Below are 62975 nucleotides of genomic sequence, written 5' to 3' on the forward strand. Positions count from 1 at the left end.
TATATTGCTACCTGAGTATGTATGTTTAAAGTGTTCTATATTGCTACCTGAGTATTTATGTCTAAAGTGTTCAATATTAATACCTGAGTAGGTATATCTAAAGTGTTTTATACCTGAGTAGGTATTTTCATTCAATAAATCATCTAATCTCTTTCATTAATTAAAATTAATTTTGCTCTAGTATACAGTCAATGCATCTTTTCTTCCTCAAAAATAAATATAACTCAATAAATGCATAATTCAAACAATTATTTTATTCTTAAAATAAAATATATTTACAGTTTTAAAGGGATTGAACAAGAATTTGAAAATATAGACTATATTTCTAAATCACAGAATTTTGTAATGAACCATTAACCCAATGACATTTTGAAACTATCCATTGATTCTGACACTCAGCGTTATATATCATACATTTAAAGACGAAGGAAAAGATCAAGAATAAGTTGTCAAACAGACGCTTATGCAGGACAGTGGAAGAGTTTAGTATGTTGTATACAAACTACACAAAACTGACTATGCAAATCAACTCTTTAAAAAAGTACAACAATATATGTTACGGTTGTTTGTTGTGTGTTAGGGTTATGTGTTATGTGTTAGGGTTATGTGTTAGAAATTATTTGTTATGTGTTAATTGATCCGTGAATATCTACGTGCTTCAAACTCTGCTCAAAACAAATTTCACACACCCTCCAAAACGACCTTCACACCCTGTCCAAAACGGCTTTCACACTCTCTTCAAAACAACCTTCACACCCTGTTCAAAACGGCTTTCACACACTCTTCAAAACAACTTTCACACTCTCTTCAAAACAACTTTCACACATTCTTCAAAACAAGTTTCACACACTCTGTTCAAAACGACTTTCACACACTCTTGCTGGTTACATAATATTTGTCGAAATGTTTGAGAAAAAACTCAAAAAGTTTCTAGTCTTTTTCGTTTTGTTCACTGTCTTCGTCTATGAAGAAGAAAGAAGCCACAAATCCTGAAAGAAATGTAAATCGTTTAATTAAAAGTTTAAAAGAAACTCTTGACAATTTAATTTGCACATAACAACAATAAAGAAATTTTTTTTTACAAAATAAGTGTTACAGTTAAAGAAATGATCTGATTTTCTTGTAGGAACCGTTACAATATTTGTTGGGTTTTTTTTCGCATTATTATATTATTGTAATAAGCATGTGTGCTTATATTATTGCAATACGTCTAGGTGCTTATATGTTTGTAATAAACATAGGTGCTTATTTTGTAAGAAATAAGGATAGGTGCTTAAATTACTGTAATACACCTGGGTTCTTATACTATTGTAATAAGCCTGTGTGTTTTAATTAATGTAATAAACACGGGTGCTTGTATTATTGTAATAAGCATTGATGTTTATATTATTTAATAAGATTAGGTGCTTATTTAATAGCCTAGGTGCTTTTAATATTGTAATAAGCCTGGGAGCTTATAATATTGTAACAAACCTGGGTGTTTATATTATTGGAATATGCCTGGGTGTGTGCTATTGGTATGTATGACTCGGTTTATAGTATATTTATATTTTAGTGATTATTTCTTGTTGGTAGGGAGTCGGTGTTGGAAATATATTTCTCAAACCGAATTAACCAATTTATGTGAGCATTCGTCATAATGTAAAGTATTAACGTGACTGATTGGGGGCACGGATTAGTTTCGTAAAATGGCACTCAGTACTTTTTAAAAATAAGGAATTATATGTATATTCTCATATAAAAGTGCTTAGTAATGTAAATTAGGAATAAGTTCTATATATTAAATGTATAAGTGCTCAGTCATGTGACTCAGGAATAAACTCTGTATATTAGATGTATACGTACTTAGTCATTTGACTTAGGAATAAATTCTTTATATTAGATGCATACGTCCTTCGTCATGTGACTCAGGAATAAACTCTATATATTAGATGTATACGTGCTCAGTCATGTAATTCGGAATAAACTCTATATATTAGATGTATAAGTGCTCATACATGTGACTCAGGAATAAACTCTATATATTAGATGTATACGTGTTTAATCATCACACTTAGGAATAAACTCTGTATATTAGAAGTGTAAGTGCTTAGTCATGTGACTTAGGAATAAATTTTATATATCAGATTTATAAGTGCTTAGCAATGAAACTTAAGAATTAATTCTATATTTTAGATGTATAAGTGCTTAATCATGTAAGTTAGGAATACAATTTTTTATATTAGATGTTAGTGCGTATTTCCTGGTGCATGTTATCAAGTTCCTATCTTCGGCTTTGAAGGGCATTTGTGTCTTAATTTACTCGTTCATAAGCTCTTGCCTTATATTATATTACATTATATTATATTATATTATATTATATTATATTATATTATATTATATTATATTATATTATATTATACTATATCATATTATATTATATTACGTTATATTATATTATATTATATTATGTTATATTATATTATATTATATTATATTATATTATATTATACTATATCATATTATACTATATCATATTATATTATATTACGTTATATTATATTATATTATATTATATTATATTATAATATATTATACTATATCATATTATATTATATTACGTTATATTATATTATATTATATTATATTATATTATATTATATTATACTATATTACGTTATATTATATTATATTATATTATGTTATATTATGTTATATTATATCAGATCAGATCATATCGTATCACATCACATCAGATCATATCATATTACCAAATCGTAGCTGAAGGTAATCAGATTATTTTGTTAACATCGACTAATTCGTTTATCCAGATAGTTTTTTTTTTAAGTGAGAGCGCCCATGTATGCATGTGTCAATGTACGCAGTTGTGTATTTGCACAATCAAACTGTGCTATGAGAGAGAGAGAGAGAGAGAGAGAGAGAGAGAGAGAGAGAGAATACCAAGGACAGTAACCCCTCCCCCGAGAAGATACACTCCATGCCAGCCTATTACATCTCGAAGAGTTGTTCCCATGACAGCGGAAATAATTGCAGTAGCAATCTGAAAGAAAACATTATGGGAAGAACCAGCATAAAGTCCGAGTGTGTATAATACTATGTTATAATGGATAGTTCTTGGTATAAATTACTTAAATTAGAAATAAGAGGTAAAATATTTAATATTGTATATTCGGTGTATGAAAATGTTAAACGTAGCGTGGAATTCAGTAATACCTTGTAGGAAGAATGTTGTGTAACTGGCGTGCGTCAAGGAGAATGCATGTCGCCTTTCTTGTTTTCCATGTTTACTAATGACATTGAAGAAGACTGTATTAACAGTGGTGTACCACGTTCTTACTTAGGCATGCTACACTTGTTTATGATTTATACGCAGATGACCTAGTAATATTTTCTGAGTCAAAACAGTCTTGAAAAAGGATTAAATGCTCTGAGTACATATTGTGATATGTGGCGAATTAAATTTAACGCACGCACAAACACACACACGCATGCATGCATGCGTGCGTACGTACATGCATGCATGCATCCATCCATCCATCTATCCATCCATACATACATACATACTCTCGTGGGTCGGTGGTTCTTTCTGGGGTTTTCCCGGGTTCTTCCTCCACCATTAATACTGGCCGCCATGTATAGCCTATCGTGTGCTGAAAAATGGCGTTAAACCCTACAAGAACAACAACATACATACATACATACATACATACATACATACATACATACATACATACATACATACATACATACACACACAACTACGTTAGTAATATCGAGCCCTGATCCTATAGTGTAGTATCTTTATGACGAGCCAAGCAAAAAGCTTTATGATTTACAGCGGATGGCTCTTATGCTACGAAAATATCATCAAAGAAGACAGAATATTAAAAGGCAAAAATGATTAAGTTTGGAAACCCAAAAAATCAAAATGGAAATTCATCAACAAAATATTATTACAAGCAATACAAACGAAATTCCTTTGTTACATAATAAGACAAGTGCACATGCCTGATTCAAAACAATTCCATGACGTTAAGTGATAGAGTTCTTGTTTTTCTCTTAGTCCTCCATTGTATAAAAAATCGTCAAATCAATTACTACAGCCACTATCCAGATTCCATGTCTTTATGTCATTCAGTTCTATAAGGACCTATCGCTAAACGTGGAGTTATTATCTATGTAGTGATTTCAACATTAAGACAACCAAAAGACGAAACGATGGCTGGAATTTTTAAGGGAAACTCAGAGATATTTCAAAGGTTTACCGTAGCTATTCTTGTAAGGCCGTAGGTGATACCGAGGTTAGAAACCCCGTAGAGTTTGGAAAGAACGGCCGGAACAGTGCTGTAAGTCCCGCACATACAGAAGTAGACGGAGCACACCCAGATTGCGAAAAGGATCTTCCCCACCCACTCCGACGCCATAATTGTCATCAGTAGACATGCCGACCCTGCTGTGATGCATTGAATGGCAACCTAGTGAAACATTAAAAGAAGTACTTAATAAAACACCCATTAGTCTCTTTTCTCCAAACATTTCTGAAGATTGTGCTAGTTTAACAGCTTCATCGATCTTGATACATCACGTGACAAATTTGTTTTATAAACTTCACGAAAAAGAGAAAGAGTACGGACAGTCACACAGACAGACAAAGGGACGATCCATAGATACATGGTCAGAGAGCAAAAGATCGATTATCAGGTACAAACACACATATGGAAGGAAGGTGAGGAGAATTACTCACTTTAAATCGAAAACGGTCCATAATGGCTCCCCAAAATGGTCTTCCAACACAGTTAAACACAGAAGAGAGTGACCCAACCAGGGCGAGAAAATGATCATCGAGGATGAATGTCTGACCGTATGCCTGACCAACATGAAGCAAAAAAATGTAGAGAAATAAATACACAACAGTCAAACTATATTTTTAAGCTAGTTATTACTTTCCTACTACTGTAGTAACATACATTTTTGTGAGGGACCAATTTTCGTGGTTGCCGTTGTTGCCCCGAACCATGAATTTAAATCCCCAAAGAAAACAACCCCCGATTTTCCTGCTGTTTATTCCTAGAAATTAACAGTCCTAATGGTACTTAATCACTCAACATCAAATCCGTAATCTGGCAATAAAATGTTCTTTTATTTAAACCCTTGGACGAAAAGAATTATAAATCATTTTATATTGTTTCAATGCACATGTATTGATAAGGTTCCTGACACCAGTAATTTACACTCGTTGCTTTAAATGAATATGTGAGAAAAGTAAGTGGAGGGAACTGAGAAAAAGCATTAGGTATTCAAACGCTATTAATACTGAAATAATATAAACAATAATTAAAAAAATAACTGGGATATAAAAATGACATTTAATATTTATTCAAATCAATCTTTCATTCATGCTGAAAAATATCCATTTTCCTGAAAAGACATTTAATTTTATCCATGCGTTTTTAATCCAAAAGAACAACAAGCCTGTAAAAGACTAGAACTATTGTTCAAAGAATTATTATTAACGAAACACCTTGTATATACACTAATTACAGCAAAGTATTAAAGCTCACACTTCACTGAATTTTGTCGAAGGAGCAGTATCAACATTGTGTCGATCAATTTTCACGTTACATACAAATGCTTGTCAGTTAAATAACCCCCAAATCGGGAAATTAAACAAGTCAAGCGTTTTTAAATCGCGGATAATACGGTCCTACCTTTAACATATTGTCGCCTGAACTGCAATTATCTATTCAGTGTGAATTGGCTTGATTAATGAAGTTGCAAGGTTCGCAAGTGTCCTGAGTCACCAGTAACATCTTTTTAAGTCATGACTTGTTTAGCATATCAGTTGTGGTATTGTGACTTCAATTCTTCTTTTTGCTCTTTATTTATTGTCAGGTCTAGTGATCGAAGCTGGTCTGTACACGAGGCAGGCACAAACAACATAATTATTCCACTGTCTGTCAATTTAGTTAGCATTTTCGCACTTTGGTGGTCTCTAAACACATCAGATATTGTCTCTGCCTTCTGATTATATAGAGAACGAGGCAGTCGGTCACTTGTTTTCTTCATAATATATGGAATGATGACATTATCCACATAACGAATCATAGATTCTTCTTTTCTCCTGTGCAAGTCTCTTTCAGTCAAATCCCAACGGTCAGGAAAAAAACTACACCCTTTGGTCAGTCGTCCCTGCCTCAATGAGCTGTAGGGCAGGAGAGAACCGGATTTTGTTATCGCGAGCAAACGTGTAACCTGACTCTTGTCATCAAGTGCGGAAACTGACACTTGTTTAGATCCATGGACTTCCATCGCCTAGTTTCCACCTGTCTGAACCCAATTTATCAAAAGACAGTCTGGAATATTGTGCTCTTTCACAACGTTTTCCAAGAACATTTTCTTATTGTCATCAAAACGTCACTGGGCAGATGTTTTATACTTAGTGTACCTTTATACCTCACAAATACCATACGCGACCAATGCTGCTGTGTTCACCGTAATGCGCAAGCTGGCTGCGAGCATGCCTGATGATCACAGCCTCCGCCACAGTTATCAAAATCCTAATATTTATCACTCCCCCATTAATTCTAATTTTCTTGATCCAGTTTTGTACCTCCGCATCAAGCGTGCTTCCTATCATAAATGGGTGGCCCCGGTGTGAACTGAGTAGATTAGAAAGTTCTTGTATATCTAGCTTTTAACTTTGGGTACTGGACCCGAACAGTGCTCTCAGTGACCGTACAACTTAGATCGCTACGGAAATGTGATGGCGGCCTTGGCAACGCCATTATTAATAGAGTATCTTCCTATTTTTGTCCTGATTCCCTCATTATAATTTTTTATACTCTCCTCGCTTTCATGTTTGGCAGCACGACAAAAACAGGGGTTCTACTGCATCGCTAGCTGCCTGATAAGCAAGAGCTTGTGCTTCGTTCTCACCTTCTGACGGGTTAGGAAGTCCGGGAACCGAGAACGGAGGTGGGGAAGTCTAGGCTGAATTGTACCACTCTTAAGCCGCTGTGCAAACGCCATGATCATCAGAAAGTACTGATGGTGCAACGTTATGGACAGTAGTTTAAATAAGAGATCATACACATATGCCTTGATGACTGATTGGCTTCGTGTTGTCCGCTCCTTTCATGTTGATGAAAACAACGTATAAGTGATTGCTCTTGACAGTTGTTTATTTCTGCTTACAGAAGTGGTATTATTGTTTTACTGTTATTGTCTGTATTGGTTTCCATTGATGTTTTACATCCGTTCGATGCACAGTGTTACTACTGAACTTGTCAGGTCTTTGAATTGTGCTCATGCATGTGGCAGTGTTGTTCTAAAGATTAGAGAGACTGCGGTTTGCGTAGGCATAGTTTTATTATTCTGTATTTATTTTGGGTATTTGTAGAGGTTAAGCCACGATATGAAATACCTTCGAATGTGCAAACTTTGACAGGCAAAACCAAAGTTTAAATATCCACTAAAAGGTTTTTTTTTTGAACAAAACAAACAAACTTGAGCACAACGAAAATAACTAATAGTACAATATTAGAATATTAGATACAGCTAGTATTATCTACTGAACTTCGTTCACTAATCACTGAGATTGTTGCGACTATGCCCTTAAGCAGCGGAGGAAGAATAATTATTTTCTTCATGCATATATGGTCAGTTAGTAAGTTTGTGTGTGAGACGGTTTTATGTCGAGTATATGTGTGATCTCAGTAGATCTCACTGTTCCTCTCTAGATTTAACAAAATGTTATTTCCCAAAACTGCGCACTAATGGGACCTTGTTCATGTGTTAGAAACCATTAAGAAAAATTCCGCGTTTAGCTGATGATTGTAACACACTTTTAAGTAGGAACTATTCCGCAAATCCTTAAATTCCGTATGTGAACTAGCACAAATGCATTAAAAATAGCTTACATTTTGGATATTTATTATGTCTCTGTTCTGACACATTTTCATGCAATAACACTCATGATGATTTAAGGACACAAATTTGCTATCTAGAACCAAATGAAACCAGCTGAGCATTTTAAAAGATCATTTCAAACATGTGATTCAGAATTTGTTTTGTAAAACCTAGTATTCGCTCTGAGTATTGCTTTCAACCACATGGTGTAATTTTACTGACTTAGATACACAACAGCATCTAGTACATACTGGCTCACGCATGTATAGGCATTTCCTGGTTCTCCTCTAAATAGCATGAGATCACATGGGTCCTTTCAAATGTCTGGACAAAACTGTGCAGCATAACCTTAAGGACACTTTTATTCAGGGAGTAGAGTGTTTTCGTCTCCATTTTGTTAATTTGTCATCAAACTTAGTCCTAGGAAATATTTGAGGAAATTAAATGATTTGTCCACTTATTTAATGCGTTGCTTTTCACTCTTTTCTGTTATTTAGCTTGAGTCAACTGAGTTATATATATATATATATATATATATATATATATATATATATATATATATATATATATATATATAATGATTGAGCTTAGATTTTATATGAGAGTTCCATAACGAATAAGAAATGTGTATAAATGCATTCATACATATATACACTCAGATACATTGCATAACTAAAGGGTTGAAAGAAAGAAACCCTCATATATCAACATACAGACATTTATTGTACACTTGCCCTTCTGTACTTGTAAGTAACATAAGCTACAGACAAGGTTTAGTTCGATTGTGGCCCTTTACTACTCTTCACAGTTCAGTCATTAAAAGTACCTAAACTTCTTGTCTTTAAGTAACTTTCAAAGCTTGAATATTTCCATGCTGTATTTCTAGTTGATGACCCTAAACTACCAATTCGAACGCAGAAAACAACCTGATTTACTATCAACATGGAGAAATAGAATTTGATCTAGTTGTTTCCTGTTGGAATGTTGTGACCACAAACGGTTGCTAGTTTCAAAGTTCCGTCTTTGTTAGGAATGCAGTCTATTACATATTGCTGGGTAGAGAATATGTGCGATTATACACTGGTGTGGCATTGAAATAGCTTCGAACAATAATTTCCGACCACTGATTCTTTTTTCTTTTTTTTCTCTGAATATCTTTATATGTGGTCAATAAGTTTATATAAAGGCAATATTTTATATGTTCAACATGTATTACTCTACAAGACCTTTCCCATCATTGAATTGCGTCTGGGTTCCTGTAAGATTAAGTCATACTTATTTGGGATGTCTTTGTAGCATTCTTATTTGGAAAGGTCATACATATTTGAGATGTCTTTGTAGTATTCCTGTATGGAGAGGTCATACATATTTGAGATGTCTTTGTAGCATTCCTGTATGGAGAGGACATAAGTATTTGGGATGGCATTGTAGTATTCTTGTATGGAGAGGTCATACATATTTGGGATGTCTTTGTAGTATTCCTGTAAGATTAGGTCATACATATTTGGGATGGCATTGTGGTGTTCTTGTATGGATAGGTCATACATATATGAGATGTTATTGTTGTATTCCTGTAAGATTATGTCATACATATTTGGGATGTCTTTGTAGTATTCCTGTATGGAGAGGTCATACATATTTGAGATGTCTTTGTAGCATTCCTGTATGGAGAGGACATAAGTATTTGGGATGGCATTGTAATATTCTTGTATGGAGAGGTCATACATATTTGAGATGTCATTATTGTATTCCTGTAAGATTAGGTCATACATATTTGGGATGTCTTGGTAGTATTCCTGTATGGAGAGGTCATACATATTTGCGATGTCATTGCAGCATTCCTGTAAGATAATACCATACATATTTATGATGCATTTGCAACATTATTGTATAGTGAGGTCACACATATTTGGGATGTCTTTGCTGCATTCATAGAAGGTGAGGTCGCGTATGTTTATGATGTTACGTCTCTACTGCATTTCTGTATTATGAGTCTATACATATCTGAGATGTCTTGGCAGCATTCCTGTATGGTAAGGTCACACAAATTTAGGCTGTCATTGCAGCAGTTCTACAATATAAGGTCATACATATTTGGGATGTCTTTGTAGCATTCCTGTAAGATAAGGCCATAAATACTTGGGATGCATTTGCAATATTACTGTACGGCAAGGGCATACATATTTGGGATACCGATGCAGCTTTCAAGTAAGATCAGATCATACATTCATAGATATTTGGAATGTCTTTGCAATTTCCAGTCAAGTGAGGTCATATATATTTGAGATGTATTTACAGCATTCCTGTCAGGCGAGAGATCATACACAATTGGCATGTATTATTTTCGGTTTTTGTACGATTGTGATAAAGAGAAGAAAAACAAATTTGAATAGTAGGTGAAGGGGAGAGGGAGGGGTGGATTAAGATGGTCAAATTGCTGTTATAACAATCACATACTGCTTCTGTCTCTCTTTGTCAAAAAGGAGACGAAATAAATAAGCAAAATTGTTTATAACTTACATTTTACGGGACTTTGGAAATGACTGACCCAGTTTCCACACTTGTAACAAGGGTAAATGATTTGTAGATTCTCGAAAAATCCGTCTTCTTCTCTGTAAAACCCATCATGTGCGAGGAACGGCCATGGCAAATTTGTATCAGTTGAGACAACGTGTCATACTGTACCGTTTAATCTTACCAGGCATCTTTTGTAGGATATTTATCGTCATAACACCGTAACGTACCGTGTATGTGGTAGATATCGTAATAATATCGTAACTATTATAACGTACCATGGATGTGGTAGATATCGTTATGATACCGAAACTGTTATAACGTACCGTGTATAGGGTAGATATCGTCGTAACACCGTAACTATTATAACGTACCGTGCACATAGCAGATTTCGCTACAAAACCGTAACTATTATAACGTACCGTGTATAGGGTAGATATCGTCATAACACAGTAACTATTTTAACGTACCGTGTATAGGGTAGATATCGTCATAACACAGTAACTATTTTAACGTACCGTGTATAGGGTAAATATCGTCATAACACAGTAACTATTTTAACGTACCGTGTATAGGGTAGATATCGTCATAACACAGTAACTATTTTAACGTACCGTGTATAGGGTAGATATCGTCATAACACAGTAACTATTTTAACGTACCGTGTATAGGGTAGATATCGTCATAACACAGTAACTATTTTAACGTACCGTGTATAGGGTAGATATTGTTATAATACCGTAACTATTATAACGACCACTCCGGTGGCCGAGTGATTAGATCATCCGCCTCGGATGCGGGAGGTCGTGGGTTCGATCCCCGGCCGAGTCATGCCAAAGACTTATAAAACTGGTATTAACAGTTGCCTCGCTTGGCGCTGAGCATTAAGAGGTTAGTGTTAGGACTGGTTGGACTGGTGTCAGGATAACGTGACTGGGTGGAACATCATGCTACATGTCTGCGGCATGATTCCCCAGTGCTAGACATGACTTTAAACTGCCATACTGCAGACATCGTAGCGATATGACTGAAAAAATGGTCAAAGCTACATTAAAAATCAACACACACACATAGGGTATATATCGGACCGTAACTATTATAACGTACCGCGTATAGGGTAGATATCGTTATAATACCGTAACTATTATAACGTACCGTGTATAGGGTAGATATCGTCATAACACAGTAACTATTATAACGTATCTAGTATTCTACAGATAATGACAAGTTTACCATAACTATTTAAACATAGTTTGTATAGCTTACCGTAACTATGTTTCCTGACCTAGAATGGGGGTATCAATATTGATATTACCGTAACTATAATAACGTATCTTGTATACGGTAGCTAGCGTTATATTACCGTAATGTTTGCATATTATCTTGTAAAAGGTCAGTAGCATCAAATTACCGTAAATATCGTAAAGTATTTTGTACATTCTAGTTAGCGTCATATTACCGTAACTATTATAACGTACCTTGTATAGGGTAGTTATCGTCAAATTACCGTAGCCCATACTAAAAAGGATGATGGAAAAAATATAGAAATTTCTGGACATCACCATCTGTTTGATCAGTTGAAGAACAGTACGATCTGCCTGAGTATTTTCCCCTGTTGATGCCCTTTCACATTTTGCGTTTCCTTCTTCAACTTCTTCAGTGGAATTTAACTGTTTCATTTCTATGTGGGTGTGTTTCTCTTGTTGTTTTATAGTACTGTTATCGACAGATGCTTCTCCATCTTTAATTTCGGCTTTTCCGTTCTCATCAAAGTTTGTGTTGCTCGTCTTGTTGTCTGTGACAATGACATCAATCTACACGAGAAAAAAAAAATACTATAACACTGGTTAAACATTTGAACACAGACAACATGAAACGCAAAACATTCAGGTAAATGAAGTGAAAGACCAAACGAATTTTCTCTTGTTTTAATTAAATAACTACCTGTCAGACCTACTACGACAATATACAGAATACCTTAAACTAGCTGCCAATTCATTTGACTTGTGTTCTCTCTTAACAAGGCAAAATTAAAAGAAAGTGTTTTTTGGTTTTTTTTCAAACTCTGTCTTACATTAGGGGATGCAGAAAATCTGACTATTGCTGAACGTAGATAAAACAAATGTAACTCATACCTTACAAATCTCGAACGGTTACCTCTACATTATTGCAAATACAACAAAGACAAGGATATTTTGCTGTGATCGGCGCTCTTAATGAGTCGATAACACATCCTAATTCGGAAGAATTCATCTGTTTTACTTCATTAAGTTTTTGTTTTTGTTGTGTTTTTTTTTTCTCCTTCATCTGTTTCCTTCTTTACCTGTGTCTTTTTAATTGAAGTATAGCATAAAGTAAACAGGTTGACTTCGGATATTTCATGAGCATGATTTGTAACATGAGTTGCTTCTCTTCGGAAACTGTTACAGGCACATTTCGATATTCCAGACGACATGGTGAATACAGTTGTCTTCAAGGGATCACCGGGCTGCATAATTTGGGCCAGCGTAGAAGAGATTAGGTTGACACTAAATGTAGCAGCAGCGGAAGGGTCATTTAGTTATACCAAGCAGACCCTGGCAGAGAGCCGATTTGATGGTCAACGGTCATCCTCAAGGTGGGCCCTCTGTCAGCCTGCTGAAGACAACTGACAGCGATGTGCTGCTGCAGATGTTTATGGCAAATATATTGTATCTTTATAGAAAGGCAGCATGATGTCTATAGCATGTCGGGTTTCTCAGGTTTGGTTCAGGATTAGACATCTATGAATTGAATGTGCAGGTAATGTTCTAGAGATACATGGAGAGACAACAGACAGACGTGCGATGAAATAGTTCAAGCAAATGATTATCGAGGTAATGTGATTTTAAACTTAACTTGAGACATTCGTTACAAATGAAAAAGTGTTTGGTAGAGAATAGATAAATCAATACAGGAGCTTGTATTACTACTAGAGAGCGGGTCGATTATTCCGAGACCTATGCAATGGGCTTGCTGCTCTTTGTGTACCAGCTCCAAAACTAATGCCTGTTTTGATACCAAGTCAAAATGTCGAGAGACCTGTTCTCAAAGACACTTTTGACAAATAGCTGTCACTAAACTCAAATCTAGCTAGAAAGCGAAACGGCAATTTCACAAAGACCGCGAGGCCGAGAAACACAGACAATTACTAGCCTTTGTAAACTTGAGTACTAACACGGCGACAGTATATGGCTATCGCGCCAACGTGCCAGAAAAGCTGTATTAGGACAGACAAACCCCAACAAATGTGTTCTGACAATAGTCCTTTATAATATGAACACTTCGGACAATAATTTCCAGAATAATAACCACAAGAACAACAAACCCAGTTTGCACAAATATGATAAGTATTTGGATTAACTTTTCAAACCTGATTACCGGCTGTAAAATTAAAATAGACACGGAGTAACTGGACCTACTAGCAACCACAAAAGTCGCTAGTAGAAAATAAGCATTCAATTTGCCATAACATGTTTGATCTAATTAATTGCATGAGCAGGGCATATTGCCATCGATACAGTGAAACGATCGTTATATTAAAGCAGACAATGGGATTTCGATGTTCACTTTGTAAACAACCATCGTTTATATTACATCTAACAAAGGTGGAGTAAATATTCAGCTGCATGGTTTTCAGTATGTTAAACACGAAGGTCTGTCTAACAGCGTTGTCTAATAGGAGTGCTAACAGCGTGACAGTTAGTATGTAAAGCAAAATCGAAAAATAAAAGATGGAGATATTGTTAGATGATTTCAGCATCACAGCCTAATAAAGTTTCATAACCGTTCGTTTTGAGGGCGAAGCAACCAATAAATCGCAGTTAGTATCTTTGACTGGGAAAATAGTTCAAACCCGATATGCATTAAGGAGTCTTAAAACATGAGGTAATATTCGATGAATCTGTTATTGCTCACATGTGTTTGAAAATAAAATCTTAGTCATAGCAAGCACGATGAAAAAGTCACGTTAAGACACGTTATATGCTGTTTTAGCTGGAACTGCAGAAACGATCAGGGAAACTTACGGTCAAAGACGTCTTGAGGTCCGTCCAACTTCTGACCGCAGGCGTAACCTCTACCTCTGACACAATAAAACCTTTGACACTCAATATCCACCATTCGTAGCAACCATCACAAAATGGCGAGAGGTGTATCACATTAACAATACAGGACTTAGTCCACTAGAAACCAAATTCTGGACGGCATCAAGGGAATATTTCACTACTGCACAATGCAAGTGCAACACGCCATGGTGCAGGAGTAACTCTGAGAGATGTTTTGCCGGATAAGACCCTTCAAGCTCTCGCGGCGCATATTGGTTCCGGATCAAGGTAGTCTTATTTTAAGAAAACGATTTAACCGGACTAATGGTGCCCAAAGAACCGCTCAGCTCGAGTACGGTTGAACAGCTCTACAATGTCCTGCGCATACTGATTACTGACTTCGCCAATTCTCACACGCACGCTGTGCTTTGTCAAGAGCTGCAACACGGTCACCACAAATTCTCGGCTGGTATCAACTTTAACCAGACTGGGTCACTTTATTTGTTATACTTGCAGGTAGGCGTCATTGCTCTGGTGCCTTTAGTCGCAACCACTACGGTTAAAGGTTCAGCCTCTCCGTAACGGCTGGAAGCATAAACCACGCACAGCTCATACTTGTACATATTTCGCCAAACCTTTGTAGTGTTCAAGAAACAATGGGAAAAACCTTGTGTACCACGTCAGAAGCTCAAACATTAAACTTTAGCCCGAGAATTTTACGTGGTGCCGTCAGGCAATTGTCTCAAATGGCCTGCTTTTCGAGTCAGACCCTAACAACATCCTGACAGCTGCCACTCCATTTTAGCAATATCACAGGCAGTAGCATATTGCTTCAATGTTAGTTACCCACTGTGTTTGTGGCTTAGCGGCGTTCTGTGCTAGCATTTCGAACGCTTTTAACTAGCAGCTCGCGTTCCAACTTGTTTTATATGGAATTACCAGCGTAAAATGACGAGGTACTTCTAGAAATACTATAAACGTTGTACAACCTCAAGAGTCCTGGTAAATTGAAAGTCTCCAAGCTCGCGTACTGCGGTCATGCGGAGTTGCAGAATTCATGGTAGTGATTGCTCGACAAAGAGCGAAGCCGCTTTGTCCCATAAGGCGGGTTGCGCCATCTCTCCATGAAACTATAGGCGCTGTGTTGTGTGTCCCGACGCCAGGGGCATTTTACTTAGTGTACCCATGCATGTGTTCCATCATTTCCGTGTTTTATCTTGCAAATGTGCAACACGAGAAACATTATGTACATCAGCCCAAACACATCAACACCAATGGGGGTTTATAGGCACAACGAAGGGTTCTTTCTTAATCCTCAGTTGGGCGTTGTTTTAACATCCCCAAAGAGGGCTATTCTCAAGATTTGCTCGCGACGTTCACGCGCTACAGAGTTTTTCTTATGCCTCGTGAACCATACGTGAACCATAGTCAATTTCTCTTTAGTTATGTCGAATGCCAGGAAATAAAATTACATGTGTTGAGTAGAGAAATGTGATGCTTTTCTCTAACCTTTAGGCAAGTGCTTAGTAGAGATATTTCAGCTCATATATCAAACCGCTAAGCAGACGTACATCCACTTTTATTTATCCGTTGGCTTACGGCTAGTCGTGTGACTTCTCTTGGCGTAAGTAAGACAGATAATGGCAATAAAACCTAAGCGATACTTAAATACTGTTTCAGGCAGTTTTAGAATCATGACATGATGCCGCTGTCATTTATAATAAAAGCATTGTACCAGCACTACACATGCGTTCCGCGTGACTTTCCGACCGTATTGTAGATGATGAACGCGAATCTGCATTTAGCATAACCTAAGACTAGGAAATTATCTCCTCCTTGTTTCTCATTAATGCAGGAAAAAATCGTTTCCTTCAAGCTTAATACTGATCTTTCTGACGATGGCACTGCCAGGAGTATTTGTAATTGTACGGTTGGCGTCTGGAGATAGTAAATCGCAGCTGAAAGCATCTGTAAATGCCAGCTAAGTGATGTCTGGCGTTTTGAAATCAGTGCTGGTGAGATTCGTAATCTGACGAAAAGAAGCTGACTTTGGTCTATGGTGAGCGGATAATTAGGAAGGGCGACGTTGTTTCGGACAATCATTCAGCCAGATTCGCAAGTGGGGGGTGAGCAATGGGTTGAGTATTTTGCCATACTGAGGCTGACTTGAACTTAGTGGAATCAAAGTCACGTGGCATTTGTTTAATATGTTTAGATTACTGAAACATGATTGAAGTCTTTGCAGTGACTAGCTTTTGTGGTTATGAAGATGCTCTGGTTCAAGAACATGAAGCAACACTTTCCACTGATGTCAGTGAAACAGCAGAACTAAGACGGAAATCCAGAATGATACAGCGTTTCGGCCGAACTTGGAAGCAACGGATTTGTTGTTAACTTGATCCATACCAGTATGGTGGTACCAATTACCACTCTCGATTGGTACTAAAACATGGATACAATCATAGAATGATGCAGGTTTCACTTCGGCGACTCACTGTGTACCTTAACTCGGCGAGCACCAGGCTCACTGACGCAATATATCAGCTCTCTTTTACGAAATTGCACTTTTCCAGGTCCAAGCGCCATCGTTCCCGTTTAATGCCACCTTGGCTGAATCAAAGCTCAGTACAACAACAGACCACATATCTAAGCGCTGTACAAGAAGCCCCTCTTTGAAGTAGATTTCAACTTTATCCTAGATGGAGTCGACACACTTGGAAATCATATAAAATAAAATACTGGCAGTATCTCACAAGCCGTACAAGTCAGCTGCATTCAAGGAAGTGGCAAAAATACACTGTTAACTCACTGAAGAGCCGAGGCACGCTAGGGGTCATGGTAAATGTTTCTGGAAATTCATCATTAGCTGTATGTTATCGGTTCATCACGCTGGACCTTCTGACTCTGACTACAGGACAATTCTCATCGCGCATCCAGCGTACTAGTTCCTCGAACAAACAGTTTCCGGAATACTAAACAGAACAATATTGTATAATTAGACGTAGCTGCCTATTTTTGCATTTTCGACGTTTCGATTTTAGTGAATTTGAAAGACTGTTAGCCGCCACACAAGCCATCTTCATCATCCGATATGACCTGCAAACCCACAGTAGAACGTCGTGAGCTACCAACGTCACTCGCGACATCGCGAGTCTGCCTCACAACGTAAATTCCAAACCCAAGCATCAGCAAAGCTTCCAGAGTCTAAGTCACCAAAGGTATACGGCATGAGTACAATACTGCAATACTTCTTTGTAGTGCCGTCCTAACAGCCAATAGGCCCCTTCTCCCTATCTAAGTACTTATACATCCGCACATGTTATATCAATTACGAGTATATCACATGCATATAATATATTGCAAGATTTGCTTCGTGCCATACCACATGTTATTAAATTCTTCGTTGTATTATTTTTTTCTTTGAAAATAAAATTCGTAAACTACTTGCCCATCAAAAATGTCGTTCTAATTTTGTAAGTGAATTACCTTGTTTTTGTCTGACGATGGTGGAGAAAAGAGCAGAAGTACTCCGAATATTTGCAAAGCTGTGTAAATCCCACCCAGGATGAGATAACATGTGGGTACACGGTCCAGTAAAGCTACGTCTGAAAAGTACCTGATTTAAAACAAATAATACTTTCATAGATAAGTGTTGTATCATGTGCATTGTATTTGGTATTGGTAATTTGTATCCCAATTTGATTTGGGTTCTGAAATGTCCAGGAAATTTGCCTCTCCTTAATTTTTGATGCAAATGTAACACTCGTCGTAGTTTAGAATTAAAGCTATTGAAGTCTACATTTATCTAAACATTGTGAGTAATAGGGTCTAATTTATACACCATACTAAATGCAACATTTAATTCACAGAAGTCCAATTTTGGTTTGGTTTGACACATTGGACATTTTTATTACCAATATCGTGATTTGATCCAGCCAAGTTCTATCGATAAGCCACTTTATATGCACATCGAGACGCGTCCATTCTCATCTTGCAATATTAAGCCAAAGGAGGAGCTTACGTTATCTCACCGAGTGATTTTGTTTATAAAGAAAGAAACTTGAACGTGAAAAACTAATTTCATTCCTGAGATTGCACAGTTTCCATTAGGAATGAACAGAAATATGTTTTTTTTTTGATAGCACAGCTGCCTCCATTAAAATTCCTACGTGGACTTTAATGAAGATGATTTTAATAATGCGTAGCTTGCAAAGCCAGCTATTTGAGAACTTTAGTTGCTTGCCAAGCCAGCCATCTGCGTTCTTTAGTAGTTTACAAAGCCAGTCATTTTCGTGATTTAGTTGCTTGCAAAGGCAGACATTTGAGTCCCTATGTAGCTTGCCAAACCAGCCATTTGAGTTCTTTAGTTGATTGCAAAGCCAGCCATTTGAATTCTTTAGTTGCTTGCAAAGCCAGCCATTTGCGTTTATTAGCTGCTTGCCAAGCCAATCATTTGAGTTCTTTAATTGCTTGCAAAGCCTGTCATTTGAGTTCTTTGGTCGCTTGCAAAGCCAGCCATTTGCGTTTTTTAGTTGCTTGCATAGCCAGCCATTTAAGTTATTTAGTTGCTTGCAAAGCCCGCCATTTGAGTTATTTAGTTTTGTTTTCAAAGCCAGCCATTTGAGATATTTAGTTGCTTGCAAAGCTATCCATCTGACATTTTTAGTTGCGTGCCAAGCCAGCCATATGAGTTCTTTGGTTGCGTGCCAAGCCAGCCATTTGAGTTCTTTAGTTGCTTGCAAATCCAGCCATTTTAGTTCTTTTGTTGTTTGCTAAGCCAGCCAATTGAGATTTTTAGTAGCTTGCGAAAGTAGCAATTTGCGTTCTTTAGTTGCTTGCAAACCCAGCCATCTGAGTCCTTTAGTAGCTTGCCAAACCCGGCCATATTTGAGTTCTTTAGCTGCTTGCAAAGCCTGACATTTGAGTTCTTTAGTTGCATGCAAAGCCAGCCATTTGAGTTCTTTAGTTGTCTGCAAAGCCAGCCATTTGAGTTGTTTAGTAGCTTGGGAAAGTAGCTATATGCATTATTTAGTTGCTTGCAAAGCCAGCCATCTGAGTTATTTAGTTGCTTGCAAAGCCGTCCATTTCAGTTCTTCGGGTTTTTGCAAAGCCAGGTATTTGTGTTCTTTAATTGCTAGCAAAGTGTTACGAGTCTCTGCTCGTGAAATAAGTAACAGAAAAGAGTGAAGACAACAAGCTTTGTAAAATTTAACAAATAATTTATTTCCCTAGAATAAAAAGTGCAAAAATGAGAAAAAGAAATTACGGTTGTGCAAATTAAATCCAAAAATAATCCAAGAATTAAAAAGCACAGATCATATCAATGAAAAGTTCTAAGTGAATCACTTTTCAAATCCCGATGAAAATCCAAGATGGAAGGCAATGACGTCTGTAATAGTCAGCGTTGTACTGATGTGTCAACAGTCTCTTGGTGAATCACAGAAAATATTATTCCAGTTTTTGAATTCCCTATAAATTCATGTAAATGTCTTTGTCCGAGAATTATCAGAGCACATTTGCATTTCCAGAGAAAACAATCACTTGAAATTCAATAATTTGAAGAAAATAAAAACTCAGACCCAAACTGGACACAACATAAAACAACTTGTGTTAAGGTACAACTGATAGAATTCTTATTATAATATCAGCTATAGGACTAACTAAAACTCAAAACAGATTCCCGGAGGGGGTCAAGAGTTCAGCCTTCTGGGGAAAACAAGTTTATTTATCAATTGGCACATGCTTGATGTCACGTAGTCCAAGTATGACGTTGACTCAGCTTAATGATTCTTACTCTGAGAAAGATAATACAAAATATAAAAAGTTGTTTACTTAAACTGTCACTGATTTTGAAACAAGGTCAGCAATTAGATACAAAGCTTCTATTATTACTTGTTTACATCGAAAATTACAAAAAAAAGTCAGTCAGATCAAACAGAACTGAACTCTATTCTGGACAATATCGAATCCAGTAAACAATATTAGATTACAATAACATGTAATGGAATTTTTAAAAAATATATCTAACAGACAAACAATTAAATTAAATATACATAACACAAAGCCAGGCATTTTAGTTTTTAAGCTGCTTGCAAAGCCAGCCATTTGAGTTCTTTTGTTGCTTGTCAAGCCAGCTATTTGCGTTCTTTAGTTGCTTGCAATAACAAATTTAGTGGACAGTGAGTGGTTGTTTAAGACAAGTGGCTGCTGAATTCAGTGAGGCAAATTTGAGTGTAATAAGTAAATAGTGCCCAACATTAATGAATCTCTTAATAAATTTAAGATTTATGTAACCTTACAGAGTACGACAATGAGAACAGCAGTGAAAACAACACATTTATATGAAAATGGGATTATAACCGTTTGACCATTATCTTCTGCCGTTTATGATTATGACCGAATCTGCTCAGACACAATTCAACGGTTTAACTGTAACCATGAGATTACAGAATAGTTGCAGACCTATATAACATGTGATCAGACGAACAGTAATAACATGTATCGTTATTTTCTTTTTCCAACTAAAGTGTACACATTTTAATTAGGAATTTAATTAAATTTCCTAATCTGTATTAAGATCACTAGTTCATCAATATAGTTCATTATATTCACCTTTCTGATCCTTCCTTAACATCGGGTGACAGGTTATCCGGGTTAATATAAAAAGTTATGATTTGGTTGATTATGGACGATGAGCCCCCATAGCCTGCAAGAATGATTCCGCCAGCCAGTCCGGACCGTTGTGGAAACCACTGTAAGTATATTAGAAAGGACAGTTATCTCAAGCAGCCGATGATGCGTTTGTGCAAACTCTACTTAGGATGTGTGTTTATGAACTTTACACAATTTAAAATAAACCGATTCTTACGGGTAATCATAATACCTAGGCTAATAATTTTTACTTATTTTTACAACCTCAAGGAAAAGTCCGAAAGTGTCTTAAAGAATAAAAATTACTGGATTATGAATGTTTCCGTGATGTGTCCAAATGTTTACGTTTGGTATAAGACTTGAGGTAAATCATTATAGAATCAATAAAGAGGAGGGCCCCGAGTGGTCGAATGGTCTAGTGGCTCACCGTTACGGATCACTGCCATTTCACCTCTGTCTGCGGGGATTCGAGTCTTAGGTTCGGCCAATGTGGGTATGTGAGAACGCTTGCCAGTAGTTTTTCGTGGGTCAATGGTTCTTTCTTGGGTTTTCCCGGGTTCTTCGTCCACCGCTAATACTAGCCGCCATGTACAGCTTATCCTGTGCTGAAAAATGGCGTTAAACCCTACAGCAACAACAACAATAACAATAACAACAGTATACAGGATGCAATATCATTCAATGTGGACCTATTTATAAATCATTATATACTCAGTATAAAGGATGCCATATCGTTCAATGTGGACCTATTTATAAATCATGATATACTCAGTATACACGATGATATATCATTCAACGTGGACCTATTTATAAATCATTATATAATCATTACACAGGATGCCATATCATTCGATGTGGACCTATTTATAAATCATTATATACTCAGTATACAGGATGCTATATCATTCAACGTGGACCTATTTATAAATAATTATATAATCATTACACAGGATGCCATATCATTCGATGTGGACCTATTTATTTAGTCTCAAACATTGTCCTCTCATCCTGAGATGATCGCGTTAACTATTTCATAGAAAAATATTGTTTCTTTTTAATCTCTCTCTCTCTCTCTCTCTCTCTCTCTCTCTCTATATATATATATATATATATATATATATATATATATATATATATATATATATATATATATATATATATATATATATATATATATATATATATATATAGATAGATAGATAGATAGATAGATAGATAGATGTCTCTAACATTGCAAATCCAGCATCAGTGGTGCTAGTTACATTGGTTTTCTTGCCTTCCAAGCAAACTAGCACTCATCTTTAGGACGTTCTCTCCTGTGTGATATTGTAAAAATGTATTTTCATCTACAAGTATTTTAATTCGTTTGCACTTACTTGGTATTTCCATACATTTATCAATTGTAGAATTATTCGTCGATGTTGAAAATTGTCTATTTTTTTCAAAACTTTGTTGGTTTATATCTATAATTTGTATTTAGTTCAATGTACAATAAAGGCAATGCTTGATGATCAAACAAAATATCTGTGAACTTGTCGCTGTTAAACAGTATGTAAAGCTTCAAATATGTGTATAAAATGCCACATTTCTTTTTGATTTTTAAATGTTTATTATTGTTTCAGTATGGCTGATTTTGTATTGTTTGAATCATTTATCTACTTTTTTTACATGCGAAATGAGTCATTTTAATCGGAAATGTGTTACTTTTGATAAAGTTGATAGTCCTGGAAATAGACATGTGAATGTCATGAAAACACTAAAATATATTTCCATACAGAAACTAGGATCATGGAGTCTCATATTTGGAACACATTTTATCCGATCCTGCAATGCACTGGTTCTGAAATCCTCTAATTTTTAACAGATGGTCATCTAATATTTCTCTTGGAATGTATACGCTTATGTCTCATTCGTATTACATCTTACATATACATCATTAATGATGTGGACATTTTATACTCGCCATTAGGTCTTGTGGTGCCCTCTTTATCCAAGTAGAATGCTAGGTTTACTTTGCCATATATATATATATATATATATATATATATATATATATATATATATATATATATATATATATATATATATATATATATATATATATATAGGTAGATAGATAGAGAGATATGCGTGTGCAATCGCACTAATTCCACGTTATTCCACTCTGCTGTCATGCTAATTCCATTTCTCTTCCACTCTCTATCACAAAGAAAACGTTATACCTGAAATCATTAACCTCTACTGATATTACATGTAAAGTGTTAATTCAAAATGTGTTGCATCTTTGTCTATGTCCTCGTTTTTCTTAAGAACTCATACATTTGTTTGACAGGTGTACTCATCGCTTCGTAAAATACCCAGTCACAGCCAGATTATCTGTAAACTACTAGCTTCTATGTCTTTTAATTGACTGGCATTCAAACAGACACTGAAAGAATGTATTCGGCTGTTCTCATTTTCCTAGACATTTCAGTTTGTTGACTGTAGCTTCAAATTGCACAGAGGCACCGGACAAACACATATGCACGAGTACACACACGCAAACAGTGTGCTTACCTGCATTGCTACAGCGAGTGAACCTCCATAAGCAATTGTGGCTCCAAGTGGACCCACTACGGATTGTGTAAATGCCAGGGCAATAAATGATTTCTGAACAGCAAAATATGTCAGGAATGTAGAGGCGCTGAAATAAGACGGACCGTGATAAAGTTTTGCACGAGAATAATACAGTGAAAGAGGACCGATTTGTGCAATATCTTAGAGACGCATCAATTATTTAATTTGAATGTTATCAATTTTATCAAAACGATAATGAACTCCTGAAAATTATTGATATTCATTAGCCTTTCCAGAGGACCCCATTCTGTATGAATAGTTTGTTATAGTGTTTTATCATAAACATCTTATTCTTATAACTTTCTGGTCCTAAACCAAGTAGCAGAAAAAAGCAAACACCAACAAATTTAGCAAAATTTAACAAAAAATATTTTGCAATAATACATAGTGAAAATTTAAGAGGAAGTTACATTAATTTGATCACCAAATAGTCCTAAACGTTGTCTCACAAGTCCAAAAGTATAGAGTATTCCGAATTAATTCCAATCTTGAATGTGACGATGTGCCAATAATCATACTGTATCACAATGATATAATCCAAAACGTCCTTGAATGAAGTCACAATAATCCCAAAATAGGAATTTTTCCAAACGTCAATAAGCCTTTTGCAATTCCAATGAATAATTAAAATAAATCAGTCCTCTCGAATTATAACTGAACACAACTAAAACACTGATTCATCTAGCCAGATATTCAAAACGGAATGAATAATTATGATCTACACAAGCATATATAGACATCCCCACTTGACCTATGTCGCAATAACCGTTTCTGAAAAACTTTATCATCTTAATGGAAAATTACCCCAAGCTGTAACCAAGGACAGTTCTGTTTATTCAGATTTTATCAAAACAACCTGACCAACATCAATAGACCATGGCGATTCCAAGGGAAAAAGCAATGTTCTGAACTCAAAATCCAAGTACACATATTTATAAAAAAAAAAGTGACATTAGTCAGGTAGGCCCAAAGTATTACGCTCAATTACGGACAAATGTCAATCACATATGACAAATTGAATATACATATTATTATATAACCTAAATCTGCTCCTTCTATTAATTTTTTATATTTTGTTTTGTATAAATAAATGTTTTTAATTAATCATCTTTCATCGTGAACCTGCTGCATATCAAAGAAATTAAACATTATTTGTATATGTTATTTTACTTTATACTTCCTTTTTAGTACATGATATCCTTTAAATGGCGGACAGAATATTTTGGAAGAACCACCAACCCACGGGAAGCTATTGAACAACTTTCAAACATACCAAAGCTGTTCTAGCCGATACTCGAACTCACGTCTAGAGGTGAGACGTGTGAGTGGAACATGAAAAGGTGAGTGCCTCAGACTACTTGGCGGCCTCGAAATGAAACAGAAAGAACTTGAAGAAAACAAATGGCAGAAGCAAACATTTCTATATACACAGGAAACGGATTCACTGTACGATAAGTTCTTCAAAAATTTTCGTTTATCCTTAGAAAGGCACATACCTATATATTACAGCGCCTATAGCGGTTGTAATACGTGGTCCGAATCTCCGTTGCAAAACTCCGCCCAGCATGAAAGCAACCACTTGTAACGGAGCGGTAGCAGTATTAAACCAAAGGCTGTCCACGTTCCTGACATTTTGCTCTCCTGCCCGGTATTTCAGATATGATATTAGATACGGCATGACGTTTCCTGCAAGATATATATACGCAATAAACTCAGTGCCGGATTAAACCCTGTGGATGCCCTTAAGCCGTTAGGCAGTCAAAATCTCTCCCCCCCCCCCGCCCCCGAAAATTATCTCCTAATACGTTTTATCATTATTATTTTGATCCGTTGTCGCGGGGCCTTTAGGCCGGTACCTAGTAGACTCTGCCTATTTCCGGCACTGAATAAACTGATAACCCCTATCACTAACCAAGACCACCCAAGTTAACCTGGCCCCTATGCCTTTAAAAGGTGCAAAACCTGTCAACATATGACAGATGCCAGCACATTATCTGCAATGTGACTTGCAATAAACTGAAGATAAAACAAAACATACAAAACAGAGAAAGTAATTTATCACACACCTGTAAGATTATTACCGATCAATATATCGGAGAAATTGAAAAGCTACACAAAAGGATCAACCTTTACAGATCTGACTGGATAACAAATAAACTGTACAGAAGTCCAGTCGCAGAATACTTCTTATGCGCTGTTAGTTGTCAGTTTATTGCATTTATCTTAAACAATCTCTGACACCCGTAATCTTTTGCTGGATCCGATGCAATTGAAAGGACTATTATTCGCCATATGATTTGCATTTTTCATATAAATGTATATCGATCCATCCAACCATGCACTCACAGTCGCATACATCCATACATACATACATACATGCATACATACATACATGAATACATACATACATAGATACACACACACACACACGTACACACACACACACACACACATGCATGCATGCATGCATACATACATAAGAGCTCCTTCGACCAACTCGTATAAAACATCATGGCGTAAAGACCAGAATGCTGTCCGCTGCTGGTAATGACGCAAGTATAAATCTAAATTTCCTGACCGGGTAATATCTCTCGAAATTCATGCTAAATGTTTGCTTAGAGAATATAATTCCATCATGAGTCCATTCGGCACAAATCGATTCTCTATATCCTTTTCTCTAAAATTCGCAACTATATCAGACATTCGAAGTGTAGGAACTCATTTCCACTTTAAACCAATTATACCACACAGTAACCACCTTGTTATGTTACTATGCTCTCGTAATATAGCCATGTAATATTACTGTTGCCGACAGTTGTTTTGATACTTTTTAAAATAGGATATCAGATAGCGTGCTTTTCACTTTCTTCGGTGTGACATTTCATTTCATAATGTGGGTAACTCGATGGTCTTAATTCAATTTTGCAAATTTGCTTGGGTTTTCATCGTCTAGAAAAAAAATATCTACATTGCGTTATTTTTCTTTTCTGTTCTCTTGTTATATGTTTTGCTTTTGTAAGTTTTCTCTACATTCTCATATGAATCATCTCAACCGTACAAGTATAAAATAATAGTTTGTAAGAGGATTAAATATATTTTTAATAATATGCTGTTCACAGAGTTCTTGATTTTTAGCATGAACACTGAATGTTTTTTCTTTGATCACTCCATTCTTTTCCATGCTTTTATTTAGCTGATATCAAGGTTTATAAAAAAAAATCCTAGTATGGTAGATTTTATTTACCTTTGTATTATTGGAACTCTAGTGTTGATCAGTTTGCTGAAAGCTATCAGCCGTATTCGTCATGTTCCTTTGTGAATTGAAAATGAAACTTGGAATTCTTATGTAACGTGTTTAGGCTCGAATAAACAGTAACACAAGAAAGAGTGAAAACAGCAAGCTTTAAAAAAATACAATAATTTATTTCCCTGGAAAAATTCTGTACAAATGAAAAAAATATGAACTTAAGGTTTTATAGAATCAAATCCAAAAATAATCCAAAAGTAATCCGATAATAAAATTTTAGTAGTCCTAAAAACAAAATGTTCTACTGACTTCACTTTCGAATCCCGACGAAGAATCTAAGATGGAAGATGTTTATAAACTAACAGTCAAGTTCAAACTATTTTCTAAAATAAAAGTATCATCTCTAGTGAATAAATTTACATTACAATATCATGTAATGAAAAATAATTTTTTTTTAAAGCTGACAAACAATTAAATTGAAATAAATATATATTAAATCAGATATAATGAAATCAAATATACATAACATAACGCGATGGTTAATTGCCTGAGCAAGGTTGTTAGTTGCTTTTTCAGTGGTAACAAGAGCAGATCAATGATCAGTTTAATTTGTTGGCCTCATTTTTAACTTTCTCAGTAAATTTTGAAATATGATAGGAATAGAAAAGACCTTCCGAATGATTACTATAATAATAATAATAACAACAACAATAATAATTGTAATAATAATAATAACAATAATAAATTGTTGTTTTGGGGAAACAAAATCGGCTATATATTTCTATTTTGTGCATTTTATATCCTCTTACACTCGAGATGCTAGTGTGAACTTGGTTGTGTCATTAGCAAAACTAATGTTGGTAAATGCAACAACAGCCGACAACTGCTACTGTGGAAATGTGCTGAACACGACCTATTATTATTCAGCAACACGGTCCTCCGCCTGCCACACCGCAAGAAGACGTATAAGATGCACCCACGCTCTAAACATTGGAAATTTTGTTGACTAAATCATCGTCAGGAGAAGAAGGAAGCAGAATGGCTATGAGAAGCACGCGATGCTGGAGTGACCACAGGCTATAATCTTAAAGCTCAGTATCCGGATTCACTCCAGCAAACTACCACAAGGCACAAAGGTCCCCACAAAGCTTAATGTCTCCAAATTGAAAATGGATAATGTGAAACAAGGATTTGTCGAAAAATTCTGCAGTCAACTGATTACAATTGACATAAACTTCGCGACTGTCGAGGCAAACTGGGCACCCTTCGGATACTGTGTACTCGAATGCATCAAAAATATTCCGTCCCACCACACGTAAACATCAAGAATATTTGATGAGAACGATGCTGCAATAAATATACTTCTGAATGAGAAACATCGACTATAGAAGGCCTGTTCATAAGGTAACACGTCATCACCTAAGAAGGCAGCTTGATCAAGATGAAGAGCACTGTCCAGTGCAGACTCCGAGAGCTGCAAGACTTATCGCAGAATGATAAGACAAATGAAATTCAGTTCTACGGAGACAGCAATGAAATTAAAAATGTATGTGCTGCGTAAAAAGCAATCTATGCATCACAGTCATCCGGAATATCTCCAATACTGAGTAATGACAGCGCCATGCTGCTCACTGATGAATACAATATACTCCAAAGATGGGTAGAACACGTAAACAACATCCTCTATCAACCGTCATCTACCAGCTAGTAGACAATTGATCGACGCCACAAGCAGAACTCTACATAAAACTTGATGATCCACCAACGTTGCCTGATACTGTTAAAGCCAGTTCCTTCCGTCTAATGGCAAACACCTAGAGGAGATACTATACCAGCAGAAGCTTTAAAAGCTGAAGGTTAGCACATGGCACATAAACTTAGTGAACTCTTCCAGTCAATATGGACTCAGAGATCTATTAGTACAAGGGTGAGTCCATCTTTCAGTTGTAAAAGCGGAAAGGCGTCTGACAATCATGCGTCAAGCTGAGTATCTCCTTGCTGTCAATAGCCAGCCAAATACGCCACAGAATCTCTCAAAATAGTCCTATGCACCACACTGAACAGGGGCTCCTGCGAGAGAGTAAGTGAGGCTTCAGGAAAGGACGAGGAACCACAGACATGGTGGTTGCAGTTCATTAACTTCAGCAGAAATGCCAGGAACAGAACTCCAAACTGTCATGACTTGACAAAAGCCTTTGACACAGTCAGACGTTTAGGCCTTTGGAAAATCATGGCAATATTTGGTTGCGTAGAGAAATGCATCATCAAGTTTCAGCAGTTGCATGGTGGCATGCTCGCTTGTGTTGTGGACTACGGCGAGACATTTGAACCATTTCCTAGCCACCAAAGAAGTCAAGCAGGTTTGTCTGTACCTGCACTCATTAGGTTGGTGTGGTACGGAATACAGATTTACGTGTCTCTTCTTCAGTTAACAGAAACATGCATGTTAGGTAAACAAAGCAATACAATATCCTAAGGCCCACATTTTCACTTCACCTTTTTAGTAGAATTTACAACCACTTGACATGGACACATAAAACTTTGTTGTATAAGGCAACATGCATATGAAGATGAAGTCATTCATTTCATTCAATTAAGGCGGATTTTCACTTTTTTAGGCTTTCATTAGGGTATGCATGTTTTACATACTCATATATACTTTATATTTTGTGTTTTCAATGAAACCGACCGTTATCAGCAACTCATAAAAGACACGTGCTCCTAAAGGATAAATTTTGTGGGTCCCTTCGCTTGTGTCTATTATTTTTTTTAAACCTTTCTGTCTACCCTACACCTTTTTGTAACGGGTATAAGGTGGTCCTTTGTGTGGACATTGTGGACCGATTTACGGGCATAACATTAGAGTGGTTTATTGTGTGGCCTTTTGAGGACAGATTTACGGGTATAACATTAGAGTGGTCTCTTGAGTGGCCTTTTGAGGACAGATTTATGGGTATAACATTAGAGTGGTCTCTTGTGTGGCCTTTGTAGACGGATTTACGAGTATAACATTAGAGTGGTCTCTTGTGAGTCCTTTAAGGACAGATTTACGGGTATAACATAAGAGTGGTGCCTTGTGTGACCTTTGTAGACAGATTTACAGGTATAACATTAGAGTGGTCCCTTGTGTGGCCCTTGTAGACAAATTTAGCGGTAACTAGAATCAATTCCGTTTCAATGAACATCAATAGATAGCATCATTTGGCATCTCAGTAACAGTAGAGAATAGCCACCATTTTGCTCCAGACATTTACTACTGAAATTGGAAATCATTATAAAAAAAACCTCACATTAAGTTTAGTTCCATTATATAAGCAAGATTTGTGTCACATAATTTTGTTCATCTCTTGACCTTGCATAGACAAAGTTGGCTGGCTCCATATACTATCTTGACAAATTTCATACCTATATACATCCAGGGAAAGACTTCACCCTTTAACACATGGTCAGAGGACAGTAGACTGTACTTCATATGCCTTTAACACATGGGCAGAGGACAGTAGCCTGTACTTTATATGCCTTTAACACTAGGCAGAGGACAGTAGCCTGTACTTTATATGCCTTTAACACTAGGCAGAGGACAGTAGACTTTATATGCCTTTAACACATGGTCAGAGGATAGTAGACTGTACTTTATATGCCTTTAACACATGGGCAGAGGACAGTAGAATGTACTTTATATGCCTTTAACACTAGGCAGAGGACAGTAGAATGCAATTTATATGCCTTTAACACTGGGTAGAGGACAGCTGACTGTACTTTATATGCCTTTAACATTGGGCAGAGGAGAGTAGACTGTACTTTATATGCCTTTAACACATGGGCAGAGGACAGTAGACTGTACTTTATATGCCTTTAACACTGGACAGAGGACAGTTGACTGTAATTTATATGCCTTTAACACATGGACAGAGGACAGTAGACTGTACTTTATATGCCTTTAACACATGGGAAGAGGACAGTAGACTGTACTTTATATGCCTTTAACACATGGGCAGAGGACAGTAGAATGTAATTTATATGCCTTTAACACATGGTCAGAGGACAGTAGAATGTATGTGGACCTGTAATCACTATGTAATAAATGTAGACCTGTAATCACCATGTAATGTATGTAAACCTGTAATCACTATGTAATGTATGTAAACCTGTAATCACTATATACTGTATGTACACCTGTAATCACTATGTAATGTATGTAGACCTGTAATCACTATGTAATGTATGTAGACCTGTAATCACTATATACTGTATGTAGACCTGTAATCACTATATACTGTATGTAGACCTGTAATCGCTACGTAATGTATGTAAACCTGTAATCGCTACGTAATGTAGGTAAACCTGTAATCACTATGTAATGTATGTAAACCTGTGATCACTATGTAATGTATGTAGACCTGTAATCACTATGTAATGTATGTAAACCGGTAATCACTACGTAATGTATGTAAACCTGTAATCGCTACGTAATGTATGTAAACCTGTAATCACTATGTAATGTATGTAGACCTGTAATCACTATGTAATGTATGTAAACCTGTAATCACTATGTAATGTATGTAGACCTGTAATCACAATGTAATGTATGTAAACCTGTAATCACTATGTAATGTATGTAGACCAGTAATCACTATATACTGTATGTAGACCTGTAATCACTATATACTGTATGTAGACCTGTAATCGCTATGTAATGCATGTAAACCTGTAATCGCTACGTAATGTATGTAAACCTGTAATCACTATGTAATGTATGTAGACCTGTAATCACTATGTAATGTATGTAAACCTATAATCACTATGTAATGTATGTAAACCTGTAATCACTATGTAATGTATGTAAACCTGTAATCGCTACGTAATGTATGTAAACCTGTAATCACTATGTAATGTATGTAAACCTATGATCACTATGTAATGTATGTAGACCTGTAATCACTACGTAATGTATGTAAACCTGTAATCACTATGTAATGTATGTAAACCTATAATCACTATGTAATGTATGTAGACCTGTAATGACTATGTAATGTATGTAGACCTGTAATCACTATATACTGTATGTAGACCTGTAATCACTATATACTGTATGTAGACCTGTAATCGCTACGTAATGTATGTAAACCTGTAATCGCTACGTAATGTATGTAAACCTGTAATCACTATGTAATGTATGTAAACCTGTAATCACTATGTAATGTATGTAGACCTGTAATCACTATGTAATGTATGTAAACCTGTAATCACTACGTAATGTATGTAAACCTGTAATCGCTACGTAATGTATGTAAACCTGTAATCACTATGTAATGTATGTAGACCTGTAATCACTATGTAATGTATGTAAACCTGTAATCGCTACGTAATGTACGTAAACCTGTAATCACTATGTAATGTATGTAAACTTGTAATCACTATGTAATGTATGTAAACCTGTAATCGCTACGTAATGTATGTAAACCTGTAATCACTACGTAATGTATGTAAACCTATAATCACTATGTAATGTATGTAAACCTGTAATCACTACGTAATGTATGTAGACCTGTAATCACTACGTAATGTATGTAGACCTGTAATCACTATGTAATGTATGTACATCTGTAATCACTATGTAATGTATGTAGACCTGTAATCACTATGTAATGTATGTAGACCTGTAATCACTATGTAATGTATGTAGACCTGTAATCACTATGTAATGTATGTAAACCTATAATCACTATGTAATGTATGTAAACCTATAATCACCATGTAATGTATGTAAACCTATAATCACCATGTAATGTATGTAGACCTGTAATCACTATGTAATGTATGTAGACCTGTAATCACTGTGTAATGTATGTAAACCTGTAATCACTATGTAATGTATGTAGACCTATAATCACTATGTAATGTATGTAGACCTGTAATCACTATGTAATGTATGTAGACCTGTAATCACTATGTACTGTATGTAAACCTGTAATCACTATGTAATGTATGTAAACCTGTAATCGCTACGTAATGTATGTAAACCTGTAATCACTATGTAATGTATGTAAACCTATAATCACTATGTAATGTATGTAGACCTATAATCACTACGTAATGTATGTAAACCTGTAATCACTATGTAATGTATCTAAACCTATAATCACTATGTAATTTATGTAGACCTGTAATCACTATGTAATTTATGTAGACCTGTAATCACTATATACTGTATGTAGACCTGTAATCACTATATACTGTATGTAGACCTGTAATCGCTACGTAATGTATGTAAACCTGTAATCGCTACGTAATGTATGTAAACCTGTAATCACTATGTAATGTATGTAAACCTGTAATCACTATGTAATGTATGTAGACCTGTAATCACTATGTAATGTATGTAAACCTATAATCACTACGTAATGTATGTAGACCTGTAATCACTATGTAATGTATGTAAACCTGTAATCGCTACATAATGTATGTAAACCTGTAATCACTACGTAATGTACGTAGACCTGTAATCACTATGTAATGTATGTAGATCTGTAATCACTATGTAATGTATGTAGACCTGTAATCACTATGTAATGTATGTTGACCTGTAATCACTATGTAATGAATGTAGACCTGTAATCACTATGTAATGTATGTAGACCTGTAATCACTATGTAATGAATGTAGACCTGTAATCACTATGTAATGTATGTAGACCTGTAATCACTATGTAATGTATGTAGACCTGTAATCACTATGTAATGAATGTAGACCTGTAATCACTATGTAATGTATGTAGACCTGTAATCACTATGTAATGTATGTAAACCTATAATCACTATGTAATGTATGTAAACCAATAATCACTATGTAATGTATGTAGACCTGTAATCACTATGTAATGTATGTAAACCTGTAATCACTACGTAATGTATGTAGACCTGTAATCACTACGTAATGTATGTAAACCTGTAATCACTATGTAATGTATGTAGACCTGTAATCACTATGTAATGTATGTAGACCTGTAATCACTATGTAATGTATGTAGACCTGTAATCACTATGTAATGTATGTAAACCTTTAATCACTATGTAATGTATGTAAACATGTAATCAATATGTAATGTATGTAAACCTGTAATCGCTACGTAATGTATGTAAACCTGTAATCACTATGTAATGTATGTAGACCTGTAATCGCTACATAATGTATGTAAACCTGTAATCACTACGTAATGTACGTATACCTGTAATCACTATGTAATGTATGTAGATCTGTAATCACTATGTAATGTATGTAGACCTGTAATCACTATGTAATGTATGTTGACCTGTAATCACTATGTAATGAATGTAGACCTGTAATCACTATGTAATGTATGTAGACCTGTAATCACTATGTAATGAATGTAGACCTGTAATCACTATGTAATGTATGTAGACCTGTAATCACTATGTAATGTATGTAGACCTGTAATCACTATGTAATGAATGTAGACCTGTAATCACTATGTAATGTATGTAGACCTGTAATCACTATGTAATGTATGTAAACCTATAATCACTATGTAATGTATGTAAACCTATAATCACTATGTAATGTATGTAGACCTGTAATCACTATGTAATGTATGTAAACCTGTAATCACTACGTAATGTATGTAGACCTGTAATCACTACGTAATGTATGTAAACCTGTAATCACTATGTAATGTATGTAGACCTGTAATCACTATGTAATGTATGTAGACCTGTAATCACTATGTAATGTATGTAGACCTGTAATCACTATGTAATGTATGTAAACCTATAATCACTATGTAATGTATGTAAACATGTAATCAATATGTAATGTATGTAAACCTGTAATCGCTACGTAATGTATGTAAACCTGTAATCACTATGTAATGTATGTAGACCTGTAATCACTATGTAATGTATGTAGACCTGTAATCACTATGTAATGTATGTAAACCTATAATCACTATGTAATGTATGTAGACCTGTAATCACTACGTAATGTATGTAGACCTTGAATCACGACGTACCGTATGTAGACCTGTAATCACTATGTAATGTATGTAGATCTGTAATCACTATGTAATGTATGTAGACCTGTAATCACTATGTAATGTATGTAGACCTGTAATCACTATGTAATGTATGTAGACCTGTAATCACTATATACTGTATGAAGACCTGTAATCGCTACGTAATGTATGTAGCCCTGTAATCACTATGTAATGTATGTAGACCTGTAATCACTATGTAATGAATGTAGACCTATAATCACTATGTAATGTATGTAGACCTGTAATCACTATGTAATGTATGTAGACCTGTAATCACTATGTAATGAATGTAGACCTATAATCACTATGTAATGTATGTAGACCTGTAATCACTATGTAATGTATGTAGACCTGTAACCACTATGTAATGAATGTAGACCTATAATCACTATGTAATGTATGTAGACCTGTAATCACTATGTAATGTATGTAAACCTGTAATCACTATGTAATAAATGTAGACCCATAATCACTATGTAATGTATGTAGACCTGTAATCACTATGTAATGAATGTAGACCTATAATCACTATGTAATGTATGTAGACCTGTAATCACTATGTAATGTATGTAGACCTGTAATCACTATGTAATGAATGTAGACCTATAATCACTATGTAATGTATCTAGACCTGTAATCACTATGTAATGTATGTAAACCTGTAATCACTGTGTAATAAATGTAGACCTATAATCACTATGTAATGAATGTAGACCTATAATCACTATGTAATGTATGTACACCTGTAATCACTATGTAATGTATGTAGACCTGTAATCACTATGTAATGAATGTAGACCTATAATCACTATGTAATGTATGTAGACCTGTAATCACTATGTAATGTATGTAAACCTGTAATCACTATGTAATAAATGTAGACCTATAATCACTATGTAATGAATGTAGACCTATAATCACTATGTAATGTATGTAGACCTGTAATCACTATGTAATGTATGTAAACCTGTAATCACTATGTAATAAATGTAGACCTATAATCACTATGTAATGAATGTAGACCTATAATCACTATGTAATGTATGTAGACCTGTAATCACTATGTAATGTATGTAGACCTGTAATCACTATGTAATGAATGTAGACCTATAAGTACTATGTAATGAATGTAGACCTATAATCACTATGTAATGAATGTAGACCTATAATCACTATGTAATGAATGTAGACCTATAATCACTATGTAATGGATGTAGACCTGTAATCACTATGTAATGAATGTAGACCTATAATCACTATGTAATGAATGTAGACCTATAATCACTATGTAATGTATGTAGACCTGTAATCACTATGTAATGTATGTAGACCTGTAATCACTATGTAATGAATGTATACCTATAATCACTATGTAATGTATGTACACCTGTAATCACTATGTAATGAATGTAGACCTGTAATCACTATGTAATGTATGTAGACCTGCAATCACTATGTAATGTATGTAGACCTGTAATCACTATGTAATGAATGTAGACCTATAATCACTATGTAATAAATGTAGAACTGTAATCACTATGTAATGTATGTAGACCTGTAATCACTATGTAATGTATGTAGACCTATAATCACTATGTAATGTATGTAAACCTATAATCACTATGTAATAAATGTAGACCTGTAATCACTATGTAATACATGTAGACCTCTAATTACTATGTAATAAATGTAGACCTGTAATCACTATGTAATGTATGTAGACCTGTAATCACTATGTAATGTATGCAGACCTGTAATCGCTTTGTAATGAATGTAGACCTATAATCACTATGTAATGTATGTACACCTGTAATCACTATGTAATGAATGTAGACCTGTAATCACTATGTAATGTATGTAGACCTGCAATCACTATGTAATGTATGTAGACCTGTAATCACTATGTAATGAATGTAGACCTATAATCACTATGTAATAAATGTAGAACTGTAATCACTATGTAATGTATGTAGACCTGTAATCACTATGCAATGTATGTAAACCTGTAATCACTATGTAATAAATGTAAACCTATAATCACTATGTAATAAATGTAGACCTGTAATCACTATGTAATAAATGTAAACCTATAATCTCTATGTAATAAATGTAGACCTCTAATCACTATGTAATAAATGTAGACCTGTAATCACTATGTAATGTATGTAGACCTGTAATCACTATGTAATGTATGCAGACCTGTAATCGCTATGTAATGAATGTAGACCTATAATCACTATGTAATGTATGTAAACCTGTAATCACTATGTAATGTATGTAGACCTGTAATCACTATGTAATGTATGTAGACCTATAATCACTATGTAATGTATGTAGACCTGTAATCACTATGTAATGAATGTAGACCTATAATCACTATGTAATAAATGTAGACCTCTAATTACTATGTAATAAATGTAGACCTGTAATCACTATGTAATGTATGTAGAACTGTAATCACTATGTAATGTATGCAGACCTGTAATCGCTTTGTAATGAATGTAGACCTATAATCACTATGTAATGTATGCAGACCTGTAATCACTATGTAATGAATGTAGACCTGTAATCACTATGTAATGTATGTAAACCTGTAATCACTATATACTGTATGTAGACCTGTAATCACAATGCAATGTATGTAAACCTGTAATCACTATGTAATGTATGTAGACCTGTAATCACTATGTAATGTATGTAGACCTGTAATCACTATGTAATGTATGCAGACCTGTAATCGCTATGTAATGAATGTAGACCTATAATCACTATGTAATGTATGTAAACCTGTAATCACTATGTAATGTATGCAGACCTGTAATCACCATGTAATGAATGTAGACCTGTAATCACTATGTAATGTATGTAAACCTGTAATCACTATATACTGTATGTAGACCTGTAATCACTATGCAATGTATGTAAACCTGTAATCACTATGTAATGAATGTAGACCTATAATCGCTATGTAATGAATGTAGATCTGTAATCACTATGTAATGTATGTAGACCTGTAATGACTATGTAATGAATGTATACCTGTAATCACTATGTAATGTATGTAGACCTGTAATCACTATGTAATGTATGTAGACCTGTAATCACTATGTAATGTATGTAGACCTGTAATCACTATGTAATGAATGTAGACCTGTAATCACTATGTAATATATGTAGACCTGTAATCACTCTGTAATGAATGTAGACCTGTAACCACTATGTAATGAATGTAGACCTGTAGTCACTATGTAATGTATGTAGACCTGTAATCACTATGTAATGTATGTAGATCTGTAATCACTATGTAATAAATGTAGACCTGTAATCACTATGTAATATATGTAAACATGTAATCACTATGTAATGTATGTAGACCTGTAATCACTATGTAATAAACGTAGACCTGTAATCACTATGTAATAAATGTAGACCTGTAATCACTATGTAATGAATGTAGACCTGTAATCACTATGTAATAAATGTAGACCTGTAATCACTATGTAATAAATGTAGACCTGTAATCACTATGTAATAAATGTAGACCTGTAACCACTATGTAATGAATGTAGACCTGTAATCACTATGTAATAAATGTAGACCTGTAATCACTATGTAATAAATGTAGACCTGTAATCACTATGTAATATATGTAAACCTGTAATCACTATATAATGTATGTAGACCTGTAATCACTATGTAATAAATGTAGACCTGTAATCACTATGTAATAAATGTAGACCTGTAATCACTATGTAACGTATGTAAACCTGTAATCACTATGTAATGAATGTAGACCTGTAATCACTATGTAATGAATGTAGACCTGTAATCACTATGTAATAAATGTAGACCTGTAATCACTATGTAATGTATGTAAACTTGTAATCACTATATAGTGTATGTAGACCTGTAATCACCATTACGTGCATGTAGACCTGTAATCTGCATGTAGTGAATGTAGTCCTTTAATTGCCGTCTAGTTCATATAGCCCTATAATTACCATGTAGTACATATAGACCTGTAGTCAACATGTATTGTACATAGACCTCTGTGTGTGTGTGTGTGTGTGTGTGTGTGTGTGTGTATGATTGGGATTTTTAATATTGCTTTAACAATTTTTCAGTCACATCGCTACGATTTATGCAGTGTGCCAGTTTATAGTGATGTCTAGCACTGGGGCATCATGCCACAGAAATGTAGCATGATTTCCCGCCCAGTCACATTATCCTGACACCAGGACGACCATTCCTAACCTCTTAATGCTGAGCGCCTAGCAAGACAGCTGTTAGTACTATTTTTGTAAGCCTTTGGTATGACTCGGTCGGGAATCGAACTCACGTCCTCCCGCTTCCCATAGACCTGTAATTATACTGTAGTTTATGTAGACCTGTAATATCCATGTACTGTACGGAGACTTATAATCATCATGTAATGTATGTATACCTGTAATCTCTATGTTATGTATGTATACCTGTAATCGCTATATAGTGTTTGTGTACCTGTAATCACCATGTCGTGTATGTAGACCTGTAACCACCATACAGTGCATATAGACCTGTAATCACCATGTAGTGTATGTAAACCTGTTATCAATATGTAAAATATTTAGACCTGTAATCACCATGCATTGTATCTAGACCTTTAATAACCATGTATTGCATGTGGACATGTAATCACCATCTAGTGTATGTAGACCTGTAATCTCCATGTAGTGTATGTAGACCAGAAATTATCCTTTAGTGTATGTCGACATGCAATCTCCATGTAGTGTATGTATGCCTGTCATCACCATGCAAAGTATGTAGACCTGTAATTACTATGTGGTGTATGTAGACCTGTTATCACCATGTAGTGTATGTAGACCTGTTATCACCATGTAGTGTATGTAGACCTGTTATCACCATGTAGTGTATGTAAACCTGTTATCACCATTTAGTGTACGTAGACCTGTTATCACCATGTAGTGTACGTAGACCTGTAATTACCATGTAGTGTATGTAGACCTGTTATCACCATGTAGTGTATGTAGACCTGTTATCACCATTTACTGTATGTAGACCTGTTATCACTATGTAGTGTATGTAGACCTGTTATCACCATTTAGTGTACGTAGACCTGTTATCACCATGTAGTGTATGTAGACCTGTTATCACCATGTAGTGTACGTAGACCTGTAATTACCATGTAGTGTATGTAGACCTGTTATCACCATGTAGTGTATATAGACCTGTTATCACCATTTACTGTATGTAGACCTGTTATCACCATGTAGTGTATGTAGACCTGTTATCACCATGTAGTGTATGTAGACCTGTTATCACCATTTACTGTACGTAGACCTGTAATTACCATGTAGTGTATGTAGACCTGTTATCACCATGTAGTGTACGTAGACCTGTTATCACCATGTAGTGTATGTAGACCTGTTATCACCATGTAGTGTATGTAGACCTTTTATCACCATGTAGTGTATATAGACCTGTTATCACCATTTAGTGTATGTAGACCTGTCATCACCATTTAGTGTATGTAGACCTAATATCATCATGTAGTGTATGTAGACCTGTTATCACCATTTAGTGTACGTAGACCTGTTATCACCATGTAGTTAGTGTACGTAGCCCTGTTATCACCATGTAGTGTACGTAGACCTGTAATCACCATGTAGTGTACGTAGACCTGTAATCACCATGTAGTGTATGTAGACCTGTAATAACATTTTAGTGTATATAGACCAATATTGACTATATAAGTGTAGACCAGTAATCACCATGTAATGTATGAAGACCTGTAATAACCATGAAGTGTATGTAGACGAACAATCACTATGTAGTATGTGTAGACCTGTAATCACTATGTAATGAATGTAGACTAATAATCATTATGTAGTGTATGTAGACCAATAATTACTATGTAGTGTATGTAGACGTGTAATCACCATGTAGTGTACGTAGACCTGTTATCACCATGTAGTGTACGTAGACCTGTTATCACCATGTAGTGTACGTAGACCTGTTATCACCATGTAGTGTATGTAGACGTGTAATCACTATGTAGTGTATGTAGACTAATAATCATTATGTAGTGTATGAGGACCTGTGATCACTATGTTGTGTATGTAGACATGTAATCACCATGAAACGTGTATGTAGACATATGATAACCGTGTAGTGTATGTAGGGAACTAATTTTTGTTTAGTCACTTCACGTGTTGACATCACGGCAATATCATATTTTTTTCTGATAGAGCATCTAAATTACTGACACTTATGTAGAAGTTATAATGCTCTGAATTTCCAAGTAAAGTTGTGGAGACTTGGTTTTCAACAGAAAGCATGTAAACGTATACACCGGTAATATTGCAGTAGTCATCAGTGACATCTGAACTAACATATTTTTATACAGTAAGCAGTACAGGTACAGTTCTTAAAGTTGATACAAATTCTGTAATTTCTTTGTGGGTCATGCCAATGATTTATAAGTAATTTTATGTAACTCCATTCCTACTATGCAAAATTTGAATAATCATCTGATGCAGCTCTCTTTCTTCAAAATATGCAATTATGCCTGATTGTAAAGTTTGATTATGGATATATCTGATATAATACCTGTGCTTATTCTGCCCGATAATCCAATACAGATTTCACTAGTGTCATCTTGCTTGTTTCTCTGGTCAAGATAGTTCTTATACAATCAGCTGGTTGACTATTGCTATGAAAGAGGGATTGTGTTGCTTGTGGTTTTGAATGTACTGTTACATGACTGACTTTGTAATTCCTCTGTATAACAGTTTTATATCCTATCTTGCTTTTGTTTCATGTCATCAGTATGGATGAATTTTGAATGGTCTCTTGCTGTCTTATTTTCTTGGGTGAAGCAGCAGGAGGGGGTGGACTAACAAAAAAAAATGTCAACTTTAGGCGTTACACCCCCACACACACACACACACACACAAAATAAGCCCCGTTTTAGTAATCTGACCTGAAACTAAAATAAAAAATAATCAATGTTAAATTGGAGACACAATACACATGACCAACTATACCCAATTCAGCGGGAGGAGATAGGCCGACCTCCAAACAAGCGCCCACAACCATGTAGGTGCGAACACAATCATTGCTCAATTTTACAATCTGAGGCTAAAACATGCTTTTTTTAGCCAAGCCATGTTGACTCAGTAATTATCCAAAGGCCAATCCGAGGCTTGTAAGAATGTTGATTTTACCTGTGGCAATGCTGACTTATTGTTCTGGGCAAAATGAAACTACTGCGACCAGGTTGATAGATGTTGAATATCTGTTGAATGACTTTCTTGGATAATTCTTATAGTTTTCCGTTTCCCATTGTGTGTGAACATACTCCCTAGTGAATCGCTAAGTGCAAAACAAATTTTAGAGATTCAGAAGGCTGTCCAGGCTGAATTTTAATTTTGCATTCAAGCACACACACCCTAAGGGAATCCCTGGTGCCATAAAATGAACACCCTTGTATGAGTTCAGAAAGGGGCCCAGGCAAGTGCACCTGGGTTACATTTTACAAGTTTACAATTACCCATTCAATGATATTTCATCTTTTTACAGGCATACCCACCACCAATCCCCACTTATTTACAATTCTTTGAAAGGCCAATATCATATCAAGCGCGCTCTGGGATCGAACCGGAGGTAAGTTTCCATAGGTTGATCGAACGATTGTCCGTACGCTTTAACCACTAGACCACTGTCTCTATTAAGAATGTATGACTAAAATAATTTACATGAACTGTACCAGCGGTTCTGTTATATCAGTACATTCGCAATTACAGATACAAAAATTAGTAAACACGCATTTATATAACACTAAAGAGAAAATGTATTAAGTATCTGAGCATTTTAAGTCATTCCTGTTCTATTGTCATAACAGGTATTAATTATTGCCAAGCGTGGGAAACCCCGTGTGTTATTATTAGCCATCAATTTGCCACAGGTATTTTCAGCTGGCTTGACATGTCATCTGGGCAATTTCTAGATTGTGTGTCGAATTGGAATTTCAGCAATTCACTGAAAGTGAAAAAATACATTAATGTGCTCACTGAAATATTTTATGTTGGTTGACTTAGTGATCTGTAATTAAATAGTTGTTGAAATAATAATAATGAATGATTTTGCGCTAACTATGGTATCTCATACAGCTAAATTAGCTCGACAACGACTAGATGCAATTAAGAAATATATTCCAGTCCGTGATTCTGTCAAAAAAGCAGCTACAGCAACGCCAAGACTCTCAAGTGGAATTTTCAGAAGGCACAGAAGAGTCATTTAGATCAGTCACCAAAGGCACTAAAGATCTTCTTTCGTCGTTTGAGAAACAGGTCAAAGAAGCTAGAAAAGCGTCATTACCTGGAGATGTATTATCATCTGAAAAATCACCATTCAAGCAACCGGGTGGTGAGGAAGAAGAAGCAACCAGAAGTGGCCTTGCCACTTGCGATCGACGGCGTAAAAAACAAACCTCGCTGGTGATTCAAGATAAGCTTTGTTCCAATAACATCCTCAATGATGTTGATCGACTGGAAATTCTGATTAGTTGAAGACGAGCCGGCAACAATTACCAAGAAATCATCAAGGACGTAGCTGCTATCAGTCAGCGTTTATTTACCAGTGGTGTCATGGACAGCAGTGTTTATCGAGCGCTGATCGATTAAATTACCGATGATTACTACAGTAAGTGATCATTTAGATCGGCGATAACAAAATAACATGATTACACTATGTACCACAATTTTGTTCCTGAGTAATAAGTGTTTTTTCGTAATTGCTTATGCCTAAAATGTATAAAAATGGCTATTATTCCCCACAAACTTTTCTTAATCACTTATGCCTAAAAAGTATAGAAAATGGCTATCATTCCCCACAAACCTGAGGATAGTAGTACCTCATGGTACAATTAACACAGGCTAGCACTGTTGAACCTCAACCAGCTGAAATGATACCCAGACCAGGACCGGTGGTACTGCGACACTGCAGAGTACTAATACAGAATTTAACCTTCGATTTCATCACAACGTTCTCAGGCTAACAATGATGGTTACCACTGTCACATACGGTTGCACTGGTACGAAAAGCTACAGACAACGATGCAATCTGGCTCGCTGAAATTGGTGGGGGTGCTGGCAGAATAACACTGACAAAACTAACATTATGTATGCCAACCATGACTCCATATGTGACAGAAGAAGCGCGGTTGTTATCGTTCATGGATAATGGTGGTACATTTAAGCTGTCATGGCTGACAATGACCACAGACACATCTCCGGGCACAGCAGGAACATTTTCATGGCAGATAGCATCATAGAAAGGAATTCAAGCACCACGACACATATTAGTGGTATTTCAGTGTGCCACCAGGTATAACGATTACACAGCAAACCCAATGATGTTTGACAGATTAGCAGTGTCTACGATTTCGCTAAGGATAAACGGACATCAAGAACCATCCGAAGATATAATACTGAATATTTACCAAAATAACGTTGCACGGGTGTATCATAGTTTGACGAGATTCATTGGGGCGTGATCAGAATATCGACTCTGGTTTGCAGGTATCTCAGCGGGATTTCTCAACGCTGTATCCTATCTATTACTTTTCGTTGGAACACCTCGATTTGTTCAGACAATCTTTCGTTGACGTACACGTGCGAGCTACTCTTGGTCCTGTTCCAGCTGGTGGTTATTGAGCACTCGTGGACAAATCAGAGTCCTTGATACTCCTGTAGGAAACAAGTAATTAGATCATTCATTATATTATAATGTAATATCATCACGTCAACGTTACTCTGACACCAGGTCAGATTAAAAAGCTGCAATTGGCATCAAAGAAGACACAGACATTAACGGATCCACCAATATATGGTCCAAAAGTACTTGCTGTACTTAACACCGTGTCAAGGTCATCAGTTCCGACTCATACAGCCATGCACAAATTAACCGCTCGTCGTTTTAAACAGATTAACAGTTTATAGTGGAAGATCTGCTAAAAGCAAGGGCCCGGGTAACGTAGGCGTATGCGACACGAGCTGAGCTTGCTGATCTTTTGTCTCTACGGATGAGGTTGTTTTCCAGGATCAACATGGGCAGCTAAAGACGAGCAATATCAAATGGGTCGATGTTATCCTGCGAGTCTCGGGTGCGACCAACATCGTGGTATTTACCGGCGACAGAAGAATCAAATACTCAAGCGTATAAATCGGAGGGACCACAAGAGAGATCTTTAAACGTGTTGCAAAAGCGGACGATACAATGAAGGGTGAACTCAACATGAGCAGAAATAGAATCGCTGACTTAAGAGACCCAAAATCGGATAATGACGCTGCAACGAAGAAATAAGTGGACAGCAACAACGTCGCGATAAGGACCTCTTTAATACCAATACGTGATGGATTGGCCAATTTCAGATCTGAATATAATACTCATGTAGCCGCGTTTGAGAGATTTCGTAGAATATGCGCCGCAAATATCGCAAAGATTGGTGCCGGTGTAGTTCATACGGCTCCGTTCATCAACGCAGTATACACAGTAGCGTCTGGATCAACAAGATGTTCACAACAAAACAACTCCATCAAACATACCGCTGAGTTCACCGGGTGGTACAAGCTATCCGTGTTTCGGTCGTATGAAATCAAAATACCGAGGAATCATTCATATTGGATCCAAAAGACAAATCCCTAACCTCAGAGATGTTTTAGTGGTGTCTGGTATCCGTCGTGAAAACACCTCAGTTGGTAATTTAGTATATAATATAATGAATCCCACACAATATTTTCGGTACAATCATGCATGTTCGTGAAAGGCATCGTTGAAAGAAATCATCGACGACCACAGCGGAGGATTCCCTGTAATTCATTACGCCCTTGAGATATATAAGTCATCGATCAGAATCATGCTGGGATGGCCTCTGGTAGCGCCGATTTATGCTGCACCACCAAAACCAGTTGAATCTGATTATTTAATTGGATATCAATATTACGCGAGAATCCCCCATGGAGAGTTATATTTTCCGAGTGAAACATAATTTATTCGAACAGTAGAAATTGCAAGTGATTGTGAAAAAACATAAGAAAAAACTGAGCAATCTATGAGCGCTGTATGAGCAGTATGTGATTGAGTATCCAAATGCTGATCGTTTCAAGAAAATAACTAGCACAGTAGGACAGCTGAAACATATTACACGTTAAAATCTTTTCTGGATAATTTTATAAGAATATTACATCGTAACCCAGATTATAAAAAGGAGTTTCTTGATCATTTTAAGATCACCGAAGACCAACTGAGTACATTCAAACTACCATGGATTGACATCGATACAATGAGGAAAGATATCCGTGACATAAAGAATATTTTCCAAAGATTTATGCCGCATGGGACAAAATAAGAGTCCCTCCAAATATTATTCTTCATAACAACGATCCGAATAGTAGTCGTCGTCATGTATAGCCAGGCATTGTCAATATCATATTGACGATATCTGTAAATCTAGTGCGTGACGCAGTCGACGGCAACTATTCCGCGACTGAACAAGCATCCCACGGACAGGCCCAGCAGGGATATGTTCTTTACAGCTTTTCTCCAGATGTCCCACTGGGTCATTTGATTGTGTCGGTGCCCATTAATCCTGTTTTTTTTACGATGTCATTGTCCATCGCGGTCACAAATACGTTTTCGTCAAACCGACCAGGTCGGTAATTTACAGGACACGAGCGGTGAAGAATTGACTGTTAGTTTGTATGTGAGTGACAGACTGTGACGCCCCACCATTAAAAAAATAGCATTTTTTCGTTAATTTTTTTAATACTGGTGACGTTGCTATTCCACCTTGACGGATTCAGAATCATTTGTGGATTCCAACACAAGTTTTTTTAGCTGTCTCGCACGCGCACTTACAACCGCTCAAATTTCATTTTGTCGACACAGCTCTGATCGTATTTTCTTAATGGCGCTCGCCAGTGGAACAAATTTAGCTCATGTTTTTCATGTAAATCCGTCAATGACAATTCCATTTCGAGCTGGAGTAATTTGATATATCTATAATCTTTCGCTTGTGTATAGCTGCCATCTTCCCGTCCCTGCTGTGTCATCTCAAAATCATCGTTGATTTTTGTTTCAACATCAAGTTTAACATCGAGACCATCTTGTTTTAATTGCTGGATCTCAGAGATAATCTCGTTAATATTTTCTTGGTTCATTATACGCGTATAAAAGCAAAGATCGACAACATCGACATATCGTGGGTGTCAATTTGATTCACACTCTGAAGTCGATAAAAAATTAAAACATACGACAAACCCTTGCTTACTGGCTCATAAGATCAGCGATGAGTGGTAAGTTAGCCGTAGGGAGCAAAGCCCCACACTGGGCAATTAATTGTCCAATAATTACATAATGGAGTCGATTTATTATAGTCCAAGAGGATATGGGAGAGGTACAGCAGCGACTAGCAAACTCGCAGATTCAGCATGTGTCGCACGTGCTGTTATCGCAGATTGGTTGTCACGACAGGCAATATGGCAGATGTATATACTATGTTCCAAAACAATTCAGCATGGGCGGTTTGATGTCAGCACGCCCAACAAAGTTCATCAGGCAGATATACTGTTTTTACCACATGACATCTTTGGCACATCACACAAATGGCGCACATACAAATACGCTTTGACTATCACCGATGTTGCAAGTAGATACAAATAGCGGAGCCATTATCGACTTAAACAGCAACTGAAGTAGCAGCCACGTTTGAAACAATTTATTCACGTGGTGGTCTGCAATGGCCACAGCTAGTTCAAGTTGATCCTGGCAATGAATTCATCGGTGAGGTAACATGGCTGATAAAACAACATAACTTTAAAATCAGACGTGGACACACCGCGTTACATCGTGATCAGGAATCGTTGAGCAATTTAATCAAACATTTGCAAAGCGACTGTTTGCACAACAATATGCACAGTAGTTACTGAGCAAAAACAGATCTCTTGTCGATGGGTTGTGGGACTACCTCACGTGATAATAGCATTAAACAACGACATTACCAGTGAAATTAATATGAAATCCATCGTGGCAATTGCGAAAAAGCCCATAACACGACAATAATCATCAAGAAATCAATTACAAAAACCAGTGATGGGCAGCAAAGTGACAATTGGGCATTAATATGAACCCGGTGAACTTTCAGCAAGAGCAACAGATCCAGTCTGGAGTGTAACCACACATACAATTTTCAGCATGGTAAAATCTCCTGCCCAGCCTGCAATATATAGACTAGGTTAAAGAGCTCTTCAACGTGCGTTTGTCCGTGAACAATTACAGGTAATTCATAAAAACAATCAATTACCACCAACTAGATCGGAGAAGCAAAGCTCATCGAAGTATGTTACATTCAAGACATGTCAGAGCGATATTTTTGCGTGTGTGGCCGAGACTATTATCAATTCTGTCCACTGTAAATTGTCATACAACGTTAGAAAAATATTGCCACAGCATTATTTTGTTACAGCAGGAGCAGTGATTATTTTGTCGTTGTGTCAGTTCATGATAAATTCAACATCAAGATCGAACTGTCGCCTTTGCTTTTGTCTTCTCGCGCATAACCAGATAATTGTTGATAAGACATGTGTCGCCACGGACTCCGTAACATAGACAATTCTTCGCAGCTGATATATTTTTTTTCACTCGCGATCAATAATTCATTTATTTCTTTTTGTAAATTTGTTGTGTAATTTTCGACCGTAAAAAGGTGTCGTCACCTAAAAGTTTAAAATACTGTTCTCGCAGCTGCATTACAGCAGTAGAATTAGAAATTGCTATATAATTAGGAAAATATTTTCTTCAATTAAACTTCATCCAATAATATGATATGCATCTGGCAAAATATGTTTGTCGATGGCTTATGATCGGATCAGTCACACCTTGTAAAAACGATTGTCGTGGTGAGTAATATGGTTATCACATGGCCAGTGTTCGCTCCGGCAGTACTGGACCACAACCATGTCTTAAATACGGAATTTGGATGAAGGGGAAAACACAATTATGTGTATCTTCTGGTGGACGAAAATATCGAACACTTAAACGATATTACGATATACAAAACGCTTCGGATGACATCAAAATAAAAGAAGTAAATGATTATCTCGAGTGATAGTCATCTACTGAAAACAAATGTTATATTAAAGAAGGAAACAATTTTATAAATGGAGACAGTCAGCAATAACGATTTCGATGAATTTAGATGTCATCCAATATAAATTAATTATGAAGCGAAGTGAGGTGGTGTTATCAGAAACTATTGTCTCAAAAAACCTCTTGGAAATGTCAGTAACATGGGTTACATCGCTACTGTTATTGGAATTGCCAGAAGTAGAAAAATAATTCTTTTTACAAAACTATTATTCTCACGGATTTATTTCCGAATGTTTCAACGGTACGATAGATGAAAATTTTGTTATCGACCATATCAACTCTAATAAACAAGATAAGAGACTAAACAACATACAAGAGATGACACAGTCAAAATACAAAACGAGCTAAAATCAACAGAAAATAAAACACCAAGACCTGTTAAATTAATCTTAAAACAGGCATAACAAACGACTTTCTATCAATGTCAGCACCTGGAAAATATTTTGATATAAGCCACAAATTAGTACATAGTTTAGCAAATAATATAACTAATTCAGCAACATCAAAAAATTTCAATTAAAACATATATTGATTCTTCATCGTTCAGGAACATCAATTGAAACAAGGCTCAGATTGACATTTCCAACAAACAAACAAAACGTTTTAGTACAGTTTTGCTCCAACGAGGTCTTGTTTGCTGGCTATATTTTGTATCATTTCTAGTAATTCATTTTTTGTATGTCCCCAAATTATAAAATTGTGTTTTTTTTATTGATTTCCATAGTTAGCGCAGAATCACTTATTATTATTATTATTATTATTACAACGGTTTGGGGGCCCCGAGTGGCCGAGCGGTCTATAGCGATCACCGTTCTGAATCACGGCCATCTCACCTCTGTCTGCGTGGGTTCGAGTCTCAGAATCGACTAACGTGAGTACGTGAAAAGCCTGCCAGTAGCTTCTCTTGGGTCGGTGGTACTTTCCAGGATTTTCCAGGGTTCTTCCTCCACCATTTATAATGGACGCCATGTATTGCCTATACTGTGCTGCAAACTGAGGTTAAACCCAACAACAACAACGATTTAACTACAGATCACTAATTCAACCAACACAAAAGATTTCAATGCGCACTTTAATGTATTTTGTTTTGTTCCAGCAAATTGCCGCAATTCTAATTCGACACACAATTTAGACATTGCCCAGATGAAGTGTCAAGCCAGCTAAAAATACCTGTGATAAATTGATGGCTAATAATAACACACCGGGTTTCCCACGCTCGGAAAAAATTGATACGCCTTATTATAATATAACAGAAATTATTTAAAATGCTCGGATACTTAATCAATTCTCTTTTTAGTGTTATATAAATGCGTGTACACTAATTTTTGATCTGTAATTGCGAATGTACTGATATAATTGTACCGCTCATAAATTTAATGTAAATTATTTTAACCGTATATTCTTAATAGAGACAGTGGCCTAGTGGTTAAAGCGTACGGAAAATCTTTCGATTGACCTGTATAAACTTACCTCAGAGACAATCCCAGTACTCGACTGACATGTTGTCGGCGTTTTGAAAAAATATTTATAAGTGGGGGTGGTGCCTGCGATGCATTGTGAACAGATAAAATATCGTTGAATGGGTAATTGTAAACTTGTAAAAGGTACCCTGGTGCACTTGCCTGGGCCCCCCTCCGAACCCAACTAATGGTGTTCATTTTATAGCACCCGGGATTCACTTGGGGGAGTGTGATTGATTACAAAATTAAAATTCAGCATGGCCAGCCCTCTGAATCACTAAAATTTCGTTTCGCATTTAGCGATTCGCTGGGGTGGTGGGGTGGTGGTGGTGGTTGCTCACATACAATGGAAAAAGAAAAACTACAACAATTACTCAAGAAAGTCATTCAACAGATATTCAACATCTATCAACCTGGTCGCCGTCGTTTCGTTTTGCTCAGATTTATAAATCAGCACTGCGACAGATAAAATCAACATTCTTACAAGTCTTGGAGTGGCCTTTTGATAATTATTGAGTCAACATTGCTTGGCTAAAAATAGCATTGTTTAGCCTCAGATTCTAAAATGGAGTACTGATTGTGTTCTCCCCCCCCCCCCAGTCGTCGACACTTTTTTGGGCTCGACCGACCCTCCACTGCTGAATTAAGTTGGGCATAGTTGATCATGTGTATGTTGTCTCAAATCTAACATTGGATTATTTTCGATTTCTTTTCATGTCAGAATACGAAAACGGGGCTTCGAGGTGGGGGGTGGGTAACCCCAAAATTCGACGCCATATTTGGGGTCGGTTCACTCCCTCCTGTTGCTTGAGAATTGTTTTGTATTTTTAATAATCGTCTCAGGTTGGTGTTTTATGTTAGAGTCTAAAGACCGCTTGTGACACATTATGGGATTTAAGTGTCCAGCAGCAGGGCCGGGATTAGTTCAAGTATTGGGAGTGGTTTCCAAAATTTCAAAAGGGCCCTGACATTCCTGGAAAGACCACCAAAGCAAACGTCCATGTACCTCTTTACTGAAAGTGTGCATAATACGGAGTAAACGTGCTCAAAAATAAAACGATGGTCAAATTTCAAGTGACAAATGACTGTACATTTGTCTGAGTGTACTCTCTTTTTTAACCTATGTGGATTTTTCGGAAACTAGGAACACCCCCCTAACAGGCCAATATTATGAATAATTGTAGATACATCCTTGTTAACTAATAAAGCAAGTTAATCACACAGACCTCATTGTATAAACTATTGATGAGTTTAACCTTAAATTTTATATCACTTTAACAGTCTCATTTGCCCATTAAATGGCGAATAAGGAGGTTTCTATCTGAACATATTTTTGAGTCTCTCATACCTTAGATCGTTAACTCGACTGTTCTTATATTTGAATCCTCCATATCTAAGGTCCTCATTTTCTGTGTTCTTATATTTGAATCCTCCATATTTAAATCCTCATTTTAAGTGTTCTTATATTTGAATCCTCCATATCTAAAGTCCTCATTTTAGGAGTTTTTATTTTTGAATCCTCCATATCTAAAGTCCTCATTTTAGGTGTTCTTATATTTGAATCCTCCATATCTAAAGTCCCCATTTTAGGTGTTCTTAAATTTGAATCCTCCATATATAAAGTCCTCATTTTAAGTTTTATTATATTTGAATCCTTCATATCTAAATTCCTCAATTTAGGTGTTCTTATATTTGAATCTTCCGTATCTAAAGTCCTCATTTTAGGTGGGTTCTTTAATCCTCCATATCTAAAGTCCTCATTTTCATTTGTTATGTATATGTAATTTGTATTTGTTACTTTTCGTTTTCTCCATGATTATGTGTTATGTTTACTTCTATTTTGGACATGATCTTGGTGGACTATTTACTACCAACCCATTAAATTTAGTACTCATAATGACTTCTATAATGTTTCTCTGAAATTGTTTCAACGTTTATTTCATCGTTATATCAGATAAAAGTTCCCATAGAGGGATTTAGCTGACGACACTGTCACTGTGTCGTCATCAACACAGCTGTCTGTTAACCATTGGAAATTTAGTAATCCGATTGGCATTATCGAATTTCTTACTCAGTTTCATGTCTCATTTTGAAATCACAAATTTCCATCCATTTTGTAGTGGTTGTGTCATTTAGATGTCGAAATAATATGCCCGACACAACGACACACTTTGTTGCTGGAAAACGACACATATTGTCGCATTCAAGTCAAGCGACGCACTAAAGACATCCGGCTCCAGACTGTTTCATTCAAAACGATAAACTGTGTCTCAGCCAGCTAACGCGACACACTATTAACATCTGGTTCCAGACTGTGACTATAACATATTTACCATTGGACTCTAAAACACAAACCCAGGTCTGGTTCCAAACCTTGATTGGATGCACAAAATCATTACCACTTAGGTACGTCATATGAACAAATTTTGAGAACTATTAACTTATTTTTCTGTGCAAGATTATTTCGGGAATTGGGATTATCTGAGTTAGAGATTATGTGAATTAGACAAATGGAACATTTATACTGATTTTCACATGCAATTTAAAACTGAAACTACTGTTAACATGTCAACATGCTTGATCAAACATCTGTTCTGCATATTTGCGAATATTATATTTCACCATTTTGAGCACTAAAGTTTATGAGAAATAATTTTTAATCGCAGGATGTTGATAGGTGTTTGGTACTTATGTGCGTTTCGGCACATAAACAATTTGAAGGTTAAATCATGCGAAAGCAAGTAGAGTCAACTGTCCTGCCCATGGATACACTACGATAAGGCGGGGGGGGGGGGGGGGGGGGGCAAAATGCCCTGCCCAGAAATACACCAAGGTAAGTAAAGTGTCTTGTCCATGGAGACATCACGGTAGCCAGTCTTGGCTGATCTAGTGGCTTAAAGATAGGGAGGTTCAACGTAATGCAAGTTGTGGTAGAGTAGCTTATGATGCCTCATAAGTACGATCTAATTATATGTCGAAAAAAAAAGAGTCAGTGTTGTCAATGGTGAAAGTCGGTGATTTTTAAGATTATGATAGACATAGAATACGTTGGACTAACATAGTTATACCTACAGAGACAGTCTGACCTTGTAAGAGATAAACTCTCAATAGAGCGTCTTCAGACAACCCAGTCTTGTGTCTCCATGAAACGATGGCACTTGTAATGTGTTTGAGTATGATAGTACACTAATCAATCTAATGATGTAAGTTTTTTGCCATCACGTTAGGGGTAAACATAATAATCAGGTCACTCTATATTCAAGCAATGCAAATAATGTTGTTTGAACGACCGTTTGGTTCCGCACATTGGGGAAAAATATTATTAAACATTCTCGGCTTTTTGTTGATGAAAGGGAATGTATAGAGTAGCGGACATGTCGTAGGCATGTAACGATTAGTATTGTTATAACTGCATTGTTTTTTCTAAATGGTTCATAGAAAATCACTTAAATCGACGTATGTTACCATTTGATTATCATTTAATTTTTCTCTGCATGCATATAAAGAGTTTGTTACCAGCCAGGCACTTGCATTTAATGATTATTTATTGTAGTCGTGTATAGTCAATGCAATTAAAACAATTAACTCTTGCATTTAATGGTTATTTATTGTAGTCGCGTATAGTTAATGCAATTAAAACAATTAACTCTTGCATTTAATGATTATTTATTGTAGTCGCGTATAGTTAATGCAATTAAAACAATTAACTCTTACATTTAATGATTATTTAATTATTAGGCTATAGTTTATACCATTAGAACAAGATAAAGACTTCAAGAAATTTCTTTGTAAGACTTTCATTCTTGTAAGATAAAATTCCACTTAAGGTTGATAGAAGATGTAGGTATAACAAATAGGAGATCAATAAGATCAAATATAAAATCCTAACAGTAAACTAAAGGTAAAGTATACAGGGTTGACATATTAATTCAAATGAGTGGCAAATCAAGCATTTATGGTATAAATATACTAATCACCATCTGTTTCACTTTTGAATTACACATATGATTCTAACAATAAATTTTCTTGTAAAAATAACTGGAACAGTTGATACTGAACATTTTCCCTGTTTACTTCTGTTCAAAAAGACATACATCATTTGTTCTGAAAATGTCAAAGAGTTATGCACAAGTAGCACAATTCTATATTTAAATTTTTTAAACGTAGTCCTTTGAGTACAAAAGGATTTGCTGAGTTTATTATACGTAATTATAATACTGCGTGATAAGAAATGTGATTTTGAGATCAATTAAATGAATAGAAACCATTAATGGTGCACTAATAAATGCTTATGTTTAATAGATGTGTCAACATTTACTAATGTTAGAGGATATGGATTTGCAATATTATATTCCAGACAGTATTGCTGTTTTATATTATATGCCAGACAGTAATGCTGTTTTATAATATATGTTAAACACTAATGATGTTCTATATTATATGCCAAACATTATTGATGTTCTATATTATATGCCAAACATTATTGCTGTTCTATATTATATGCCAAACAGTATTGCTGATTTATTTTATATGCCAAACAGTATTGCTGTTCTATTTTATATGCCAAATATTATTGCTGTTCTATATTATATGCCAAACAGTATTGCTGTTTTATTTTATATACCAAACAGTATTGCTGTTTTATTTTATATGCCAAATGCCACTGTTGTTCTATATTATATTCCAAATAAAGTACTACTGTTCTATATTATATGCCAAATAGTAATGCTGTTCTATATTATATGCCAAATACCACTGTTGTTCTATATTATATTCCAAATAAAGTACTGCTGTTCTATATTATATTCCAAATAGTAATGCTGTTCTAGCGACGTTTTAACAAAGGCCTTTCTTGTTAAATTTTTTCTCTCAGTTTCTATCGTTCTTCTGTCTTTTTTTCTTACAATTTTAATTAAGCTCCAGAATTTGTTGTTGCCAATCTATTCAGGTTAAATTTTTCTTTCTGTATCCAGAATATTATTTTAGCTATCTTTGAAAATGTGTTTTTGTTGTTGTTCATTGTAGATAATGAAAACTATTGTAAAGTAATGAATCAATATTTCGCAAACGTGGCATGCTTCGTCTGCCTGGAACAATAACAAAAACAGTAAATTAATCAAGTAATTTGTTAGGGAATACCTTCGCTCAGATTTAGTGTTTAGTATTGCATGTTATAACAAAGTCATATAAATATGGATGTCTTCAAGGTTCCAAGAATTTGTATCAGTTACTAAGCTTTGTTGTTTTCAAGGATCCAGAATGACACTATTAGTACAACATTTTGTACGCTTCTGATGCTCGATATTCGGCCAAAATCAACAGTTTTAACTAATTTGGATTTATTAATTTAGTTACAATGTCTTTAACAAAAATCTTTACACGTGAAGCTAACGTTTTTATAGGCTATCACTTGACATAGTTAAGCGTAAATTGAATGGATTGAAAATTTTTTGAGACCACGGTGTTTTTCGGCATAGGCTAAATGCTAGTAATAGGCTGATGTAGATACATGTTCTCAATCAAGACTATGAACGGTACATCTTCCCTTCGGGTTGACCAGCAAACCATGTTCAAGGGCTCTAAAGATTCAATTCAGAATCCTTCTATTTTGAAACACTGCATATTAATATTCCGTTTCTATTATCCAACCAAAAGATACCTTAAGGTCTTCAGGATTAGCGATGTCATATTCAAATTTTTATTCAACTTTCTCAATGATTTTCATTATTTTTTCTAAGTCAGGTGATATAATGTTTGCATTATAATTAAGTTGACAACATTTAAAGATAAACTAATTATTAATTCGGATCATGATGGAACTTGATTAAAATATCTTTGAATACTCTGATAACATATTATCTTGCATCATCGAGAAAAAAAGTATCTTCGACATCAGTTTTATCTCTAATATTTAATTAATAAAACGTACCGAATGTATACCCTCCACCAAGGGCGAGATGAATTAAAAGACCTCCAAAAATAGTTAGAAATGCCCTTAGGTTCCTCCATGGAGTCATTTGACCTCCTCTCATGTTGTATGTGGACCCCATACTTCACTGTCTCTGCCAAGGATTCTTCGGCTACTGTTCTATAGTTGGTCACATTGAGCAAGTCAAGTTTATTACCTGTTCAAATATCTACATATCTCCCACAACATATATAGGGTCAATGTTCAAGTCACTTAGTTCGTACTGTCAATGTTCCTCTTAATATTTATCTTGTTATCAACCATTATATTTAGCCAATTAAACACCTACCTTTCCAGACTTTAAAGACCAGCATGTGGCAATTTTTATCACTAGCTTTGGGATTAACATTAGGGACGGTGTGGCCTCAAGACGATATGTAATGTCAAAACTTTAGACGTGGAAATATTTAAAGTTGGACAGAATGATGTGGACAAGAGAATTTTTCATTATTGACTAGTATCTATCCTTACTGACCAACACATACTAGTAGTGGCCAACACTCACAAATATTTCCTAACACTGTCTTACCTATCAGCACTTCCATCTACTCAGCAACAGCCGCCACTACTGACCAATACTCTCACTGTTGCGAAACAGCACCCACACGTACTGACCATCACACAGTCTTACTGACGAGCATGTCCATTTATTAACCAACACAAATGCTTACTAACCAGCACACAGTGGGTTTTTTTCAGCAACCACATCTACTGGTCAGCATTATCAACAGCTATCACGTTTATGTTTTGGAGCATATGTTAACATGCAAATAGGTCCACATAGGTTTTTTAAAGTTTCCTTGTATATGTTCCATGATGTGTTTGGTGGTAATTTTCAGTGGTGGAAAGAATGTGTCGTTTTTCCATTCGTTTTCAATTGTTCATTGAGAAATTTCAACGGCCTTGTCTGTTAAACGTCAGAGCGTATTATCGGTTACCTTGTTTCAACATCATTTTCAAAGCTCGCACTAACCGGAACCTGCTTTTGATATTACAGGGACTACCTTTGAAAACATTTCAAAGACACACAAAAAATATGTGCCACCTGACGTGTACGAAGCTAAGTGAGACATATCGTGTATGGTTATTGTCTGTCGCCAGTTCCTTCCATTGTTTTTGTAATTGTGCGCTTGACTGTAGGAGTGGACGATTATCATTCAGTCTTAAGCTAGAACCCTATACATATTTGTTGTTTTGTTTGTAAGAGTTAGAATTTGAGAGTAAAAAACAGTGTTTGAGAGTATCAATCACCATCACATACCATAAAGTACTGTCTTTATTCTTATGTCACTTATCCCGTGTGCCGACGATTAGTTTGACAATGAAGACATGGTTTGTAGAGTATGTTTAAAATTAATCTTTGATACTTTAGCACCCGTCTTAAAACGTATTGTCTCTCAAGGACTGTATGTTTTTAAAGATGATGCCCTGATGCAAGCAAAATAATTCTTTTAAAATGTGTTCATCAACACTAAAAGCGTTATTGAAGTCTGAGAAAATGTTTTAAACTTAAGAGGAAAATACCACTTATTACTCTCAACAACTCTGACTCAAATCTTCCATTGTTGCTGTTATTTATGTTTCGGGTTGGTACTTCAGTTGGTTAAACTCTGTAGAGAACTATTTGAAAAATAAATTCCATGCACGTCATTCGTAGTCTTTTTTAACATTTGTATCTGACATATAGGTGGTCTATGGGCAGGTTATACGACTTGCTGGGACATTTTGCAGAAGTGTCATATAACCGGATGATCATTTACATTTTTATATGCCCTGCATTTCAATGATATTTTTCATTCTTCGTATATGTCCGACGTTTGCATGATCGTTTTCATTTTTTGTATGTGTCCTACATTTGTATAATTTTTCTCATGTTCCTACATTTGGATGCTCTTTTTCATATTTCGTATATGTCCTACATTTGGAAGATATATTTCATTTTGGTATATGTCCTACATTTGGATGACCTCTTTTCATTTCTCGTATATGTCCTACAAACCACTCATGCTATATAGAGCAAGTCATATTTCTGATTAATGTAATTGTCAGATTTCTATTTCATTCCTGAATCGTGGTTACACATTTCTCTACATCATAAGCAAGGGCATATCTCATCCCTTCTATAAGTCGATCGCACAGAATCGGTGATACTTCCTTGCTGCACTCCTGTCATAGATACATCATCTATAGATAGCGCAAAGGCAGTAGGGTCATGGAGATAATTGGGAAAAGCGTATCAGTAATACATGCATGCAGTAACTGGGTTACGATCGTATTGACACCAACAACTCGTTCTAGTGATACGACAGACCTGATATAGTGCAACACATTAAAACTCTCGTATATGGATATGACAGTACCAAATATACAATCAAACGTGGCCTATGCTGTACTGATACTCAGTATTCAATGGCACAAACTTACACCATCCTAACTGAAAATTTAGGAGCCGTCCATTTAGTACGTATGCATGCAGGGGGTGGTTAACCCAAATGCATATGCTTGCGTAGTTGGGGGTCTACTGATAATGTACGTACGCATAGGAAACGGGGGAGGATGAAACCTCGATAATAATTTGTCTAATACGTAACCTGTTCGAGTGGGTTCAGTCACCGTTTGAATTTTAGCGGACACTAGACAAACTTTTTAGAGTTACGCAGCTTATTTCTTTAATGCAGCCAGACATTCAACGTCGGTGGACTATCTGTTTTAATAAACACGTTAATAGTATTGATCCTCGATCGTTTCTGCGTGGATTAAATATAGGTCGTTCTATAAAATTGGGGGGTGGGGTGTCAAGCGTACGAACGCAAGTGGGTTTGTGTGTAACAAAGTACGCATGTGTACAGGGAGGAGAGGAGGGGTCAAGCTTTGCCAGATTTTTGCGTACGTACCAAATCGACGGTTCCCTACCAAAATAATGGAGGTGATAACACTCTTCAGCTGTGGTACCGCAAACCCACAAGACCTGTTTAATTTAAGTCAGTGATTCTGCTTTACTATTGAAATTACCTTGCCTCTATGGAGGGGGATTACCGCCATAATTATATGCGTGTATTTCCTAATCTTCCTTGATGCTTTATTGTAAATCGCTGCTTGTAAGTGCCACTTTCATAATTCTATCAATGTATATTGTATTTTCATTGATGCAAATTGTACATGGCAGTTTGCAAGTGCTACTTTCCTTCTGCATTAGTGTAAATGACTGCTTGCAAGTGCTACATTCATAATTCAAGTCATGAATTTTCTATTTTTCATTGATTCAAGCTGTAAATGGTTGCTTGCAAGTTTTTCGATCTACTTTCCTTCTGCGTCATTGTATCTTGCGATTTGCCAACTACTGAATTGATTATGTAGTTTGTCGTATGGCAAAAGCTATCTCAGTTATTACAAGCTTTCTATATTATGTTTATAAACTTTACAATAACATCATTCCAATCGCTGTTTTCATACAGATTTGGCCTTGCAACAATGTAAATACTACGTTTTATCAGTATCGTCTTTGTTGTCCAACTCGTGTCGCCATCTGTTGTCATAATGGCATACTAGGGATTAGCATGGCTTTATGACAACAGACGGCGCTCTAAATTTCTAAAGCTTTTCCTTTACCAGAAATAATGAATGCTCCCCACGGAGCTTTACGGCATTCAGTTTGTGTCGATAACTCTTTCAGTCACTTTTTTAAGGTGTACGTTAGCAACAAAGTTTCAATCGTCTCTAAAACCATATGCTTTCTCGATGATCTAAGTGATTTATAGCACCTTACGAAAACAAAAACGCATACACTACAGCAGGATTGTCCATCTTTTTCAACCCCAGTTTTGACACACTTAAGTTTTTACCTTCACCTTTTAAGAAATCTACTTCTTAGTGATATCTCTCGTTACATTGGAAATATTAGTTATTTTATCAAAGTAAGGATCAGAAATGACAATGATATATTCCCTCTTACTCTTCTTAACGAGCTTTCATCAGACGAACCCTGGTTGTAAAGATTGTAATGTACGTCACCCATTTTGACGCACCTCACAGCCGTCTATCGTTTCCTGTGATACTCTTGTACATAAGCTCCAACTAAAATAAAATATTTCAGAGCAGCTTCAATAGCACATAAAAAAGTTTAAAGGTAAACTGATATTAAAAAATATTAAGCATTATTGTTATCACGATCTTCATTTTGTAACTTATTTTGCCGCAAAAACAGAAATAATCAAACTGGAAAATCATGTTCGTATCGTGATAAAAATGTTTACTTGCGATTAAAAGTATTAGATTTAGTGTACGAGTGTTTTCCAATACTTAAATTGCATTGTTAATGTACAGAACCTCAACCTTTGAATGTATTTATATATTTTATTAAAAAAACAGCTTTAAAACTGGTTTGCATCCTTTATAACTTTTGTTTCTAATAGTGGAAACAATCAGAGACAAAAGATGTTACATGAGATTTTACTTTTATTTATTGTAATTCTTACCATTATCAAACCAATTAAAATTAATAATTTGGTTCAAGAATTTAAAAATATAGATATAACACCCTTAGGTTCTAATTATTCAGCTGCTCTTTGTCACATTAAAGATTTTAAAAAAAGATTTAAAGAATTTTTGAAATATAAATGTAGTGACGCATGATTCTGACTTTTTGATTGTGCTGCTCTTTGCAATATGAAAGTACTTTAGTGAATTATCTATGATCAAAGAAAGAGAGAAAAAGAAAGAGAGAGATAATGCACCAAAACTGCATATTTCATTAAGTCATTGTAATTGTATACATGTATCCTGGTTCGATGAGTGTTTTGGGACAGTCTTCAGCAAGCATCAACAAAAAAATAAACTCTGCTGACATTACTCGATAATTATACAGGGTAGAATTTTACAGATCACTGTCTTTTTATTTGGTTTTATTCTGTTTAATTGCCTACATGTATCCTGTATAGTTGAGGGTGTTTTGGGGCAGTCTTTTATTGTTTTAGGGTAGTCATGGGGTCTTTCATTTGGTGATAAATACCAATATGGGAAAAGAAACTCTCCTGATCTTACTCGATAATTATACAATGCAGGATTTTACTGATCACTGTCTTTTTTAAGGTTTGATTCAATATAATGGTATACATGAATCTTGGGTAGGTGAGAGTGTTTTCGGACAGTCTTGAGCTAGCCCCATTACTTTCAGGGTGACATAGAAAGATTAAACTGTTGGATGTCTAATTCATGCACAAGTTGTTGGAAATAATCAAACATACAATTTGTCGGACAGATTTGAGGAGGCAAACACGTGTTATAAACATTGCCTAAACTTTTAGAACAGTTTTTGCTTTAAAATTCTTCAAAGGAATAGAATAAAGAAATCTTGAGGACGCACACATTATGGTCAACAAGTATTGGTTGCTTGACTTGTTATTAGGTAAAGAACCGACAGCCTGCCATTTTTCTGAAAAGTTTCTTGTCAAATGGTCAAATGCAGGAATAGGTTGCACATGTGCTTTAGATATTTTCTGATTGGGATTTCCCACCATTTGACAAGTGTGACAAGATCTATGGTATTTATAAACATCACTTTTAATTTTCGGCAAATAGAAATGATTCAGGCTCTTGTGATAAGTCTTACTGACACCAAACTGACCAACTTAAGGAGTTTTATGGGATAGACTATGCATTTCCTGTATATATGACTTAGGAACAACAATTTATTGCTCACTGACCACTCATCACCAGCAGGTACATCACGTGTCTCCATTTTCTCATAAGGACCCCATTTTTCACAAAGTAACAAACTGGTACTTGTGTGGCTTTAATTTATAAAACCCAGTCTTGTGTCTTCTCTGAGGATTAATACTTGGGGGCCTATAACTCACATTAAAATGACTTGCATGCTTAAAAAGTAGCTGTTACTTTCTGCTCAGATATCTCACAACTGCAGTCAGAAATTGGCTAGTGGTTTCTATTATTCTGTGATGAAACTAACTTACTTATGAATCTCTCTCACTCTCTCTCTCTCTCTCTCATTCGTTGTTTAGAGCGAAATTACGAAAGGAATATCGTTCTCTCTAGTATGTTCGCAGTGCCAAGAGTATGAGAAGACGTTAGATTTTAACACACGTGAAACAGTAGTGCACCTTAAATCTCAAGAGAGGTTTCTCATTTGCTTACATTCCGAATGACTTCCGTTGCGCCTAGCATTATGTTGTAGGTTTCACATTGCTTACAGGCCAAATGACTTCCGTTGCGCCTAGCATTATGTTGTAGGTTTCACATACAGGCCAAATGTCTCCCGTTGCGCCTAGCC

General features: G+C 35.8%; 1 protein-coding gene across 3 annotated transcripts; it reads right to left on the reverse strand.

Annotated features, from left to right (window-relative positions):
• Positions 1 to 236: 236 nt before the first annotated feature.
• On the reverse strand, positions 237 to 57304 carry LOC149798770 (apicoplast pyruvate carrier 1-like). Of its 3 annotated transcripts, none has more exons than XM_089956980.1 (10): positions 57219 to 57304; positions 25250 to 25439; positions 23694 to 23820; positions 21099 to 21238; positions 17973 to 18102; positions 11901 to 12236; positions 4745 to 4867; positions 4266 to 4475; positions 2941 to 3040; positions 237 to 989 (listed from the first exon to the last, which is right to left on the reverse strand). In XM_089956980.1, exons 1-10 carry the CDS (start codon positions 57232 to 57234, stop codon positions 931 to 933), a joined length of 1431 nt encoding a protein of 476 aa, XP_089813106.1. In that variant the 5' UTR covers positions 57235 to 57304; the 3' UTR covers positions 237 to 930. The 3 variants fall into 3 exon arrangements, with proteins under 3 accessions (XP_089813106.1, XP_089813105.1, XP_089813107.1); XM_089956979.1 differs by lacking the exon at positions 57219 to 57304 and adding an exon at positions 56651 to 56861; XM_089956981.1 differs by lacking the exon at positions 57219 to 57304 and adding an exon at positions 43433 to 43619.
• Positions 57305 to 62975: the final 5671 nt, after the last annotated feature.

This window comes from Sinohyriopsis cumingii, chromosome 5 (genome assembly GCF_028554795.1).
Source record: "Sinohyriopsis cumingii isolate HCF-2022 chromosome 5, ASM2855479v2, whole genome shotgun sequence".
Classification (NCBI taxonomy): Eukaryota; Metazoa; Mollusca; class Bivalvia; order Unionida; family Unionidae; genus Sinohyriopsis; species Sinohyriopsis cumingii.

Excerpts from the sequence above, each read along its gene's own strand:
- LOC149798770 (XM_089956979.1), bottom strand. The coding sequence starts at position 56,771 with ATGGGGTCCACATACAACATGAGAGGAGGTCAAATGACTCCATGGAGG. Across the intron at positions 4,476-4,744 it reads TGGACCGTTTTCGATTTAAA|GTTGCCATTCAATGCATCAC; the intron begins GTGAGTAATTCT and ends ATGTTTCACTAG. Across the intron at positions 3,041-4,265 it reads GCCTTACAAGAATAGCTACG|ATTGCTACTGCAATTATTTC; the intron begins GTAAACCTTTGA and ends GTTTTCTTTCAG.